Here is a 72089-nt window from a genome sequence, read left to right as displayed (position 1 = left end):
CCACCATCAATCGGCGGGGAGTGAATTGTGATACATTGGCATATAATTAAAAGGCCATCCTACCAGGCTCTTGGAACCCTGCCATATCGTCCATCCATGTCAGCGGGAAAGCACACCGTCGTGTCTCAAAACAGCACGCAGGTAACGTGCACTTGGCGGCCTTCACTTTGGGGGAACTAAGGTGGGTGAGGAGCAGCGTTCTCCACAAATCGTCCGCTGTTTACAGGCCTCAGGGGCACCGGGGTGGGTGGGGCAACTGATGCCTGGCCCCGGAGGCAACTGCTGAGGGAGTGGGGGGGTGTCAAGTGCTGCCCTGGCGCTACATCCCATGCACAGGCAATCGAGGAGGGGCAGGGTAAGTGAGGTAAGTGGCCATGCATTAGGAACACCTGTATAAACTGACCAGGCCTCTACAACTAAGACAGATCAGGCACAGCCACAGTGATATGATTGGGGTCAGGCTCCTAGCCTGCCCGTCCATGTAAGCAATGAGGAGGCACCAAAGGGCCACCAAGCGCTCCATACCTAACCCCTTCCCCCCGTGCTCCCCCTCCCGGCCCAGACTTTGAGTCCTCCACCACTTTATTGGACTGTGGAGCAGTTGGACTGCACACGTTGTACAATCTCCTCACCAACATTGGCCATGGAACAGTCACTGCTGGAGGTGCTTACAGCCCCTTGCAATCTCAGCATCCTGGTTTGGACCAGATCCCCCATGTCACAGGTTGACAGGGCAGCCATGCAGTGCACTCATCTCTGGCCATCCGAGGGGAACCAGCACTCTCCGGGAAGCATTAAGGGGCAGTCACACAGGGCCAGGAAAGGTGCTAAGTACAGCCATGATAACCATGTCTCTCTCTTTTTCATGCTGCAGGAGGACCATGTCAGGATCATGGATCTTGGTGACCTAGCTGTGTGCCTGATGGCCGACAGAGACTGTAGATGATGAAGGAGAGAGTGACTGAGGCTCCTGGCTGTGCAAAGACAGGAGCAGCAACTTCAGGAAGAAGGGGCAGCAGGGGCTCCCACACACACTGCCCAGGAGTGACAGTGAGCCGTGGCTGGTTGGTGCCTAGCGACACCCAGGGTCTATAGACGCCGCCTGCCATTACTGCAGATGACTGAGAACTAGTATCACCGACGATTGCACATGTCTAGGGACCTGGTGGCTCACATCTGCCACTTACTGCAGGACTTGGTGCCAAGGGGACATGGAGGGCATCCACTGCCAGTGGCTGTGAAAGTGACCATGGTCCTCAATTTCTATTCCAGTGGCTCCTTTCAGGGCTCCACAGGTGACCTCTGTGGGATTTCACAATCTGCCACCCACAAATGCATCCATGAGGTCACGGATGCCATCTTCTCCATGGCACACAACTTTGTGCATTTCGCCCGGGACTGGGACAGCCAGGATGCAAGGGCCATTGGATTCACCCAGATCTCGGGATTCCCACAGGTCAGGGTGTGATTGACTGCACTCACATGGTGCTCGGGTCTCCATTGCTACACTCAGTAGACCTCATCAACCACAAGGGCTTCCACTCACTGAATGTGCAGCTGGTGTGCGACCACCAGAAACTCATCCTGCAGGTCTGTGCACGGTTTCCATGGAGTGTGCACAACACCTACATCCTGAGTCACTCGCAGATCCCTGCAGTCTTCCAGGGTCCACAGAGGCTGCAGGGATGGCTCCTCAGGGCCAAGGACTACCCACAGAGGCCGTGGCTGATGACACCCATGTGGCGGCCTCAGACTGCAGCAGAGCGACGCTATAATGAGGCTCATGCAGCAGCTCACAACTTGGTGGAGCAAACCATCAGGATGCTGAAGATACGGTTCCAGTGCCTGGACCGGTCTGGTGGAGCCCTGCAATACAGTCCACAGAGGGTGTCACACATCATCATCGTCTGCTCTTTACAACCTGGCACTGCAATGGGGAGAGAAGCTGGCTGAGGGGGAGATGGAGGAGCTGGAGGTCTCCTCCGTTGAGGAGGATGCTGACAGAGATGAGGGTGAGGGGGTCCTCGGTGATGATGACGATGAGGATGAGGCTCTTGCACTGGCCAGACAAGGCAGGCATACTCAGGAGGCCCTCATAGCTGTTAGATTTGTGGAGGATGATGACAACATGCAGTGAGGTGTCCCCGTAGATCCTCACATTGCATCTGTGAACATTTGACTCCAGTCTGGCTTATCACAGCACCAATACTCTCTGTGAGAATGCTCCTGTCATGGAGATGCAGTGGAGATCTTAATAATCGCTTGATTCCAGGAGGATGATGATGATATGCAATGAGGACACTCCACAGATCTTCACACAGCTTCTGAGAATGTCTGATTCCTGTCTAGTCAAAGGTAGCTTGCTTGCGCTCCATGGTCAGGGCCAGCTCAGAGATGTAGACATGAAACTTTAGATGCATCTGATGCTGTGTCCGCCTTCAGCACCTCAGCCCTTCAGGAGCTGGTGCTCAGCATCACTGGTTACAGATGCTGGTGTGATGGGGGCCAGCCCCACATTAAAGCACACAGAGAGTATGAGAGAACTGCATAGTGCCTGCCCACTACATTCTGTCAGCAATGACCAGCACTGTCGAGGTGCAGACATCAGTAATGTTTCCAGTGAGTGTGAGGCTGGACCATCACTGTGGGCTGAAGGCTGCACAGAGCACAGGGAAGAGGCCCTGGACTGAGACACCTGCCTTTATCTTGTGCAGAAAGGTTTCACATCTGAGTGACAAGAACACTGCTCATCAGAACAAGGAGCCATAGGCAGGGAGACATTCTGAGGAGTTTATTGACAATAGTGAACATTATGTACAAGTGATTAACACCCGGGGCCAGGCTGTGCAACTACTTTTACCTAACTTTCTTAATCCTGCTGCTACGTCTTGGTGCTCCCTGGATATCCACAGCGGAGGTGGAGGCAGCCTGCTGACTGCTACGCTGAGCCTGTGGTGACTCTGGTGGGCTTATTCTGGAGGGCTGAGACCTGGAGGGCCCCGGCCTGCTTTCGGGGTCCTGCTGTGTGGCAGTGGCACCCTCCTCGGCCTGTGAAGCTGGATCTGCGCAGGTCACAGGAAGAGGGGATTCGGATGGGCCGGTCACTCCCAGAGTCACCTGGATAGATGGCCCTGGAGTGCGCACCTGCTGACCCTCCTCCCTATGGGGGCCCGAGGGCCCCTGGCTGACTCCGTGAGCGGAAGGAGTAGCTGGAGTGAGATAGAGCTGCCCAGCATCCCTCTCGGGTACACGCTGTTGGAGGCCAACTATAGCGTCAGTGATGGAGTTGAGCCCGCGCCGCAGTGCAGGAGCGACGTCCTGGACCAAGGTCTCCATGGTGGCCGCCATCCTGCCAGTGTTGACCTCGAGGCATTGGCATGCAGGCGCTATCACCTCAGCCTGAAGGCAGACGGGCTTCTCCATGTGCCTTGCAATCTGAGGAGTGCAGCGGACATCCCTTCCTGATGTTCCCGAGTTTGCCTTTGCAACTCCAGCAACTGTGACATGACCGAGTCCAGAGGCTCCTCATCCAACTCAAACTCAGCAACGTTCTGGCCTCCAGCAGCCCTCCGAGTGCCGGGGACCTGGGAGGTCCCTGCCTCCACCTGCTGTGGATCAGACAGTGCGATGTGCTCACCAGATTGTGATCCCGAGGCTGCTCTAAAGCTGGGTCCCACCGAGGTGTGTGTCTCTGTGCTGGTGGAGGGTGTGGGTGAGCGCTGTGATGGAACTTCAGGGAGGGTGCCTTCAGATTCCTCTTCAGAGGTTTCTTCAGGGTTTGACTGGAGGCCCTGGGTCATGGATTCTGTCGGCTGTTTGGCAGATGTGCCTGTGAAAGCAAGGAGAGATAATTAGTGCATGGCAGTGACCTGTGAAACAGGACACATCACTCACAGCATGGTTGTCTGATGGATGTTGCACTGCTGGATCCTTACTTGGTAGTGCAGCGCCGACCTCACCGTCAGCACAGGACCGATCCCGGTCATCGCAGCCCAGCTGGATGGCTCTGTTTTCGAATTCTGTATGAACTTTGACCTCCGGCATCCTTCCACCTGCCTGTGACCTTTCCCTCCTGTTGTGAGCCGGTTTGTCCTGCATGGATAGAGATGGGGAGAGTGTAGCAGGACACCTGTCAGGCCAGATGATAAGTATGCCTGGCCTGTGTGGGTGGTGAGTGGTCCCATGGGTAGGGTGAGGACAATGACGGTGAGTGTGAGAAAGTGAATGGTGATGTCCCTTGCATTGGCTGTGATTGTTTGTGAGTGAGTGTGTGAGTTGGGAGTGATGAAAAGAGTGACTTACCCTGGCAGAACGGAGGAGATTATTCATCCTTTTGCGGCACTGGGTGGCTGTCCTCCTCTGCAGGGCATTGGCGCTGACCACCGCTGCCACCGCCTCCCAAACCGGCTTGATGACACTGCTACCCATCCTGCGGTCAGAGCGTGGGGGGTAGAGCACATCCTGGCGCGACTCCACGGCATCCAGCAGTCGCTCGAGGGACCCGTCGTTGAAGTTGAGGGCTACAGTCTTTTTATCCTTTGCTGGCCATGTCTCCCGGACAGCGGCGGTGAGCTGGTGGCAATGAGTGCTTTGCTGGCAGCTCCCTTTTAACAATGGCGGCCAGCGTGATGCGTGTCGATAGCGAGCAGGCAAATGAGAGCCCGCCCGCCAAGGAAATGGCGTGTTCCCCGGGAATGCATAAATAATGAGGCTGGCTCAGGGAGATACGCCGTGAAAACCCGCCGATGTCTCCGTTTCACCTGCCCGCTATCGCAACTAGCGCAATTCTGGGAAAAGAGGGGGGTTCCACAGCCTGAGCTCACTACCCACACCCTCATCCCATGACCATAAAAATCCCACATGATGGGAATGGGGGTGCGAATACTGGAATCAGGCCCCATCTGATATTTTTAAGAACCCCACCTCCACCCCAACATGGGCAGAGGAATGAACGTCCAGACTTGTGTGTCTTTGGGAGTTGCCAATCCTGCTTTGTTTCAGAGTCAATTGGGCGCCTGAACTATATTACATGTTTAGCATTGGCGGAAAGTTGAAACTATCTTGCATGGACGCTAACTGAATTAACACACGATCAGTTCCATTATATTTTTAAGCTAGAAATGTTTTTTTTTTCCAATGTGAGCATTAAGAATGTGTAATGTATGTGTAAGAATTTGATTGCTTCTGAAGCTCAACAACCAATCAACATCCTTTTCTCCTGTCGTAGAAATTGCGATCCTTTGAAATTTGACATTCTTGCTTTTGTCCTGATGAGTGGAAGAAGAAAAGGTTTGGCAACGTGTCTCTCCTGTCAGCAATATTCAAGTTCTGTGCTACCAAGTGACCATTTGTAAGATATTGGTCCAGGTTGTCCATTCCCCGCAGGTACCCCGGAAGATGCACTTGGGGGTACCCTCCCTGCACTGGGGGTGAGCAGGGTAGGGAGTAATGCTGGTCAAGAAGCTATGGGATTGCATCCATGATTAATTTTCCATCCACGAATGACATGAAAACCAACCAAATGGATGAAAGGATACTATTCTTCTGGTTGACTATTTTACAGATCTGAATACTACCATTTTGAAATCTGGACAAACAAACAATACTCTTTCGATGCAAAGGGTATTTTCTGACAATGTTAGTGCACCTTGTGCTTGTGAATTCTCCAGCTTTGCTTCAAAAGTCTGTATGATCAACAGCATGAACTTGTATTTAGATCACGCCTCTCTTACATAATAAAACATCACAGGCAAATTATAAAACAAAATTTGACACCCAGCCACGTAAGGAGATACTAGGCCAGATGACCAAAAGCTTGGTCAAAGAGGTAAGTTAAGGAGATCATCTTAAAGGAGGAAAGCAAGATAGAGAGAGACAGAAAGGTTCAGGCAGCGAATTCCAGAGCTGAAGATACGGTCACCAATTGTGGAGCGATTAAAATAAGGAACGTTGAAAAGGACAGAACTTGATGAGCGCGGAGATCTTGGGGGCCTGTGAGGCCGGAAGAGATTATAGAGATAGGGAGGGCGAGGTCACGGAGGGGTTTAAAAATGAGAGTTTTAAAATTGAGGCATTGCATAACTGGGAGTCAGTGTGGGTCAGCGAGCACAGAGGTGATAGGTGATCGGGGTTCCATACAATTTAGGCTGAGGTCTGTAAATAGCCCAGTGTGACTTGACATTAAGGCACCTGGACAAACAAGGACCCAGTTTGGATCTCTCATTGCCCTGCAGCTTTCCAACATTAATCATTCATTAATGAACGTTTTTAAAGAATTCTAATTCCTTTTAAGACAAATAAGGGAATGCTTTGCTTCATAATTAAAAATTCACTAATGAAATTATGTTCTCTAAAATCACACCTTTCAAAGCTACATAATTCTACTGCTTTATATGTGATTGCATTACTAATTTGGAATCACGACAGATATAGCTACTTGAACCCAACTATATTCGCCTTTGTTATCTCATTGAATTAATATAATAGAATGTTTCAAAAACTCTGTAGAGTGTTTTTAGAATGATTTTCCCAGTGTATTTAGATATGCCACCAGGCAATTAGAAATTGATTGAAATTTTACACCTTATATCAGTTTTGATCAAATCCTAAGAATGGGAAAGGTAATTCCTGATGAAGGGAATCATGAGTCAATCTTACACACTTCAGGGAGAAACAAGTCCTACTTGTGCTCAGAAGCCAATAATTGTGGGGAGAATTTTCTCCCCATCGGGAGGGTTGGGCGGGAGCGGGCATGGGTGGGTGAGCAGCCAATCTGCCTCAGGGAGATCAGTTTGATTTTTAGAAATTTAAATAAAGGGGAAAAAAAAAAAATTAAGACACGTCCCCTCATGGGACAGTGTCACACGAGCTGGGACATGTCTATGAATTTTATTAAAAATTTTTATTAAAGTTTAAAAACCTTCAAGAAACCTCATCCCGCCTGTGGATGAGGCTTCATGATAAATGCAAAGGCCGCCTGGGCTCTTCGCCTGCCCCCCCGCCAACCTTAAGGCTAGCTGGGCAGCTCAGTTAATTATTTTAATTGGTATTTAAATGGCCTTAATAGGCCTTTAAAGGCCGACTCCGGTGCGCCCCCACCGAACTGAAGATCTAAATGACGCGCGGTGACGTCGGGACGCACACATGACATCACCGCGCGTCCTTTTACATGTCGGTGGGTGGGGCCCGACCCCTCTCGCCGATCTGAAGATTCTGGCCCGTGAATCCCATCGCACAGGATTCCATAGAACTTACAACATAGAAACACGTTCAGCCCAACTGATCCATGTCAACGTTTATGTTCCACACAATCCTCCTCCTACTTTACATCTAACCCTATCAGAAAAACCTTCGATTCCTTTCTCCCTCGTGTAGTTAGGAACTTCAAATGCATCCATTTTGTTTGCATCAACTACTCATATGGAAGCAAAGTTGAAATCCTCACCATTCTCTGGGTATGGAAGTTACTCCTGAATTGCTTATGGGATTTATTGGTGACTCTTTTATATTTACGGCCCCTATTTCGGTCTCACCCACATCTTCTCCACCTCTACTCTATCAAAGCCCTTCATCATTTAAAAAAAAAACCTCGATCAGGTCACCCCTTCAGCCATCCTTTTCATTTATTATCAGCCATTATTCTGACCTGAATTCTTTCTCTCACAAGAGAGTTATCTTGGCCAACTGTCCTCCCTGAAAGAAACACTCCTGAAAGAAATAAATTAGCCAATCATCCAAGCACTGTTTGCTGGATCTTGCTGTGTGTAAATTGGCTGTTGCATTTGCCTTTGTAATGACATTTTCTCCCCTTCAAATGTTTCTGGTTGTGATACTGGACTAGTTATGAGTCCAAGGTCTATCACAGGATATTGTGAAATTAAATTCACTATATATGATAACTCATGGTTATTTTCTCTGACAACAGTCCAATGTTGATGAAAACCTGTTGTTTCACTAATGCCTTCCAGAAATGTGATTACCCAATCTGACCTATACACATGGGCCACCCGAACACTCGGTCATTCAATAAGATCACAGCTAATATGTGACCTAATTTCATGATTCCAAGTCCAGAGTATGTAGCTCGCTGAAGCCTTCAGACGTAACCTATTAAATCATCCAGTTAAAAAAAAGTAATGTAATCTTTACGGGACCTTGCCAGCTTCATTTTCATTCCGAGAATTGCCGCTGCCGCTGCTTGTAGCTACTCCGACCAGGTGACCTGCAGTCATGGTATGTCACGCTCGTCTGCCTTGCACCATCCTCACACACCCACTGCAGCTCGTCTGCAACCTCTCTGTGACGTCTGTCATCCGTCTGCGCCTAGGTCAACCCCTCTTTCTGCTGCCCTCCACTTTGCCCTCTAGAAGAGGTCTCTGTAGTCTTTCAGCTCAAATCAAATGACTGAAATGCTGACATTTACTTTTCTGGATATAGCTTCTTACAGTTCTTTTTGTTCCAGTCCTAGGTACCTCCTCATTTGTCTTATGATCCATATATGGAATTTTTAGCTTACATCTTAGCACATTTCAAAGGCCTCTATTTTCATCCACAGATCTTTACTTTTTTAAAATTCATTTATGGGATGTGGACATCGCTGGCTAGGCCAGCATTTATTGCCCATCCCTAATTGCCCTTGAGAAGGTGGTGGTGAGCTGCCTTCTTAAACCGCTGCCGTCCATGTGGTGTAGGTACACCCACAGTGCTGTTAGGGAGGGTGTTCCAAGATTTTGATCCAGCGACAGTGAAGGAACGGTGATATATTTCCAAGTCAGGATGGTGAATGGCTTGGAGGGGAGCGTCCAGGTAGTGGAGTTCCCAGCTATCTGCTGCCCTTGTCTTTCTAAATGGTAGTGGTCTTGGGTTTGGAAGGTGCTGTCGAAGGAGCCTTGGTGTGTTTCTGCAGTGCATCTTGTAGATGGTACACGCTGCTGCCACTGTGGGTCGGTGGTGGAGGGAGTGCATGTTTGTGGATGAGGTGCCAATCAAGCGGGGCTGCTTTGTCCTGGATGGTGTCGAGCTTCTTGAGTGTTGTGGGAGCTGCACTCATTCAGGTAAGTGGGGAGTGTTCTGTCATACTCCTGACTTGTGCCTTGTAGATGGTGGACAGGCTTTGGGGAGTAAGGAGGTGAGTTAATCACCAAAAGATTCCTAGCCTCTGACCTGTTCTTGTAGCCATAGTATTTATGTGGCTAGCCCCGTTCAGTTTCTGCTCAATGGTAACCCCAGGATGTTGATAGTGGTGCATTCAGCGATGATAATGCCATTGAATGTCAAGGGGTGATGGTTAGATTCTCTCTTACTGAAGGTGGTCATTTCCTGGCATTTGTGTGGTGCAAATGTTGCCTGCCATTAGGAAGTCCAAGCCTAGATATTGTCCAGGTCTTGCTGCAGTTGGACATGAACTGCATCAGTATCTGAGGAGTCGCAAATGGTGCTGAATATTGTGCAATCATCAGCGAACATCCCCACTTCTGACCTTATGATGGAAGGAAGGTCATTGATGAAGCAGCTGAAGATGGTTGGGCCGAGGACACTACCCTGAGGAACTCCTGCAGTGATGTCCTGGAGCTGAGATGATTGACCTCGATTTTTTTGAGACATACAGAATGTAGCATCTTGTGAGTGATTTTCCTTGTTACAGAGTTGAGTTTTCCATGAACAAGTTTTTTAAAAAGTGTTTTGGAGCTAATATCCTTACCAACCTGCTGCAACTGTTTCATGTCTCATTTACTGGAATGATATGAGAACTAAGGGATTGTATTTATCAGGAAAGACTGATCAGGCTGGGACTCTTTCCTCTAGAAAAGAGGAGGCACAGGGGCGTCTTAAAGAGAGACCTTTAAGATTATGAAAGGGTCCAACAGGGTAAATGTAGAGAAGATGTTTCTACTTGTGAGGGAACTGAAAATTAGAGGCCATAAAACATAAGATAGTCGGAATTCAGGAGAAACATCTTTACCCAGATGTAAACGTAGAATGTGAAATTACAAGAAGTTGAGGTCAATAGCATTGATGCATTGAAGGGGAAGCTAGATGAGTACATGAGGGAGAAAGGAATAAAAAGGCTGAAATGAGTCTTGTGCTGATCAGTTGAGTTGAATGCCTTGTTCCTATGCTGTAAATTCTATGTAATGCATATATTTAAATGTAAGTTCCCACGTTCAAAAGCAAAAATCAATTTGTTACATCGTGCAGTACATTTAAATTGAAATCAAATGTGGAAATCTGTAGAAAGAGGCAAATTTACAGCCATTCTGTAAATAGACCTTCATCCTCCTATTATCCTATCAAAGAACGTTGCAGAGAAAAACTGTGAATTAATGTCTGCCGGCCGAAGCATGCATCTCTTTAATCATAGACGAGTGTTGTTATCTTTGAACCGCACATTGAGCATGTCCCCGGCTGTTAAGTCCAAATTTCTAGCTCCACAGTGTTCCCGAGTCCTGGTTTACGTCGTCTGCGGAGCATATTCTATTTACGGTTCCTAATCTCTTTGGGCTGTCACGGGCTATTGATTGCTGAGATGACAAAAGGAAGGGAACTACCGCGGCATGAAGCGATGAAAAGGGGAATGGAGAAGGCGATCGACCTGTCCGGAGGTCCCCGGGCCAATGGAGGAATATTCTGCATGGGTAGCTTTGGAATTCAAAGTTGCTGCGGGTCCGGTGCACTGTCCATTTCAGGGGAGGTCTCGAACATATCTCACCTCAGCGTTCACAATGACGCTGTAGGGGAGGGAGCCAGTGCAAGAAGGTGGGTTTCAGTTTGAATGCATCATTGATCTGCTGACGCCATAGACAAACCCCCTTCCAGTTTCAGTGCCCTCAAGTAGGGACTTTTATTATTTTTTTTTTGGCCATAAATGAGTAATTAAAAGCTGATTCGCTTTCTTTTTATCTCATCGTGCACCTTCAGTAAAACAAGTCCCATGGAAAGTTTCAGAGAGCAACCGTGCCTCAGGTTATTCTCCGTCAGCACTTGAGAGTTTTTTTTTCCCTCTAATAGAATCTGTGGGAAAAATGCAGGTTTTGATACACATGATAATTACGCCATCCAATTAACACAGGATAAATAAATAATGCTCCATTCTTTGATGCTGTATGTCCCACTTTGTGTGATGCCCGTTAGCAGTCGAATCCCTCACTGATGTTTTCCATCGCAGTGTTAATTCTCGCCAATGCCTTTTCAGGATTGGTTTGTGACATGCTTCCGATCGCACCCTCTTCAAAGCAAGATCGTCAAAAAGCAATCTTTAGCTAGAAATTTGCTGTGCCAAATGGTGATTGCACACCTTAAATTATTGAAAGGAAGCCCATATTTATGTAGGGTTGAGATAACATTTGCCTTGACGAATTCTCCTGTTGCTTTAACGATTAAACTGTTCAGCAAGTAAGGGTGGGGGGGAAAAAAATATCGGTTTAGGGTCTAGGTTGATGTCTGTGACGTTTGAACAAGCCTTGGTTTGCATAACCGGTTGCAAACACCACATATGAAGTGATATGATGCATATGATGGCTAGATGGCCATATAGCCGCATATGATGGCTAGATAGAGGCATTGGCCTTTTGCTGCACTCGCTTGTCCTGAAGGTTCCTGACTCTGTTCCCCTCACATGTCAATATTTACTGGATGACAGAGACTCCTCCATTTGCGTCTGTGAAAGGTTGTTTTTTTGTCCCCCCATGAATTAGGATCCAGTTTGCAAGTTCTGAGGTCGGCTTCTAGACCATCTCTATATCAAAGGCCTGAATTTTCTGCCCCCCCGTTGGCGTCTGGCGTCATGGTGACAATATGAGCTGACCATGTGGTGGGAAGGCCAAAGGTCGGTTTCATGACATGGTGAAGCCAGTTTGCAATCGTCCGCTCCACCTGTCAATGGCGGGCCATGTTTCCCAACGCCGGATGCCAGGAATGTCATTTTACTATATCTGCACATAAGCCCCACGTGCTGAAATCATCCCCCCCGCCCCCCACCCACGCTGGTTCATCCAGGCACCACACCGACGTGTTTCACAACAGCATTTAAAAGGCGTGCACCTGGCGAGCTGAATTTCAGCGGGCACTCGGAGGTGAGTGCAAGCGAACGTTGTGCAGCGCTCGTGAGGGTCGCCCATTGGACTTCAAGGCTGAGGCATTCAGGCGAGGGCACAGGCAAGTCACTTTTTCCAGACTGGCAGACAGTGCGGTGCCAAAGCAAGAGCTGCCCTGCGTTTGGGGTGAGCTGAGGGGGGTGCAAAGGCTGCGTTGTCTGAGGCGATGATGGTAATTCACCAGCACATGCACTTGTGGGGTGACATTGGGGGGAGGGGTGGGGGAGGAAGCGGCCACACACTAGGGAAACCTTGTATAAAGTGACCATTCCTCCGCAGCGGAGACAGTTCAGGCGCAGCCACATTGACATGCTCGGAGCCAGGCCTCTAGCTTATCTGCCCGCTCAAGCAATGCAGAGGCATGAAAGTGCCGCCCAATGCGCCAGCTCTATTCACCCCTCAAGCACAGACAGCAAACTAATAGGCGTTTTAGTGGACACTACGTGGACATAGAGGGCATCCACTGCCAGTGGCCATGAAAGTGATTGTGACGCTCAGTATTTACGCCAGTGGCTCCTTCCAGGGCTCCACAGGTGACCTCTATGGGATGTAACAAGCCTCCACCCACAACTGCATCCATAAGGTCACGGACACCATATTCACAAAGGCACAGAACTTTGTGCATTTTGCCCGGGAACAGGAAAGCCAGGATGCAAGAGCGATTGGGTTTGCCCAGATCTCAGGTTCCCCACAGGTGCAGGGTGCCATCGACAGCACTCAGATCTCCATGGCAATAGGCGGTCAGCTGGGTCAACCACAAGGGCTTCCACTCGCTGAATGTGCAGCTGGTGTGCGACCACCGCAAATGCATCCTGCAGCTCTGTGTACGGTTGCAGGCAGTGTCCACGACTCCTACATGCTGTGTAGGCCTCAGATCCCTGACGTCATTCAGGGCCCACAGAGGCTACAGGGTTGGCTCCTCTGGGACAAGGGCTACCCACAGAGGATGTGTTTGATGACACCCGTGTGGCGGCCTCAGACTGCAGCAGAGAGAAGGTACAATGAGGCTCTCATGCTGCAACTCGCACTTTGGCGGAGCAAACAAACAGAATGTTGAAACTGAGGTTCCGGTGCCTGGACAGGGTCTGGTGGAGCCCTGCAATACAGTCCACAGAGGGTGTCATGCATCATTGTCACCTGCTGCTGCGGGGAGAGGAGCTGGCTGAGGAGGATATGGAGGAGCTGCACATCTCCTCTGATGAGGGTGAGGAGCTCCTCAAAGGTGAGGATGATGGCGATGAGGCCATTGCATTGGCCATACAAGGAAGGTGCTCAGGAGGCCCTCATAGCTGCTAGATTAATGGAGGATGATGATGACATGCAGTGAGGAGACACCATAGATGCTCACGTTGCATCTGTGAATGTTTTCTACAAAAGGATGAGATATTGCAAGTGTATGAAGCTTGGATGATCTTTGGTAGGTTTAGGAAATCAGATGATCAGTCTATGGAAGAACACATCATGGATTTTGATAATTAGTACAGGAAACTACAGTGATTCGAACTTGAAATTCCAGAATTGGTATTAGCATTTAAATTACTGGACAGTGCTTGCATTTCCCATGTTGATAGCCTTTAGTACTAACAGGGGTTCAGTTCTTTGGGAAAGAATCTCTCCCAGATCAAATGGCTGCTGCCCTGAAAATATTTCTGGGGAAACAGTCATTCCCTGCCACCTTTTTTAGCAAATGCGAACAACTCTGGTGTAAAACAAAGGATAGAGGATTCAATCATGACCAAATTTTGTGGTTGACAAAATATTAGGTGAAGATTCCAATACAAAGATGGGGTTAATGACAAGAGGTCTGAAAATGGTCCTAACCCTCGCCAATACTCCTGCCTGGCTTATAGCAGCCCAAATACCCTCTGTGATAAGGCTCATGTCATGGAGACGCAGCGGATGCTCATGGTCCCTAAATTCCAGGAGGATGATGACAACACGGAATGAGGAGACACCATAGATCCTCACATGTGAATGTTTGACCCCTGTCTGGCTGTTGGCAGCTCACTTGCACTCTGTGAACAGGGTCATATCATAGAGATACAGTGGGATAACTTTAACTTCTCCTGATCCACACTGACCACACTGTCACCGGATACAGATGCTGATGAAATGGGGGGGGCAGCCCCACCTTAAACGTGCTGAGGGCACACAGAGAGAATGATGGAACTGTGTGATGCCTGCACACAACATTCTGGCAGCAACGATAAGCCCAATGAGGTGTAGGCATGAGTGATGTGTCCAGTGACAGTGAAGGCACAGCATCAGTGTGCTGGGAAGGCTAGACACTGCACAGGGAAGTGGCCCTGGACTGAGACACCTGCCTCTGTCTTGTGCAGGAACCAAGGTTTCACATCTGAATGACACGAACACTTCTTATCAGAGCAAGGAGCCATAGGCAAGGAGACACAGGTCCCACTGAGGCGTGTGTCTCCGAGCTGGTGGAGGGTGTGGGTGAGCGCTGTGACGGGTCTACAATGAGGCTCTCATCAGATTCTTCTCCTGAGGTTTCTTCAGTGTTTTATTCGAGGACCTAGGTCGTGGATGTGCCTGCGAAAGCGAGAGGTAGTTAGGGCGTGGCAGGGGACAGCAGAGCTGGGGAACTGACTCACAGCATGGTTATCTGATGGATGTTGCACTGCTGGATCCTCACTTGGCTGATCACCGCCGACCTCACCGTCAGCACAGGACCGGTCCAGATCCTCGCCGGCCAGCTGGACGGCTCTGTTTTCAAAGTCCGTGAGGACCTTGATTTCGGGCATTCCTCCACCAGTCTGCGACCTCTCCCTCTTGTTGTGTGCCAGCTTGTCCTGCATGAATAGAGATGGAGAGAGGGTAAGCAGGATGCCTGTCAGGACAGATGATGCCTGGCAGGTGTGGGTGGTGAGTGGTGCCATGGACAGGATGAGGACACGATCTTCAGGGTAGATGAAGGCGTGTGTGTGAGAGTGAATGGTGTCGCCCCTTGAACTGGCAGTGAGTGAGGGCCCTGTGGATGTGTGATGGGCTTGCGAGTGTGTGAATTAAAAGTGATGAGAAGAGTGACTTACCCTGGTGGAACAGAGGAGATCATTCATCCTCTTTTGGCACTGGGTGGCTGTCCTCTTTTGCAGGGTTTTGGTGCTGACCACTGCTGCCACTGCCTCCCATGCAGGATCGGTGACCTCACTGGCCTTGGCACCGAGCAGGGTAAAGGACATCACGGCGGGCTTTCACTGCATCCAGTAGATGCTCGAGGGAGGTGCCGCTAAATCTGGGGGTGCTAGTTTCCTCCCTTTGGCAGCCATCAGTTCCCAGCAGCTTCCTGTGCCTTGGAGAGTGCTCGCTCTGAGCAGGGGCGGCCTTTAAATATGGCGCCTGGGTTACTGAAGGCCTGAGGTCACGGCGGGGTGACTGAATCAGAGGCTCCCCGCCAGCGACCTGGCGTGTTTCCCGGGAATGCATAATTAATGAGGTAGGAATGGGACGATACAGCGCGAAAGCCCACCATTGCGGCCAGCAGGTTAAGACGTCCTTTCTCCTGCCCACTTCCTCACTTAGTGCAAATCTGGGATTCCCCCCTAAAAATCTGGAATTAAAAGCCTCATGGTGACCACCATCTGGTTCAATAATGCCCTTGAGGGTGCTGTCCCATTGGCAGCACAGACCCAGCAGCGCTGGCAGCGCAGTGGTAGTGGTGTACAGTCAGGATGGAGTTGCCCTGGGACCCCTCAACATCGACTCCAGACCCCATGAAGTCTCATGGCATCAGGTCAAACATGGGCAAGGATTAGGGTTTGAGGCAGTAAGTGACTACCCCACCCCAACCCCGCGCCTGCCCTCAGCTGATGAATCAGTGCTTCTCCATGTTGAACACCACTTGGTGGGAGCACTGAGGTTGGCAAGGGCACAGGATGTACTCTAGGTGGGTAACTTCAATGTCCATCACCAAAGAGTGGCTCGGTAGCACCACTACTGACCAAGCTGGCTGACTGCTAAAGGACATAGCTGCTAGACTGCAGTGCTCACTGTGGCAAGTAGCGAGGGAACCAACAAGAGGGAAAATCCTACTTGACCTCATCTTCACAAATCTAACAGATGAATTTTTCCATGACAGTATGGGTAGGAATGACCACCATACATCCTTTGTGGAGACAAGGTCCCAGCTTCACATTGAGGATACCCTCCACCGTGTTGTGTGGCACTACCACGGTGCTAAATGGGATGGAGTTCGAACAGATCTATCAACTCAAGATTGGGCATTCATGAAGCGCTGTGGGCCATTAGCAGCAGCAGAATTGCACTTGAACACAATCTGTAACCTCATCGTCCAGCATATCCCCCAATCTGCCACTACCACCAAGCTGGGGGATCAACCCTGCTTCAATGAAGAATGCAGGAGGGCATGCCAGGAGCAGCACCAGGCATACCGAAAAATGAGGTGTCAACCTGGTGAAACTATAACACAGGACTTCTTGTGTGCTAAACAGCATAAGCAGCAAGTGATAGGCAGAGCTAAGTGACCCCACAACCCATGGAGGAGATTTAAGCTCTGCAGTCCTGCCACATCCAGTCGTGAATGATGGTGGACAATTAAAAACTCAAGGAGGAGGAGGCTCCAAAATTCCCCCATCCTCAATGGTGGGGGAGTCCAGCACATCAATGCAAAAGATAAGACTGAAGCATTCACAACAATCCAAGAAATGGCTGAAGGCACTGGATGCTGCAAAGGCTATGGGCCCTGACAATATTCTGGCAATAGTACTGAAGACTTGTGCTCCAGGACTTCCCATGCCTCTAGCCAAGCTGTTCCTGTACAGCTACAACACTGGCATCTACTGGGCAATGTGGAAAGTTTCCCAGGTATGTCCTGTACACAAAAAGCTGGACAAATCCAACCCGGCCAACTACACTCGATCGTCAGTAAAATGATGGAAGGGGTCATCATCAGTGCTATTAAGCAGCACTTGCTTAGCAATAACCTGCTCACGAACACTCAGTTTGGGTTCCACCAGGGCTACTCAGCGCTGGTTCAAACATGGACAAGGGAGCTGAACTCCAGAGGTGAGGTGAGAATGACTGCCCTTGACTGCCCTTTGACCAAGTGTGGCATCAAGGAGCCCTAGCAAAACTGGAGTCAACGGGAATTAGGGGGAAAACTCTCCACTGGTTGGAGTCATACCTAGCACAAAGGAAGATGGCTGTAGTTGTTGGAGGTCAGTCATCTAAGTTCCAGGACATCACTGCAGGAGTTCCTCAGGGTAGTGTCCTCAGCCCAACCATCTTCAGCTGCTTCATCAATGACCTTCCTTCCATCATAAGGTCAGAAGTGGGGATGGTCACTGATGATTGCACAATGTTCAAGCTCATTCCCAACTCCTCAGATACTGAAGCAGTCCATGTTCAAATGCAGCAAGACCTGGACAATACCCAGGCTTGGACTGACAAGTGACAAATAACATTCACACCACATGAGTGCTAGAAAATGACCACTTTGAACAAGAGAGAGAGTCTAACCATCGCCTCTTGACATTCAATGGCATTACTGTTGCTGAACCTCCCACTGTCAACTTCCTAGGGGGTGGTTATCATTGACCAGGAACTGAAATGGGCTAGCCATATAAATACTGTGGCTATAAGAGCAGGTCAGAGGCTAAGAATCCTGTGGCGATTAGCTCACCTCCTGACTCCCCAAAGCCTGTCCACCATCTACAAGGCACAAGTCCGGAGTGTGATGGAATACTCTCCACTTGCCTGGATGAGTGCAGCTCCCACAATACTCAAGAATCTTGACACCATCCAGGACAAAGCAGCCCGCTTGGTTGGCACCCCAGCCACAAACATTCATTCCCTCCACCACCGACGCACTGTGGCAGCAGTGTGTACCATCTTCAAGATGCACTGCATGAACTTACCAAGCCTCCTAAGACAGCACCTTCCAAACCTATGACCACTGCCATCTAGAAGGACAAGGGCAGCAAGCACATGGGAACACCACCAGCTGGAAGTTCTCCTCCAAGCCACTCACCATCCTGACTTGGAAACATATCGCCGTTCCTTCACAGTCACTGGGTCAGAATCCTGGAACTCCCTCCTTAACAGCACTGCGGGTGTACCTACACCACATGGACTTCTTCTCAAAGGCAATTAGGGGTGGAGAATAAATGCTGGCCTAGCCAGCGATGCCCACATCCCATGAATGAATAAAAAAAACTGTTAAAAGCTCTAGGCCAGAAGTTCTGGTTTCAAGTCCCATGAAAGACTTGATGGCTGCGGAAGATGCATTCATAATGTAGCCAAACAGATTGATTATCAGGCTGCAAATCCTTCCAATATGCCTGATGGCAGGCGGTAAGAGCGGGAGAGTTTCCTGGTCAGCCATACTGCAGAAGGCAACGGCAAACCACTGCGGTACTTTGCCAAGCATAATCAATCATGGACCAATCCAATGTAAGTCCATGGTAGCCTATCTTAAGGTATGGAACCAGGAGGAGGAGTGTTATATTGTCCTCCTGTATCTCAGTCTTATGCTTTTTCTCATCTTCTACTGAAGGGGCTTTTTGAAAAAAAAAGGCCCCTTCCCCCAATAAATTTGCTTCAGCTGTTTCACCATTTCAGCAGAAGAACCAGAGAGGAGACATTTTATTATAATGTGAGTTGGTATGATCAGGGGTAAGAGATTCAACTTCAAAAAGGGAATTGAATAAAATATTTGGGGTGGAACATATAGAATTGTCTGCTGGCGATGACAGCACAAAAATGCTTAACGCATCCCAAGGGATTCCTCGGTCTGTTACTTTAACAAAGGCATTAATTTGTTTATTTAAAATGGGCTAACGCTAAAATGGTGGACAAGGAAGTGCCGTACTAATTCCTCAAGGGTTTTTCTTTGAAACATCGCCGAGGGACTCCTGGTCTCATATTCTGAGTGAATGGCTCCAGCTATTGCTATAGTTACCAAACGCGTTCTATAGTAGATAGCAGGGTCCCTAGTGGTTTGGGCTTGTGGGTGGGATGTACTGATTTATAATGAATTCTAACTGTGATTCTCGCTCATTGCCTTTTCATTAAATTCGTTGCAAGTTCTGAAAAAATTGAAATAACCGTTCCAAGTTTTATCATCCTTATGTGGAACAGCAATGACTCCTGTAGCTAGAGGCACAGTCTAGATTTAAATCGTCATAGGCTGTTTCATGAGACCACAATACAATGCTCTTATAAATATTGAATGAAGTAAAACAGTGGTCTAATAATCCCACGAGTCCACCCTACCAGTTGCTCGGAGGCGGATTAGCAATTGACCTTATTGGGTCTGGATTCAGTTTGTGTAACATTTTCAATATCTCCAGGAAAGTCATCCAGGCGCAGACTGCTAACGCAAAAAAAATACTAAATTTGATAGAAAACAGGAGCAATGCGAGATTAACCCGTGAACATTGCTTCCAATGCAGGAAACACACCAACTTCATGCTGTCACTATTAGTATGGCTGAAGCATTAAAACAGCGTCAACCATGTTGTTGAGTGGTGTACAGTGGATGGGGGGTTTGGAGGGGGTGGTGGGGTTGGGGGTTTGGGGGTTTGGCACAACTGTGGAAGGTGAGTACCAATTAAATCTTGGCCTGTGCTACTTAAAACCTCTTAAAGAGGTGGCGCATTGTGGCTGAAGCAGCTGTTGGAAGTTTTTGTGGAACTCATTCTGATATGGTAAAATGGCAATAATGGCACAACTTAGGAGAGCGTGGGCTCCAAGATTTTCCGACACTGCACTGGAGGCCTTCGTTGTGGAGAAGCGGAGGAGGAGAGATGAGCTCTTTCCACAGAGGGCCAGGTAGCCTTCCAGTCAAGTGCTCAGTAGGCGTGGGAGCAGATAACCGAGGTGGTCAATGCCACTAGTCAAGCCCAGAAGATATGGCTGCAGTGCCACCAAAAGTTCAATGATCTCACACGAGTGGTCAAGATCAGTGAATGCATTTTTCAATGCCATATCCCACCACTTGCACTGCTAATTTTAGTCACTGCTCAGATGCACCACACCCCCAACGCTCAGCTGTTAATTGTATATTAATGGTGTTTAATCATATGCAGGTGGCGGGCATTAACTTAGGTTGATTTGAGCCTCTATAAATAGATACACTCAGAAATTTTATTTTAGTTTGATTTAAGTTTCCTTTAAAGTTTGAGGTTTTTGTTAACACAGTATTTGTGGTGCCTCTTTCAGATGGGGCACTTAGATTTTAAAGGTTGCTTCAAAAGAGGTATAAGTAGACACAGACTAAAAACTGTGATTGTTGGGTTAGGAGGTATATGCTTGTAGTATGTAGCTCTGCAAATAAACATTAAAATGTGTAAAGATTGACTCTAGTTCTTTCCTTTATCAATTGACTTTCTGGGATAGAACATCAACAACCAATGACCTCTACCAAACGTGACTCATATCTAACATTCTCAGCCTCACCTCACCCTCACACACTTAAAGCTGCTCCAAGCCTCACAGGCACATCTCACAGCTTGTACACACACTGACAGATATTCAGCCAGATGGATTGCCGAGCACTCACTGACACACTTCCCTCTCTCTTGTGGGACATGGTGCCACACAACTGGATGCAGCAGGTGGGGACACGCCTGCCCTTACCCACATGGAGGAGACAGTGTTTGTCACTATTACATTACCCACTGGTGAGGCCGCGGAAGATGACAGCATCCTCAGAACTTAATCCTCTTTCTCACAGCCCACCTACCCTTCATCCCTCAATCTCTTCTGATTTATAAGCTGCAGATGGTAGAAACATGCATACATTACTTCCCCCCCCTCTCCTTGAACCACAACCTTATCCTTGTGCCTTTCCCCTTTCTCGCCCTGCATAACATACAACATTGATGGGGAGGAAAAGGCTTACTGGTCAATCAAGCCACAGTGGTTGGAGGATCATGACTAAGTATTTCTTCCCCTATCTCCACCCCCTCCCATTGCCGCTGCCATGTATTCTCCAGGGAAGGGGCAAAACAAAAGACCAAAAAAAATCAGTAAGTGGATAAAATGCCTTGGAAAGTTCCTCTGTGAGATGTTTCCTCTCACAGAAACACTGCAGTTGTAAATGCAAGTTGTTATTAATGATGCAGTAATCCATCATAAATAGTGTGGTGGCTGTGTAACAGTGCAGCATGATAAAGCAACTCGCCAAGCCTCCTTCAACAGCACCTTTCAAGCCCACGACCACTACCAACTAGAAGGACAAGGGCAGCAGACGCATGGCACTTGCTTAGCAATAACCTGCTCACTGATGCCCAGTTTGGGTTCTGTCAGGGCCACTCAGATCCTGACCTCACTACAGCCTTGTTTCAAACATAAACAAAAGAGCTGAACTCCTGAGGTGAGGTGAGAGTGACTGCCCTTCACATCAAGACTGCATTTGACAGAGTGTGGCATCAAGGAGCCCTAGTAAAACTGGAGTCAAAGAGAATCATGGGGAAAACTCTCCACTGGTTGGGATCGTACCTAGCACAAAGGAAGATGGTTGTGGTTGTTGGAGGTCAGTCATCTCAACTCCAGGACATCACTGCGGGAGTTCCTCAGGATAGTGTCCTAGGCCCAACCATCTTCAGCTGCTTCATCAATGGTCTTCCTTCCATCATAAGGTCAGAAGTGGGGATGTTCGCTGATGATTGCACAATGTTCAGCACTGTTCACAACTCCTTAGATACTGAAGCAGTCCATGTCCAAGTGCAGCAAGACATGAACAATATCCAGGCTTGGGCTGACAAGTTGAAAGCAACATACATGACACACAGGTGCCAGGTAATGACCATCTCCAACAAGAGAGAATCTAACCATTGCCCTTTGACGTTCAATGGCATTACCATCACTAGTTGAATCCCCTACTACCAACAGCCTGGGGGTTATCATTGACCAGAAAATTAACTGGGCAAGCCATATAAGTACTGTGGCTACAAGAGCAGGTCAGAGGCTAGGAATCCTCTGACGAGTAACACACCTCCTGACTCCCCAAAGCCTGTCCACCATCTACAAGGCACAAGTCAGGAGTGTGATGGAATACTCCCCACTTGCCTGGATGAGTGCAGCTCCAACAACACGAAAGAAGCTTGACACTGTCCAAGACAAAGCAGCCCGCTTGATTGGCATCACATCAACAAACATTCACTCCCTCCACCACCGACGCACAGTAGCAGTATCTACAAGATGCACTGCAGAAATTCACCAAAGCTCCTTAGGCAGCACCTTCCAAACCCACGACCACTACCATCTAGAAGGACAAGGGCAGCAGATACATGGGAACACCACCACCTGGAAGACCCCCTCCAAGTCATTCACCATCCTGGCTTGGAAATATATCGCCGTTCCTTCACTGTGGCTGGGTCAAAATCCTGGAACTCCCTTCCTAACAGCACTGTGGGTGTACCTACACCTCATGGACTGCAGCGGTTCAAGAAGGCAGCTCACCACCACCTTCTCAAGGGCAGCTAGGGATGGAAAATAAATGCTGGCCCGGCCAGCAAAGCCCACACTCCATGAATGAATAAACACAAAACATACCTTCGTGTTCCCCTCCAAGCGACATACCATCCTTACTTGGAAATATATTGCCCTTCTTTCACAGTCGTTGGGACAAAATTCTGCACCTCCCTCGCTACATTGTGGGTATACCTACACCACATGGCCTGAAGTGGTTCAAGAAGGCAGCTGAAGGGCAATTAGGGATGGGCTACAAAATGCAGCGACGATCACATCCCATGAAAGAATGGGATGCAGACTTACACCAGGGGCTCCTCAGTAATACGGCCATTTTTCAATCTCAAGCATTTCCTCTGGTGTGGTAAGGAAATGAAACTTTCCCCACAGGGGCAGAGAGAGAATCACAGGACAACGTTCCCTGGGATGGTTCATGAGCAACCAGTCAAAGACTACAAAAGAAGAATGTTAGGAACCTGAAATTGCCTTTTTGGGCAAGAAAAGAAGACAGGCTGATATGTTGAGGGGTGGGAGAGGAGGGGGAAATAGGGAGCCTAGAACTGTTTACAAGTGTTTACAATTAACCAACTTAGATAAAATGTCAAGAGCACTGAAATACCTTGGACTGATTTCTGAACCCACTATTATTAATCCAATTCTCTCACCAGGTTAAATTCCACGCTCCCAGCAGGAACTTACATACAAATGTCAGGAAGATATAATAATTCTCATAATGTTATTGGAATTTATTGTAAAGTAGTGGTGTCTGTGTCTATATGTGCCTGTGTGTGTGCATGTGAGACTTAATTGGATTAAAGACAGCTGGTGTGAAGGCTTTGATTTAAACATGGTAAACATGGGGGAATGTAAGGTGTAAAAGGACATTTGCATTTTTAAATAAACCAAATTAGATTGTTTTCAAAAGAGGGGTGAAACGTGTTACTTAGCTAAGTGAAGTTTAGAAACAGTGTGTTTATTTTTCCCAAGGATTACTGGTAAAATTTAGTGCTATGGGAGGCATAGGCCAGAATTTCACCTTCGATGTGCGGGTGCGTGCCTGACACGCCGGAACGTAATATGACGCGCGATGATGTCAGGCGTGCGTCCCAACGTCACCGCGCACTCGCGTGATATTTCACTTGGTGGGTGCACACCGGAGTTAGTTGCATGTCCGCTGATAATTGAAAGGCCTATTATGGCCATTAATGACCTAATTAACTTGAAATTTACTCTGTCCGCCTAACCTAATGGCTGGCGGGACAGGCGAAAAGGCCAAGCAGCCTTTACAGTTTTTCGGAAGTCTCATCCACAAGTGGGATGAGGTTTCCTAAAGCTAATACTAATTAAATAAAACCTTTATTTTGACATTAAAAACATATCCCATCTCATGTGACATAATCACATAAGGGGAATGTTTCATTCAATTTTTACTGTATTTATTAATTTTTTAAAAAACGTTTCAACCTCCCTGAGGCACGGATTGAAGTGCTCTTTCACGCGCATGCGCAAACTGCGCGCTAGACCCGACTCTTCCTCCTCCCCCCGCCCACATAGGTAGCGCTACCGCTCGTGTTCCACACAGGGCGGGCCTTAATTGGCTAGCCCATGTAAAATGGCGATGCGGAGCAGATTGCAGCTGGCATCAGCTTCCCGAACGCCCCCGCCAAGCCCGGCCGACGCGGGAAAAACTCAGGCCATAGTGAAACAATGGGAATTTGCATTCAAAGGGGAAAATATGCATTAAGTAGTGAAGGCTGTGTGTAAGGGTAGGCATTTTAAGATCTAACAAGTGTGAAAAGCCTTCAGCATTTATGCCTCAAGCTACTGTCTTCAAAATTAAGAAAACTCACTTTGAATTTGACTGGTTCAGGGTATCACCTTCCCTGGGACTTTTAAAATCTATGTGTCTTACTGTTGCCTTAATAAAAGTGTGACTGGGAGTCAGATTAAGTAGGGGATTTAGAAGTTATTATAATAGTAATTTGTAGACATATGTACGTGCTTTATCATTTTTCTTGCTAACAAATGCTTAACCTAGTTTTGTAAAATCCTATAAGACTTGGTGGTCTTATTACTACTGAATTCAGGGCACACATCTCGAAATTTATACAAATTGCAAAACAAGTTGTCGCAGTTGTTTCAAGTTTCCCTTTGGGGTTTGAAAAACTTGGCATTTACCATCTGCTGTGCCATAACACAAAATATAATAGCAAATCAATGCATGCTTTTATGTGACATCTTGAACTAATTAAAGGACAAAAGAAACCAAGGTTTTGTCCAGGGATTGAGAACGGTGTTTTGAACTTGCTTGCCAAGAATGGTGGATCTCACAATGAGCCATGGCCCCTGCTCTCCATTCAAAATGTGATTGGATGCTGCTTACCCCTAGTCATGATATGCCCACTGGAGCTGCTCGTCATTGGTCGGCGTTGCTTTCTTCTGCTGTCCTGAAACAGTAACTCCGATTGCTCGAGGTGAACTCCCCACAACCCTTTGCTAACTTGCACCACCGCAAATGCCATGGTCGAGAAGGACAAGAGCAGCATGGTCATGGGAACACCATCATTATTGTCCCTTCCCCATCACGCACCATCCTGACCTGGGAATATGCCAATTTCTTTTTGTCACTGGAGTTTCTTGCCAATCATGACTATGACAGCCGCCTATCTCGGGAGGTGACGGACGGCGACTGGGGGTGTATCGGGTTGAATATTGCCTATTGTGGCTGGAGAGGCTGACTCGTGAGTGGCAATCTCTTCTGCATTTGGCACAGATGAATAGCATGGGTCCGAATCTGATTGGTGTTTTTGTTTCCTTCCAGTGGGCTCTCTTTTCCACCATCTGGTTATTTCTTTTATCTTCTGCTTTTTTTCCATGCCCTCCCTGTCTGCTTGCCTCCAGGCAGTTCAGTCAGCAGGAAGAACCTCCCATGTGTCAACTCCAATCTGGGCAACTTGAGATCTCACCTGTGGAAATCTTTGTATCTCAAATGTGGGCGAACTACTGGTCTTGTGCCAATAGCAAGCTCACCTTAGAGCATGCCTTTATGGATGCAGCCATTATCCACCCTTACCTAACACCTCTTAACCCTCAGCAGAAGGACTGCAGTCACCCAAGAAGAATGCCAAATGCCAACTTCTCAGGACTTCAAGTGGACAATAAATGCAGCTTTGCTAACAGTGCATAGTATTCCAGAAACAAATTAAAAGGAGATGCCAGAGGGACTAATTCACTTCCCGGCATATTTTTAAAGATTTATAACTTACATCCCCATGGTTCACCTAATTGCCTGAACAATAGAGAAGCATTAAACAACTGAAGCCATTCACACGATTCCTTACTCTCTGGCTACATTTCCATGGCAACCAGACTCCTAGAACAAGGAGGGAGGAAGATTAATGACTTCCTGCAGCACTTCACCAATGGCTCACCACGTACTGGATCTCAGGTTGTCTCTTAATAGTTTCTTATTGCTGTGGATTTACAATTAAAAAGCCATTTCCAGGTCATTTTACATATTCGATATCTTAATGCAGCGAAGAAACTTAGCAATGAACCTCCCCAGAGATGCAACAGGAGAAAGTGAAAGTAGAATCACGACAGAATGCTGAAGGTTTCCAGACCATGAGATTGGCAATGGTTTGCCAAGGTTGTCGTGGTATTGTACCAGCAATTATAGAGTTCCTTAAATAAAAACAGAAAATGCTGGAAATGCCCAGCAGGTTAGGCAGCAACTGTGGAGAGAGAAACAGAGTTAACAAGCCGAGTTTTCCCCTCCCAATGCTAAGCAAACCCGTATCAGGGGGACCAAATGGGAGACGTGCAGGACTGCAGTTTCATACTTACCCTCAGATTCCCTGTGACTGGCATTTCCCCTGGGTTGGAAAGGGTGGCAGATGGCAACCCTACTTGTACTTAGAGTGACCTCAGGTTTGCTATTTAAATGTCTGCTTCAAATACAATTTGCCCTTTGGTTGCTATTTTCGCCAAGGCAGGTGGGTTCCGGAAGGCTGTGGGGACCACGCCAGGTAAGGGGGATGCCTGCTGTTAAAATAGGTAAGTTTAAAAACTCTTGCCAAATTCAACTGCCATAGCTAGGAGCCATTTGACAAGCTAAGTATGTTATTAATGCATAGTGTTACAATCCCCACAGAGACCAATAACTTCCAGAAAGAAATTTGAATTTTCAGTGAATAGCTAAAATGATGACATGACAAGATTTCACGTTTTGAGACTTTTACTATAACAAAACAAGCAAAAGCAACTCTGGCTAAGCATTTTTTTAGGCAACATATACTTTAAACTAGACAGAATTTTGTCTTTTTACATTTAACACTACCGAAAAGTATACATTGAATTCTCCTGGAATCATCCCAAATTGATTCTTAGCTCCTGCTGCTGTCCCTTTCCTTTTCCAGCCTGGTAACTTTTAACCCCAGAACTGTCGTTCATGGTGAGACCTTCCCCGGGGATTCTCTCCTTAATTCAAGCTAGGCGAATCTTCCAGCCTTGTTTCAAATCCTCACAAACTTGGCCTTTTCAACCCAAGCATGAGTTCTCACCCTACTTCCTTTTGGTGGACCATAGAAATTTGACCTCTCTATCTGCTTTCTCTCCCTCTCTCTCATGGATCCTAACAGACTTCCTTGTGTCTATGAGTTTCAGGGATATCTTAGAAATGCTTACCCTCTCAAAGCCCATCTCCATGGCAACATGAATCACATGGAATATTGTATCCAAGCAGAAATGCTGATCAGCTATCCTTTAGACCCCAACTCTATTCTATCTTGGAAGCAAGTAGCAAGTTTAAAGTATAATAATTCACAAATGACATTCTCAACACCTTCTAAGACTTAGAGACTAACAGTCTATCCACTGTCAGCACATTGTTCACAAGTGTGAAGAACTTGCACCTTCCATCCAGTTAAAAAAAAACCTGGGCCCTCTTTAATCTTTAACAATCTAACCACCCAGGTTTGCTGTCAGCAGAATTCAGAACAGGTCACATGACCCCCTTCACTCCTTGATTTTATCCTAAATTAAAACACAGTCCTAAAACATAACCATCTTATAAAACCTTTTATTGGAACACCACTCCCCAAAAGATGTGAAGTCATCATCGTAGGGACAAGTTTTCAAAAGCACAATCTAAAATATAACAACTTATACCATTCTACATATTTTAGCAACTAACTTACTGCATATAGTACTAGTAATATTCCCCCACCGCACTGCCCGACTCATGCTGTCACATTTTGCCATTAAACAAACCAGCATCACAAGGTTTAACCTGTATCAATCAAATACATGTAACAGTTAGGAGTTTATGTGAAAAATGTTCCCCTCGTCGGGGGAGCGGGAAGTGCTGGAGCAGGCGCGGGCGGGCGCTCCTCCAATCGGCGCCCCCGATCAGGGGCGCGCCACCATTTTACATGGGCGGGCCAATTGAGGCCCGCCCAGTGTGACATCCGCCAGGAAGCGCTGAGCGCTCTCTGTGTGGGCGGGGGTGGTTCCCTCAGCCGGGAGTGCGCTCTTTCGCGCAGGCATGTGAAAGAGCGCGCTGACCTCCCTGAGGCTAAGTGCTGCCCCAGGGAGATCAGCTTCGAGTTCAAATTTGCAATAAAAATGATAGAATAATTTCCTTGATATGTCCCCTCATGTGACATGTGTTGGGACATGTCCAGAACCTTTTATGAAACGTTTATTAAAAATTTAAATATCCTCATGAAAGCTCATCCCGCCTGTGGACGAGGTTTGATGCTTTTTCTGAAGCCCGCCAGGGCTCCCAGCCTGCCCGCCAACCTTAAGGTTGGATGGGCAGGTCCATTAATGATTTTAACTGGTTTCTCAATGGCCTCAATTGGCCGTTGACAGGTCGGCGGGCGCACAGCTGACTCGGCTGTGCCCCCACCGACCTGAAAATGGAAATGACGCCGGGTGACGTCAGGAGTTCCACCCGACGTCATCCTGCGTCATTTTACACGTTGGCGAGCAGGCCCCGCCCCCACTCGCTGATCGGAAGATCCTGCCCTACGTTTGCATTATGTAGAGTCTTTATGCTCTTCCTCTCATTTGATGAGTTTTTTTGTTGTTGCTGGTGGCTTCACCTTCATGCATGTGTCATTGTAAATCTCCTTTATCCAGTAAATATCACAGCGTCTCCATGACTTGGGTTAAACAATGGCGGAACTCATTCAGCCTGGGAAATTTTGTCAAGACTGTTACTTGCAGGTGATCCCTGTGACTTCTTAATTCCACTAGATCTAAGCTGTAAATCAAGATAGAATCCTTCTTTTCTTGCAGCTTCTGTATGGCCCTTTGTTTCCCTTTAGAATCAGTCTGTGAACCATTGGCCCAGTTTCTAATGCTTGATCTCCATTTCATTTCATGGCTGTAGTTGCTATATTGTCCCTGTTAGGGAATAAGACATTTCAGCTGAATAGCTGTATGATTTGCTTCCTGTTTAAATGCAGGATTACAGTTCTCCTTCGCTACTTTAAGCTCAGGATAATGACCAGCCAAAAAACCCTGGTACTCTTTTTTTTTAGCCAACTTGCAGATTGCTTTAAATTCTTTTCCCAATTAGCACAATTTTGCTGAATTCCTCCCTCACAAAAGCAACAGCTTTGCCCTTCTGAAGTTTTAGTTTGCACTCTAAAACTCAAATCCATCCTCATAGTTTCACAGTATCAGCATTAGTTACAACTAAGCACTGTCTGTCTTTAGTTCTCCATTAGCCTGGAGGGCAATTGGATTTTGTTTTGACAGCTTTCGCTTAAGGTCTGCAGGCAAGTTTGATTCAGACAGAGTCAATTTGTTTCCTGTTGCCTTTAACTCTTTGGACAACTCTCGAGCCATAAGACCATAAGACACAGGAGCAGAAATTAGGCCATTCGGCCCATTGAGTCTGCTCTGCCATTCAACCATGGCTGATAAGTTTCTCAACTCCATTCTCCCGCCTTCTCCCCGTTACCTTTGATCCCCTTACCAATCAAGAACCTATCTATCTCAGTCTTAAATACACTCAATGACCTGGCCTCCACAGCCTTCTGTGGCATGAATTCCATAGATTCACCACTCTCTGGCTAAAGAAGTTTCTCCTCATCTCTGTTCTAAAAGGTCTTCCCTTTACTCTGAGGCTGTGCCCTTGGGTCCTAGTCTCTCCTACTAATGGAAACATCTTCCCCACGTCCACTCTATCCAGGCCTTTCAGTATTCTGTAAGTTTCAATCAGATTCCCCCCTCATCCTTCTAAACTCCATCGAGTATAGACCCAGAGTCCTCAAATGTTCCTCATATGTTAAGCCTTTCATTCCTGGGATCATTCTCGTGAACCTCTTCTGGACCCTCTCCAGGGCCAGAACATCCTTCCTGAGATACGGGGCCCAAAGTTGCTCACAATATTCTAAATGTATCAATACAGTTTCATTTAGCAAAATTTCTGGTGAGAAATTCACATCTTTTGCTAACATCAAGATTTAAGCTGAAGCCATATCTCTAAGAATAATTATCTTTTTTGACCACTTTATCAGGCAAAAATTGAATTACCTCACCTTCAAATACAAAAATCCCATAACCCTTTATGTTCCGATCTACACCCATTGTAAATACATTAGATAGTGTTAGTTTGTCACAAGCTTCACTCACCAGTACAACATTTTCTGGAGAAACACTAGACACACACACAAAAACTATAGGCTTAGCTTTCAATTTCCAGCAATCTGCTTTCACATGGCCTCTCTTGTGGCAAAAGTAACACGCTGGCCCCCTCGAGTCTTCCACACTGTCTTTTTTTACTAGCCTGAGAAGCATCTGTCTTTTCAGCTCTTCCATCCACCTCATTGCAGTTAGTGCCCTGTTCACTATCACCTTTTTTTTAAATCTCTCCAGCTTCTCTGTGGGTTTGCAAACAAAAGTTTGCTGCCACCTATATGTTTATGGGATAGTTCATAACTAACAGCCATAACTGCCACCTCCCTTATTTCACAAACTTTACAGTCTTTGAGGTCTGACCTGATTCCTACAGGAATACTGTTTTCAAATTTGTCCATCATCAACAGCTCTCCAAGGTTTTCAAAATGTTGATCAAGCTTCATAGCCCCATACCAATGGTCAAACAACATTTTTCTTATAGCAACTTCCAAAAGATTCTGATTCCATCTCTTCCTCGGATTTCTAAACTTTTGCATTTAAGCTCCTGGGTCTAACTCTTAAGCATTAAGCATAGCAGCCTTAATGGTAATGTAACCTGCAGACTGTTCATCTTAAAGGGTCAAATAAACCTCCAATGCTTTGCCTACCAAAACGCTTTGTTATAGAATTGTCCAAATTTCTTTTGGCCATTCTGAATTCACAGCAATTTTCTCAAACAGGACAAAATATATTTCAACTCCTTCCTCACTAATTTAGGCACTCACCTCTGTTGAAGAAGGTCATAGCTTCAAGTCCTACTACAGAGACTTGAGCACAAAATCTAAACTGAGAGTGCTGCACTGTTGAAAGACTTCAGATAAGATGATAAACCAAGGCTTCATCCTCCCTCTCACGGTGTTATTTCAAAGAAAAGTAAGGGAGTTCTTCCTGGGGTATCCTGGTCAATATTTATTCCTCAGCCAACATTACCAAAGACAATTAGATCACGTTGTTGTGTGTGGGGGTTAATTGTGCTCAAATTGGCTGCCAAGTGTCATACGTTACCATAGTAACTACACTTCCAAAATACTACATTGACGATAAAGCATCTTGTGGTGTCCTGAAATTGTGAAAGGCGCTACGTCTACCTTTTATAACATTCACCCTTCTGACTCATTTCTTGGGAAATTCTCAGTTCACAAAAAAAGAGTTATGTGAAAGCGGTGACATGTTGTTTTAGGGATAACTATGGACTGAACGTCCAAGGCATGGAGGAAGAAATTCTGGCTGTAAAAGGAATGATCTATTGTGCCTTTCACACCCTCAGGAGATTCCAAAATACTTCACAATCAATTACTTTTGAAGTGTATTCAATTTGTTTTGTAGGCAAGTGTGGCAGCTAATTTGCACAAAGCATGATTTCTTGGCGCGATGAGATAAATGACCAATTAATCTCTTCTAGGTATTGATTGAGGGATCAATCTTGGCCAGAGCAGGGGGAAAACTCCCCGCTTGTCTTCAAAAAAAGTGCCATGGATTATTTTATATTAACCTCAACAGTTCCACTGTTCGATGTCTTGTTCGAAGGATGGCACCCCTGACAGGGCAGCACTCACTCACTTCTGCCCTGAAAGTCAGTGCTCAAGTTATGGATAGGGTGGGGTCAGATTTGAACGAATCATGTCCCCTACGCCAAGCCAAATTGGCACATTGTTGAAATTTGTATTGACATACAAGCCTGCAAAAGAACATTCTCTGTGGAATTTGAAATTCTGTGGTAGTTTACTTACTTCCCCACATGGTTTATATGAGCCTTCATAAAGATTAACTTAAATGCCATGCATTCGATTGGTAGTACAGAAATTGAGTATTGCTGAAAAAATGACATATCTAAGCACTCGTTAGGACACTCACAAGAATACCAAAAAATGGGAAAACAACAATTTATACTGCTTGTGAGTGCTGATTGGTTGGCAAGTAGCGTTGCTATGGAGAATGCACCACTGATGGTGACTGACAGTTAACTGCTAAGCATTGTTTGAAATTTAAACCAGGCAGCTTGACCCTGATTGCTCAAGGTATTGCCCTGAGGAATGAGTCAGCGAATGGCTGTCACTTATTTTGTTCAGCTGAAACAGGCGCAATGTGTGTACATGTTCTTTCTGTCTGCAAAGAACAGGGTCCTGTGTATTAATATATGGAGCTTCCCCAACATGTAAATGTGTCACATTGCAAGCCTGACTGATAATCTTACATGGGTCGTCAGTATAGTTCTTAGTTCATTGAGGAATAATCCTCAAGCTTAATCCTTAAAATTGTTAGGTTTAAATTTCAAACAATGCTTGGCAATTAACTGTCAGTCACCATCACTGGTGCATTCTCCATGGCAATGCCATTTGCCAACCAATCAGTACTCTCTTCACATACCATGTAAATTGTTGTTTTCCCCGTTATATTAGAATTCTTGCAAGTGTCCTGATGAGTGCAAGACAAAAAGGTTAGACATGTCTCTTTTTACAGCAATGTTTCAATGTCATAATACACTTTTGCTTTTAGTTGTCCTTTGGTTCCTCTTTTGTATCCTTTCATGGGATGTGGGCATTGCTGGTGAGACCAGCGTTTGCCCTTGAACTGAGTGGGCTATTAAGAGTCAACCACATTGGTATGGACCTGGAGTCACATGTAGGCCAGACCAGGTGAGGATGGCAGATTTCCTTCCCTAAAGGACAATGATGAACACAGGTGGGTTTGCACAACAATCGATCGATGGTCACCATTACCAGTATTCAAACCCACATTTGATGAATTGAATTTATGAAATTCCACCATTTGCCAAAAATATTGGCCTAGCATGTAGATTACTAGCTCAGTGATAGTACCACTAGACCACTGACACCCTTAACCAAAGTAATGCTATAGTAAAATCACGCCAGTGAATTACATATGTTTTTCTCTAAGATAACCTGGGTAATTTGATGTAGATGGGCAGATATTTGCAACGTTTTGGGCAGAATTTTGCCCTTGTCGGGTGGGCTCGGCGGGGGTGGGCGGGGGTCAGTTGGGAAGCCGACTGCCGCCTGTGTTCAGAGCCATGCCGTGATTTCATGCTGGGCGGGCCAATTAAAGCCCACCCAGTGTGAGGCCCGAGCAGCAGTGCTCAACGTTGACTGTACGGGCACTCAGCTGCCTCAGGGAGATGAACAGTTTTCAAACAAAAAAATAAAGATTTTAAAATGTTATAAAACATGTACCCACTCATGTGACTCTGCCACATGAGCAGGGACATGTTTTAAATAAAATTTTTTAAATGTTATTTTATTGTTATTTGATATTGGAAAGCTCATCCCTTTCATGGATGAGGTTTCCAAAAAAAATGCATTAAGGTCGCTTGGCCCTTTTGCCTGCCCGCCAACCGTAAGGGCAGCGAAAAATATAAGTTAATTAATACTTTAATGGCCTTAATAGGCCTTCTAATTGTCGGCGGGCATGCTGCCGATTCCCATACGCGCCCGCTGACCAAACTATCGCGTGACTGTGCGTTGACGTCGGGACGCTCACCTAACATCGTCGCGCTTCATTTCACACTTGAGCGGGTCAGGCGCGTGCCCAACTGCCAAGCTGAAAATTCTGCCCCTTTTTGTGCGAGGTATGCTTTTTCTAATATATATACATTCATGGGATGTGGGCATCGCTGGGCTAGGCCAATGCTTAATGCCCATCCCTAATTGCCCTTGAGACGGTCGTAGTGAGCTGCCTTCTTGAACCGCTGCAGTCCATGTAGGTAAAAACTACATAACAGTCACTGCCTTCGGGTAATTCATTGTATATAAAGTGTTTTGAGGTGTTTCTGAGGGATGTGATAAGGTGTCAAATCAATGCCAGTCTTTTTTTATCCACGTCTCTCAACCTTATTTATCACAATTTGGACCAGTTCAGATTCAGAACTAATTTCCATTAGCCTTAACATAAACCCATTCATGGCACTATATATCAAACATCTTGTATTGACAATTACATTAGCATCAGGTTAGAGGAGAGTTTCAGATAAAATGGCTCACCAATTCATCCGATTCCATTCTTCCAAAATACGGTTTCTTCACAAGTTGTCGGCATTATCTCCACGGCCGGCATTTACTGCCCAGCTCCAATTGCCCTCGAGGAGGCCTGCTTCCTTAAGCTTTGCATTGTAGCCGTGCTAGACCAGTTCACTATTAGTATTGCTATTGTCTGTTTAATCAATCTGAAGCCTGAAAATAGAAACCTAAATTTGCCCTGTTTTACAAAACAAAAGGGGGGGAGATAACCATACCGATGGTCATTTATATCGGATCTGTAATGTCAAAAAAAATGTCCTAAGGCACTTCAGAAAAAAAGCATAATGGGAAAAAAATAAGATGCCATAAGCCAAGCCAAAGAAGGAGGTTGGTAGGAGAAAAAAAAAAAGGCTTTTTAAGGTGGTAGAGCCGTTTGGAGAGGAGATGGCATCACAAGCAGCCTTCACGTCCAAAGTTACGATCGGGGTACGAGGCAGAAATTGTGGCCAGATTTTCCGGCCCTGCCATTGGGGGACTGGCCGCGGGGGATGCAGTGGGCTGGCCGGAAGCCCATTGACTCTCGGCAGGACCAGACGACGGACAAGGCCGGAAAATCCCGGCCCGTATTTAAATTCACAGGCTCTCCTTTGGACAGAGGAGATTCGGAGGAGATTTGACAGAGGAAGTAAGTAAATGAAGAGAAACGGCTTCCGGTAGCGGAAGGGTCTGCAAAACCAGATGGAAAAAGACCGGCAAAAAGAACCAAAGGAAACCTAAGGGAACATTCTCTTAGGCAGTGAGCTGTTGTGATTCGGAAGGCGCTGCCTGAAACAATGCGAGAAGCAGGTTCAAGAGTAACTTTCGAAAGTGAACTGGATAACTAGTTGGGGCAGAATTTTGCCCTCGTCGGGCAGGTCCGGTGGGTCGAGCGGGAGCGGTCAGGAAGCCGACTATTGCTCGCAATTGGGGCGATTTCATGCTGGCGGGCCAATTAAGGGCCGCCCAGTGCGAAATGCGCGCCGCAGCACTCAGCGCTGCCTGTGTGTGTGTGTGGGGGGTGTGGGGGGTGCAGGAGGGCGAGCATGCAAGTTTGCGCATGCGCGCGGGTGCACGCGGGAAAAGCTGCCTGAGGCACAGAGCTGCCTCAGGGAGATGAAGATTTTGAACAATGAGAAAGAAAGGTTTCAAAAACATTAACAACGTGTCCCCTCCTGTGACTCTGTCAAACGAGCAGGGACACGTGGGAAATGAGTTTGAAAAATTTCTTTTAGTGACGGGTCGAAACCTCATCCCGTCTGTGGACGAGGTTTCGCAAAAAATCCAAAGGTCCCTTGGCCTTTTCACCTGCCCGCCAACCGTAAGGTCGGACACAATGACCTCGGGTGAGCGTCCCGACGCTATCGCACACTTGTGCAATATTTCAGTCGGTGGGCGCGTGTGGGAGTTGGCAGCCCGCCCGCCGACAATCAACAGGCCTATTAAGGCCATTAAAGATCGAATCGGATTAAATTTTTCGCTGCCCGACCAGCCTTACTCCCGCGTGTGCCTGCCGACCGAAATATCGCGCGAGTGCACGATGGCGCCGGGACGCTCACCCGACCTCATCGCGCGCTGATTTACGCTCGTTCAGGTTGAGCGCGTGCACACCCAACGAATGTAATATTCTGGCCTTGGAAAAGAATTGTAGGGCTAGGGGGAAAGATTAGGGGAGTGGGATTAATCGGATAGCCGTACCCATGAGCCAGCATCGGCACAATGGGCCAAAGGGCCTCCATCTCTGCTGTACCATTTTATGATTCCAAGATATTCAACAAGCAGTTTTTTTTTTTCTCATCCTGGGAGATCAAGGTTTTATGGTTTAATTAGATACGATTTCATTGAGGTAAGACGGAGCAAAATAGGAACCTGGAAACATTTAAAGAAAATCTAAAAGGAATTTCTGGGAAACCCTCAGGATGTTCTGAAGTAATTTCTCTTTTAAAAAATCAATAATCACTCCATGGACGTGCATTTCAGAAAATTCAATCATTGAAATCTTTTTTATTAAGCGATAATTGATTTAGTTGATAGTATTCACACCTCTAAGTCAGAACTGTGCATCCTAGATCCATTTTGGTACCATCTTCCATTCTCATACAGGATGCAGAGACTGCTACGATGTCAACATGCCAGGAGTTAAGAACTATTTTCAATCCTTCCAACTATTCCCGGGTAACTATTCTGGTAAGTGAGTTGGGCCCATCGGAAGTCTCCGACTTTAACCCACAGTTTCGGAGGTTTCCAAACCTAGGGTTATTTTTTAGATGAAATGTTAAACTGAAGACCTGCGTGCTGTTTATCTCAGGTGGATATAAAAGATCTCATTGCGCAATTTAAGGAAGAGCAGGGGACTTTCTTCCCACTGTCCTGGCCAACATTCTACCACTCAACCAAAATTATCAAACCAAACTAACTGGTCACTCATCTCACTTGTGATTTGTGGAAACCTTCTATGCACAACCTGACTGCCCAGTTTACCGCCAACAATTCACTGAATGCAAAGGACGTTGGGGTTTCCCAGTGGATGTGACGAGGTGCTATATAAATACAAGTTCTTTACTCGTAATGAGCACAAATACTACAAAACGATTTGCTTTCTTCTGTCTCGTGGACCGTGAACTTCTGATCTCCGGATCGCGGTGCCACAGAGATACCCCAGAGGATTCACTGCGGGACCCCTCAGAGGTCCTGAGGCACTGACTATGTGGGAATTGCCCGGGAAGTTTGGACTTCCAATGGAGAATCCCCCCTGGGTGTGGAACCCTCAGAAACTCTGTGTTAAAGTCAGAGGCTTTGGATGGTTCCAACTCACTTACCAGAATAGTTACCCAGGAAAAGTTGGAAGAATCAAAAATACTACTGAGCTCCGCCCCCACCCCCCACTCCCCAGTACCCCTCAACTACCCCCTCCCAACCAGCTGACTACCCCCTCGACCCAACTGCCCCCTCCCGAACCCTCGACTACCTTCCCACCCTGCCCCCCCGCCCTACCCCACTACACCCCCTGACCCCCCTACCCCAACTACCCTCTCCAATCTCAATATGCCTGACTCTCCACTGGAACCCCCCCCCCGCCCACAAGCACCCAGCGCCCACCCCTCCCACCCACCCCCCCAACACCGCTGGACTACCCGCCGGCTTCCTGACTACCCCTTGACATGACTACCCTTACCTGACCACACAACTACCCTCCTGACCCGCAACTAACCCCACACCCAACCCAACTCCCCCCACCAACCTCCCAACTGTTCCCCCAACCTGACTCGCCCCCAATCACCTGACTCCCCCCAACCCTCTCAGGAGCTTACCTGCCACCCTAACCCCTTACCCATCTACTTGTCATCTTACCCCCAACTCAACCACTGGCCACCCTACCCACTCACCCACATACCTATCACCCTACCCCCTCACCCACATACCTATCACCCTACCCCCTCACCCACATACCTATCACCCTACCCCCTCAATCACCCACATACCTATCACCCTACCCCCTCAATCACCCACTTTCCACCCTACCCCCCCACCCACCCATTTTCCACCCTAACCCCCTCACCTACCCACTTTCCACCCTATCCCCCTCACCCACTTCTGCCACCCTACCCCCTCACCCACCCATTTTCCACCCTAACCCCCTCACCCACCCACTTTCCACCCTACCCCCCTCACCCACCCATTTTCCACCCTACCCCCCTCACCCACCCACTTTCCACCCGTCCTCCTCACCCACCCATTTTCCACTCTACCCCTCACCCACTTCCCTTACACATTTACCTTCTCTCCATAGCTTCTCAAAATGCCTTTGGGATCTTTAAACTCTCTACTCACTGGAATATGGCACCTCATGCTGTGAAAAGGGGTGTGGTTTGTCTTCCCACCCCCCCCCCTCCGTCCCCCGATGACCCTGCACCACGCAGAAGGGCTCCCGGAATAGGTGTGCTTCACACTTTAACTAAAGAGGCCCGATCCAGAAGCCCAGTCCAGAAATGCGGAGCTCAATCATAGAGTTAAAAAAGAGTAGAGTAGCACCCTGACAGTAATTAACACTCCTCAGAAGATTCACTGTAGGCCGGGCTCCTCCAAGCTGTCATTATACCAGGAAAATGTGCATTGCAATGCACAAAACGGTAACTCCAAACTCAAAAGGGTTTTCTTTTCTTGGCTTTTTGTATGGGTTTAAGGGTTCCCTTTGTCAACTATTTAAAGGAAAAAGCAGCCAACTTTGACCTATTCAGTTTCCACTTTCACTGCAAATCAGATTGTAGTATATTCAGATATTCATGTTAAACCTACACTCCAGTTGATTCTTCTTTTCCAGGTGCCATGTTTTACAACCTCAGTGACCACGGCTCACCAACTTTCACGGACATCAATAATGGCCAACATCTTGGTGTTGTCATCAAACCTTATACCTGTTTTGCATCTTAAGCTGTTGATGCATTTCCTTCCTTGTCTCCCTCTTGTTTTTAATTCATTCATGGGATGTGGGCTTCGTTGGCTGGGCCAGCATTTATTGTCCTTCCCTGGCTGCCCTTGAGAAAGTGGTGGTGAGGTGAGCAGATGTTGATGTAACTGCTGATGTAACTAAGATGTAATGTCACACGTTTAAGTAATCATGACCTGGAGGGAAGCAGAAGCACAACCGTGTGTAGAGAACTGAGGTGCATATCAATCTGTAAATAAACAGGAATGGTTTTTATGAATAACAGACTATGGTAATATTCTTAGGTAATAGCAAAATTCTAAAGAAACCCCATCTAGACCCTGAACTCAAGACGAAACAGCACCCACCCAATGGCCTGAATCTTCTGGTAGGCTAGCGGGGGTGGGGCCCGCTTGCCGAGGCGTGAAATAACGCGCGGTGATGTCATGCGCGCGTCACCGCACGTCATTCCGATCTTGAGTTCGGCGGGCACGCACCAGAGTTGGCTGCACACCCGCCAAACTGTCAAAGGCCTATTAAGGCCATTTAAATACCAATTAAAACAATTAACAGGGCCGCCCCGTCCAACTTTAAGGTTGGCGTGGGGGTGGGGGTGGCAGGCGAAGAGCCCAGGTGGCCTTCACATTTTTCATGGAACCTCATCCACGGGCGGGATTGGGTTTCAAGAAGGTTTTTAAACTTTAATAAAAGTTTTTTCGTAAAATTCATAGACATGTCTCGGCTCGTGTGACACTGCCACACGAGGGCACACGTCCGAATAATTTTTTAAAAGTCTTTTATTCACTTTTTGATAATGAAATTAAACTCCCTGAGGTAGCTCATGCCGGGCGGGCCTTAATTGTTCAGCCTATGTAAAATGGCGGCGAGCAGCCAATCGTGGGCGGCAATCAGCTGCGTGCCCCGCTCACGCCCGCTCCCGCTTAGCCCCCCAGACAGGGAGAAAATTCTCCCCAATAACTCACTGGAGTATCAGCAGCCTATGTGCTCAAGTTCTGGAATGGAGCTTAGGCCCATGCTCGCCTGCTGAAAGTGTTACTAACTAAGCCACGCTGACACAGTAAATGGAATATAACTAAGGGTAAAGGTTAACTTTGGACTAGCCAAATGAGTTTAACTAGGTTTGAAAATTATGCTTATTTCAATTATTAGCATTGGGATATGATAACTAAATCGAAAGCTATCACATTCTAATATGGGGATTGATTTTTCAGTGAAGAACCATTGTGTCACATGCATTTGCCAAATCAATATTAAAGAGGGGAAGTCAGATATAATAATGGTTATCGTACTGCACCATTGCACAGGTTCATTTTGGACTAGGACTAAACTGAAGCAGAGGAGCTACTTTACAGGAAGCCCCAAGAGCCCTGGGCCTGTAGAAATTGAAGGGAGGATTGCTTTGTGTGGAAAACACACGTCAGTTGAAGCATGAAAAATATCCTTCGGGATCAATTCCTTCCCACATCTCTACCTGCTATAGGAACATGCTCAGGTCAGCAAAAATATGGACGGTAGCAACTCCCCAAGGCTCCTTCGACAGCACCTTCCAAACCCGCAACCTCTACCCATAGAAGGACAAGGGAAGCAGACACATGGGAACACCACCACCTGGAAGTTCCCCTCCAAGCCACTCACCATCCTGACTTGGAAATATATCGCCGTTCCTTCACTGTCGCCGGGTCAAAATCCTGGAACTCCCTCCCTAACAGCACTGTGGGTGTCCCTACACTGCATATAGTTCAACAAGGCAGCTCATCACCACCTTCTCGAGGGCAATTTGGAATAGGCCACAAACGCTGGCCTTGCTAGTCATGCTCAATTCCTGTGAAAATCCATGAAAGAACAAAGTTAAGAGGCAGAAAGTTCCTTAGGGGCAGATCTTCACCAGGAGGAGGGAGAGGGGGTATTGTTCACAAACTGACCGACTTTAAGAAAAGGCTGTCAGGCAGCGATAAGACACTGTCATGAGCTGCCGCCCAATCTAATTGGTCAGCAGCTCGTAGGGTCCCAGCAACGCCGGAACTCTGTAGTGGGGGCTGCTGGGAGTGCGAGCGGCCCCACGGAGAAGGGCAGCATGGGTCCCGGAGACAGTTGAGCCGGGCCTTTCTGGGCGGAGAGGGGTCCGGCACCCCTGGGAGCGGGCGAGAGGGGTGAGGCAGCAGCTTTTGGAGGCCAGGTGGGAAGGCACAAAGCCGGGGTGGAGCGGGGGGTGGCGGGGGGTATGATCTTGGGGATTGAGTGCCCCCGATGCACACGGGACGTCACCAGGATGTACTTCCCTCCCTTCCGGCCTTTTCACCAACTTTAGTGAAAAAATGCCTTTCCACTGCCCAGTGTATAATGGCAGCGGAGGCAGATTGAGGTTCTTAAATGACTATTAATTGGCCACTTAAAGGTCTCAATAGGCCTAAGGGTGGGAGGGCTAGTGGGCGCCTTCACCACTAACCATATTATGGGGACTGGGTTGGGGGTGGGCAGGAAGTTGGTGGGCTAGCCGCCCATCATGTTTTACTTGTCTCTCCCTCCAACCCCCGCCTTGCCCAAAACCACACCCAGCGAGGGGTGGTGGGTGGGGGAGCAAAAAATCAACCCCTTAACCACGAGCATTGGGGAGAATTTTCCCCATGTTGGGGGGGTCGGTTGGGAGCGGGTGAGGGTGGGCGGAGAGCCAATTGCCGCCTGTGATCAGGTCCGCGCCACCATTTTACGCGGGCGGGCCAATTAAGGCCAACCCAGCGTAATGCCTGACTCCCGAGGATAGCGGGAGCGGGCGGGCGGTGGCGGAAGTGCATTGACCGCCTGGTCCAATGGCGGCCCGGCCCCCTGTTTAAATGAAGCGCCGGCAGCGTGGGAGAGGCTGATCACAATGGCCTGGAGATAGGCTCACCAGATCGCTGCTGGAGAGCAGGCCAGGCCGGAGGGTAGGCCAGTGGGACAGGCCAGGCCGGAGGGTAGGGTAGTGGGTCAGGCCAGGCCGGAGGGTAGGCCAGTGGGGCAGGCTAGGCCGGAGGGCAGGCTTGCGGGGCAGGCTAGGCCGGGGGGGGGGGTGGGTAGGGCAAGTGGGCAGTGTGCCCCTCGGTTCTCAGATGAGTGCCTAGCTGCCCTCCTGGAGGAGGTTGCAGCATGGCGTGAGGTCCTGCTTCCCAGGGATGGGAGGCGCAGGCCTCCCTACCTGACCAAACGTGCATGGGAGGAGGTGGCGGAGAGTGTGAGTTCCCGTGACGTGGCGCGACACACGTGGGTCCAGTGCCGCAAGCGATTCAACGACCTCCTGCACTCAGGAAGGGTGAGGACCATGTTGGCTGAGGTCGCTTAAAGCAACTGTTACTCTTTCCCCCCAAACCCCCCTCCCCCCAGCAACTCTGAGTACAGTTACAGCATTGAATCCTTCACGTATCCATCACTGGGTGGGCCAGGAGATATTGCCCACGCCTAGTTCACCCTAACAGGGTTAAGCTAAAATGGGTTCTGCACCTGCAGCATGTATGACACTGACATCCAAAGTATAGAATGGGGGTGAAATTCAAGGATCTGCACCTAGGCATTGTGCTGGAACTGGGAAGCATGTCAAAGTCAGGGTGCTAACATGCTGGGAGGGGAGCTCCCAGGTGACGGGGCACCAATCCATCTGTGGGTCTTTGTGTTCCATGTGCTTGTGCCTCCTTGCTTAGCAAGGTTACACCTTGTGGTGCCACATGTGATGGAGCCAGAACTTGGGCAAGGTGGGGAGTCAGCCCTGGCTTGTTTGGGTGAGTGTGCGGCAGCTGCAGGGTGAGGAAGAACTGGAGCCCTGCAATGTCCCACTCTGGCTGGGTTGGCAGGGATGCGATGGGAATCCAGGTACAGGCTGGGCTAATCAATGCTCTTCTCCCCTTTTCAGGAGAAGACTGCACACAATTCCACAGAGCGGATGCGGACTGGCGGAGGCCAGGCCCAGCGACTGGATACGAGCAGGAGGCAATGGATCTGGAGAGGCTCCATGCGCCCTAGTCCACCGGTGTCGGTGAGGCTGGGGTTCCATGGAGAGGTATGTTTGCCGAGCACTCAGGTCACCATGTGCGTCCCAGCAGCCATCGCACTGCTGAATGCTCAGTGATTGAAGTTTGCAACATGGGTTGACCATTGATTATGGGAGGATGAGCGCAGAATGATCTGGGGGATGGCTTGCAAATTGACATTGTCTCCACTGTAACTAATCAAATGTCCTTGTTCTTCCTTTCAGCATTACTGCAGCAGGGCCAGGAGGAGGAGGCAGAGGGGTCACCTATCACACCTGAGGGCCCTGAGCACCAGCGTCACACCATCTCTGCCAGGCAGGCGCCAGTGCAGATACTAGCACCTCGGTGGGAATTAGATCTTTGGCTAGTGTCCTGGGGCACGGCGGCGAGGGCACTTCACACTTGCTTGAGGTGCGGACAGAGACAGGGTGTGCCCAGGGCGCTGGCAGTCGGAGGACAGCTGGGGACCAGGCACATGTTTGGTCAGTGGCTGATGATGTGCCTCTGGAGTCGTCCGTGAGGCAGCAAATGCTGGAAGTGAGCCAGGGTATGCGGAGGATCTGGCGGAGATACATGAGGCAATGCGTGCTGCAGGAGTCTACGTGGAGCATCACCAATGCAATGAGCCGCATGGCCAAGTGTCATGCTTCCTCCATGGAGAGAGTGCCGACTCTTGTGGGGAGGCTCCTCCAGGAGAACAATCAGGGCCTCCTGGGATGGCGCTCGGACCTGCAAGCCCTCACAGCAGCAATGACTTCAGCTGGTCAGTGCCAGTGTGGGAGATGGTTTGGGCACCAAGTATCCCAGCTCGGTGCCCATCCATCTACGGTGAGTAGGGAGGTCCGAAGCGACCTCATGTCGGCGCAGCAGCTGCCTGTCATCTCTGTGGGTTCCTCTCAGGGTGCTCTGGATGAGGGCAGCAGCTCCTCCACCCCTCTGTCAGTGACCGTGGCATTCGATGAGGTTGCGGTGACTGAGGAGATGCCGGCTGTGGAACTGGCCACTCCCTCCTAGACGGGGCCAACAAAGGCTCCACGGGCCAGAGGATGACCACCAAGGTCATCGAGACCAACAGGACAGCACAGTGAGCAGGCTGTCTCAGATGCCAGTGTCAGCGAGGTGACAGCACCTAAACGTAGCACCTGTAAGTGTAAATTTAAGGCACATTAAGCACACCATGGATTTCTCACTGGTGCTTTTATGTTGCCCCATATTAGTTTATTGAAGACTTTCTCTGATGTGCAACACCTTTGTAATTATTTTTTTCTGAATTTCGTTTTGTAATCTCATTAAACTTTGATATATAACCATGCCTCAGCGTGATTCCTTACTTCTGCAGGTGGACGGGAACCCATGATGTTACGAGTGAGTTATTTGACATTGAGCTTTATTGACAAGGGCCTTAGTTAATGTTACTATCCAGGCAGGTTTAGCACTCAGGTATTGAGTATGGAGCCTGCAGCTCTGGCGTGTGTTGAAGGTCCATCTGTGGTGTGCTAGCTGAAGGTTCTTTGGATTAAAGCCTCCTAGGTGTCCCTGCCTCCCTGAAGTATGCCAGGGTCAGCGTCTACCCCCTCAGTGTTCTCCTGTGCGTGCTCATCCTCAGGCTCACTGCTGGACTCATCGTGTGCATCCGGAACAACTGCATCTACCTCTCCTTTGTCCACTGCATCGCCCCTTTCCAGCGCCAGATTGTGGAGAGCGCAGCATGTAACCTCTATCAGTGACACATAATCTGAGGGGTACTGGAATGTGCCCTCTGAATGGTCCAGGCATCGGAAGCACATCTTGAGAAGACCGATGGTTCTCTCTACCACAGCCCTTGTGGTGCCGTGGCTCCTATTGTACCGCTGCTCAGCTTCTGTTCTTGGATGGCGGAGAGGCGTCATGAGCTACCTTCTGAGGGGATAGCCCTTGTCACCCAGCAGCCATCCATCCAGCCGGGCTGGAGCACTGAAGAGCCCCGGCACCTGGGAGTGTCTGAGGATGTAGGCGTCATGGGAGCTGCCTGGGTACCTTGCACAGACTTGTAGAATCAGCGTCCTGTGATCACACACTATCTGCACGTTCATGGAGTGGAAGCCCTTCCTGTTGACAAAGGCACCGGGCTCACCTGCTGGCGCCTTGATGGCCACATGTGTACACTCTATAGCACCCTGGACACGGGGGAAGCCAGCAATGGCCGCAAAGCCTCTGGCTCACTGTGTCTGGCTGGGCCTCGTCCCAACGATAGTGGATGAAAGTCAATGCACGTCTGAGTGGAGCATCTGCCACCTGCTTGAAGCTGTTTGGGAGACTCCACAAAGATCACCCACTGACCCATGTAAGGAGCCGGAGGCATAGAAGTTGAGGGCAGCCGTGACCTTCAGAGCCACTGGCATGGGATGCCCACCCACACAGCTGGCGCAGATCTCAGGGCCTATCATCTGACAGATGGAGGTGACTGTCTCCCTTGAGAGATGGAGCCTCCTTCGGCACTGCACCTCACACATATTGAGGTAGCTGCTTCGCCGCCTGTAAACCCTGGCAGCAGGATAGTGGTGGCCTCTTCTGCTTTGGCCTTCCTGTTGGCCCTGTGCCCCTTGTGCCCGCGCCTCGCCTCCCAAAGGTGGCTTCCCTGGAGGCTGAATGTGGACTCCTGGCCTCCTCCCCCTTCTGGCCCTCCCTTCCTCCTCAGCGGAGGTGCCTCCAGTGGAGAGCACAACTCCCAGTCCCAGGCTAAGGGAAGGCTTCCTGAAACTAGCAAGGCCCAGGAAACGAGGTTTACTCCGGAGTCCTGACCTGAAGCCTGTTACTCCTGTCCAAGCAGCTGTGAAGAGGTTTGAAGTATTCCTGCTCACACAGGCAAGTCTGACAAGTAACACCCGTGACCTCACTCACCCCTCTTATCCCGCCCGTGGATGAGGTTTATACAAATGCCTCCTACCCGCCTGCCCGCTGCGCCCGTGCGACATCCTGAAGATCGCACGGGCCGCGAAAAATACCCAACAATTGCGGCCTCAAGGGCCTTAAGTGGATCATTAATTAATGGTGGGCGCGCATCGGAGGACACCGCGCGCCCACCCAGCGAAATATCGCGATGGCGCCCGGTGACTTGGGCACCATCGCATCATTTTAAGCGGGGCCCCGCCCCCTGGCACTCCGACGAGAAAATTCTGGCCGTTGGGTTGCGCGATTAAACCTAAACAGTCATGCTTGGCGTACGTTGTGGGGATGGTTCTGCGTGGTTAGCCTTTGAACATTTTGCCAATTGGAATAGACGCCCGGGAATCGGAATCCTCCTGCCCCCTGAGTTTTCACACCGACAAAATGGCGGCACTCGGCCGCGGACGTGGCTACGGTTACAAATAGTCATCAGTCGCCTTGAGTCTTTCCGCCATTGGAAATGTACCGTTGTCGAGGCTGTCTGAATGGCTATGTGCAAGGGATCTGTGAGCATAATGGAAAGGCTCATTTCTGGCAGAGAGATTAAAAAAAAAACAGGGATCAACGTTCTGCAATTCCACATGATCGACCTAATGTGCTGCCTCTTGTGAAAGCGCCTCCTCGTTCCATATTTGAAAAAGGGCTTGAATGGTCCCCATTGAGAACCAGCGGCTAGACATAATTACCGACGAGCTTTCACAAAATAGATCACACCAGATCGATCCACTCATAGTTCACGTGGAAATGAATCCCGGAAGATTAAAATAAGAGCGACATGAAAGCGAAAGGAGCCAGAATTTTAAACCAACGCCCACAGGCGCCAGCTGTGGGCTATTGCTTGAGATTAATCTAACCGATTTACTCGGACATGTTAAGACAAGCTTGGGTTTTTTTCCCCATTTCGTCTTCCAAGCTATGGAACCGGCCCCAGGCGATGCCTAACAGGATGAGGGGCAGAATTCCACGTCCCGTGGGTGGGCGCGCTCGGGCGTAAAATTGCGCGCGGTGGCGTCGGGCGAGCGTCCCAACGTCATCGCGGACTCGCGCGATATTTTGATCAGCGAGCGCGCGGTGAGTGCCGGAGCCGCGCCCGCCATTAATGAACAGGCCACTTAAGGCCCTTAACCGTCCAATGGACGCCCGATGTTTCCTTGCCCGTTGCGATTTCGCGCTCGTCGTCCTGGGCAGGCGAGCAGCCGACATTTTCAAAAGTTTCATCCAAGGGGCGGGATAGAAAGGGTCAGCAGCATTGCCAGTGTGATGAGTGAGGAGTTTTGGAGATAGTTTGCTGCTGGTTGCTTATTGGTACTTGGCAGCTTCATCTCTGTTCGGGGCTTCATTCTTAGCATTTCCAGGCTTCATTTCAGGACTCATTGATATCTACAAGACCCCCGGAGGATTCAGACTGTGTGGACCCTTCCAGGTATCAGACAGCCTTCCCTTACCCTGGTAATGGGGATTGTGGTCGCTGCTGAAGGCACTTCCCCCTCTGAGGAAGGGAGGGGTACAAAGGGGAGGAGGCCAGGTGCCCCTATGCAACTTACAGGGGAGCGGCCTGTGGGAAGAGAGGGTACAGGCATAAAGGTCACAGGGCCAGCAGGAAGTCCAAAGTGGAAGGGGCCACAGAGGACGCCACTACCCTGCTGCCAGGGTTTACAGGCGGCAATGCGGCTACCTCAATATGTCTGAGGTGCAATGCCAAAGGAGGCTCCGCCTCTCAAGGGAGACCATCACCTCCATTTGCCAGATGATTGGGCCGGAGGTCAGCTCCAACTGTGTGGGTGGACACCCCATGTTAGTGGCTCTGAAGGTCACAGCTCCCCTCAACTTCTATGCCCCCTGCTCTTTCCAGGGGTCAGTGGGGTATCTGTGTGGAGTCTCCCAATCAGCTGTCCACAGTTGTGTCAAGCTGGTGACAGAAGCTCTGGTCAGGCAGGTACTGACCTTTATTCTTTACCATACGGATGTGGCCAGCCAGACACAGCGAGCCAGAGGCTTCGTGGCCATTGCTGGCTTCCCCCGTGTCCAGGGTGCTATAGACTGTACACATGTGGCCATCAAGGCGCCAGCAGGTGAGGCCGGTGCCTTCGTCAACAGGAAGGGCTTCCACTCCATGAACGTGCAGATAGTGTGTGATCACAGGATGCTGATTCTACAAGTCTGTGCAAGGTACCCAGGCAGCTCCCACGACGCCTACATCCTCAGACACTCCCAGGTGCCGGGGCTCTTCAGTGCTCCAGCCCGGCTGGATGGATGGCTGCTGGCAAACCAAATAGAGAGAAGAAGGACATGTCATTATTTAAAGCCATTACACTGTCACTGTACAGGCCCGGCACCCTGGTGAGACCATGGAGATCTGCATCTTGGTGCCCTCGTCTTCCAGTGATCAATGGGGGCTCCAGGTTCGAGGTTCACATCAATGAAGAGGCTGCACTAGAATGGTTGCACAAGCCAAAAGTCTCACCTCAGTGCACTGTGCTCTTACCTTCGTCTGGCACCCCTGCTTCTACATGCCTGGCTGCAAGGGGCGCCTGCCAGCTCTCGAGCGACGGCGAGACACTCATCAGAAAAGGTGTCCAAATGCACTCGAGTCCACAGCGAAAGTGCAGGAGACGTCCGTCTGTGGCAGCCTTCCGGAAGCTGCCGGGCTGCCATTGGACCCAACGGCCCAACAGGGCCCCCCACACCCCCAGCTCAGCCCCTCCCAGTCAGGAGGGAGCCACGTTTCACGCTGGGCGGGCCTTAATTGGCGTGCCAGCATGAAACTGCGATCGGGCAGCAGGCCGTTTCCAGGCCGCTCCTGGGCCTACCCACCCGATGGCCTCAAAACTTTGGCCTCAGAGTCTGAAAGGCAGCCTCTTCCAATTGCCAAATTCTTAACCAGAACACGTTTGGGTTCAGAGGCAATAGTTAGTGCCTTGAATTGTGTAAGAAGATCTCTCATGTGAGATACGGCGACCCTGCCTCTGCTTGTTGGCATGTTGAAGAAGAATATTTTTATGAATAGCTGTGGCTTTAAGAGACTTCAGTCTCTCAGTTTTTTGTGAACTGTGGACATGGTTATGAAAACAGTTAAAAAACACTTAACAGAAATTGTGTCCTAGAAAACGAGAGGCTACCCTGCCTCCACCCTGACATACCCCATGTCCCCAAAGCAGAAACACAGAAGCTGATTGTTGTTCAGAGAAGGGGAACAAGCCCACCTCAGCTTGTGGCGAAGGTCCCTCAGCTACCTCTGGTTGGACGTTCCACTTGTAAGGGTGAACTGTGAGATGAATGTGGGAACCTTTCGCTACAATGTCTGCCCTGAACAAACGCTGAACCAAGGGAGTAACCTTACATGCACCGCTGTAGCAGTAAGATCACATTGTGACAGAAGGGGAGAAAATTAACAGACTGGCGCTGTGTTACCTGACCACACATCTGTCTGTTTGCTCCTTGCGGTCACTTGGAAGTCATCCGGAGTTAACTTCATTGACCTTCAATCCAATCAAGTGATATGTCAAGCTCTATTACCCACCTGGTTTAAAGAGAGTTCCCTTGTGAATGTGCTTCCCGCTCTATCAGTGATATGGTACTGCTGTAAGCTGTGAGGAAGACTGTTGCTTCTTTAGGCAGCGTCCTCCTGTGACTAAGAAACAAGATCAGGTTGATCTTAAACAAAAACAAAAACAAAAATACCTGGAAAAACTCAGCTGGTCTGGCAGCATCGGTGGAGAGGAGCATAGTTGACGTTTCGAGTCCGCATGACTCTTCAACAGAACTAATTAAAAATAGAGATGGGGTGAAATATAAGCTAGTTTAAGGGGGGGTTGGGGGTTGGGACAAGAAGAGCTAGGTAGAGGGCCAGTGATAGGTGGAGATAACCAAAAGATGTAGACGGAGACAGTCACTGAGAAAGGAAATATGGCTGTGAAAGTGGATTTTAGTAAACACCTTGTCAAACACCAGGAGAGAAATGGAAAGCAATGAAGGTGAACAAGGCAAAAGAGAGGTACGAAAATCCTGTCGGAGAGAAGAGCAAAACTTCTTCAAGGTAGGCATTCCTTGAAGAGAAGTGGCAGTCAATTAAACACAGAGATAAAAGCAAAGATGAGTACAGATGAATCTTACGCTGTATTGTCTAAAATAATACCACTAGGAATGTTGTCCCCAGTTTGAGTTGCAGCTTATCCTAAATGACTGTAGAACCCATCTTTTAGACTGCAGGGCAGGCTTTGAGGAGTTAGGAAGAGAGTATTTACCACAGAATTCCCAGTCTCTTACCTATTCGTGTAGCCACAGTATTTATGTGGATTTTCCAATTAGGTTTTTAGTCAATGGTAACCTTGAGGATGTTGATTTTGGGAATTCAGCAATGATAATGTTGTTGAATGTCAAAGGCTGGTAGTTAGTTTCTCTCTTGTTGGAGGTGGTCATTGGTGCTGCACAAGTGCCAGGCAATGTTACTTATGATCTCAAGCCTGAATGTTGTCCAGATCTTACTACATGTGGGCAGGGACTGTTTGTGTCTGAGGAGTTGTGAATGTTACTGAACACTGTGCAACTATCAGTGAACGTCCCCACTTCTGACCTTATGTTGGAGAGCAATTCATCGATGAAGTAGGGGAAGATGGTTCAGTCTGGGACACCACCCTGAGGAATTCCTGCAGTGATATCCTGAGGTTGAGATGATCGACCTCCAACAGCCACACCCATCCTTTTTTGCTTGGTATGACTCCAACCAGTAGAGTGTTTTCCCTCTGATCCCCACTGACTTCAATTTTGCCAAGACTTCTTGATGCCACACTCAGTCAGATGCTGCCTTGATGTCAAGGTCATTTCCTCTCACCTCACCTCTGGAATTCAGCTCTTTTGTCCATGTTTGTACCAAGGCTAATGAGGTCTGGTGTCGTGTGGCCCTAGCTGAACCCAAGCTCTGCACTGGTGAGCAGATTGTTGCTGAGTAGGTTGATAGTGCGGTAATTAACTGGATTGGATTTGCCCTGCCTTTCATGAACAGGATATACCTTGGCAATTTTCCACATTGCCAGGTAGACGCCAGTGTTTTCAACAATTTCAGCAATTAATTGCGTCTGTACTATTCACCTCAACTACTTCAACATGAACTGGATAACTTACAATGGACTGTTAAATGGACAATTGAGTGTATGGTTGAGTTGGACGGTTGCATGGATGGTTGAGATTATGTTTGGATTTTTGCAGTTATGGTTGAGTAAATGGTTAAGTCGATGGAGTGTAACCCCCGCTATCATCATTTTAGTTTGAGGGTCATTTAAACCTCGGACATGCCCTGGGCATTTTTCTATCAGCTTTCGTTTAACTGATGGCTTACATAAGGTTGCTGCATATATGATGGGTATCCAACACTATTACTAAATGTTGTTGTCTAGATTTAGCTGTAATACAAGGTAATACCTTCAGTAAATTGATTCTGACAGCTTTTGCTATGGCTGCTTCATGCTAAATTTGTCCTACCTTGGTACACTTCTGGAGGAATATGAAACGAAGAAGGAAGACTTACCTGGAAGGATCTTGTTCATTCTTTGGAGGTGCATCCTTCATACTCAGCAATTCAATCCTTCCATCTCTACACTCTTTACAGATGTGTCGTTCTTTTTTCTGGAAGAGGAGGAGGTGGCGTTAATGCTAAATGGTAAGTTAGTTCCATCTTTGTTTAAAATCAAAACAAATTGGCGCAGTGGTACAGGACTAGGGCAGTTGTTAAAACGATGCAACAGCAGGGAACAACACGTGCAACCATCTATTGGTTACATAATCTCCAGATTGTCGTGTGCCTGCTCAGCATACAGTGTTCCAAGAATTTATCAATAGGATTGGGCACTGACCATGTCTGGAGGGTGCGTGAGACAGACACATTCATTTTCCACAGCCCTCATTCTTCCCCACCAGATTGTGCAAAGCACTAACGATATCTATTAGAACATGCTGACCATAAACTACAGCAGTAGTTATGGAGCTGAGAGCCTTTAGTGGGGAGGGAGGGGGGGAAAAAAAACACAAGGTGGCAAACAGAAGATTGTTTTATTTTTAATTAACAGCGAGAAGGGTTCACTCATGTCGGGCCAAAAGACTGAATAATTGTCAGGTCGAGCTTCTGCATTTGATAACATGCTGAAGCATCTAAGGCCTTTGCGAACAATAATTAGAATATTTAGGTCAATTAACATCCACACTTCACCCACGATGAATGATAATAACTAGCTAATATTAAAGAAAAAAAAAATCAAAAGACAAGACATTTATCAGATGGCTGAATATCATTAAGGCTGTATAGTCATGGGCCCATATAAGCTCCATTATCTAAAATAGAATCTCCCAGCCTCCCATCTTAAGTTATTTCATTTTCCTCACATCCCTTAATTTAATTTATTTTCAAAGTAATTCCTCTGGCTGCAGGGAGAAATGTCAATGGCAAACATTGCAGTATCTCTATGCTCTAATGTCACCTTCACCAGTCAGAAGACAGGCGCACAGAAGCGTATGAGAAGAATAAGGAGAAATTGTGGAATGGTGCACAAAGCAAATATCTTCTGTCAAGCTTTAAAATGAGAAAATCAAGTATATATTAAAAAAACGCCATATTTAAACAATGCCGAGTCTTAATAATTCAGGTGCAACAGCTTCAGTGTAGCACAGTAGGAATCAAAAGAGGCTATTTATTCTTTGGTTTATGGAGTTTGAGCTCCATAAGAAAGACGAATTTTTGACTTGATGCCACTCTAGAATTCTATAATAAATGGAGCATTCTTGGAAATAAAAACAATAACTCTACTTCATGTACTGCATTCAAATTATCTCTCTTTCCTTACCATTCAAGCAAGTGGGATTTGAGTGGTGATTGAATGCATAGCTTATGTCAGCACATATGAAATGTCTGTGGTTGTGCTTTGCAACAGTGGCGTGTACAGGACTGGCAATGGCCATTAAGTCCTTCTGGTCGGCCTCAAACTTAAGTAGGCTCTTAGAGGGATAGAATTCACAAGAGAAGGCCATCCAGCCCACTGTGAACCATTCAGTCTTTGTCCTCTGCCCTCTTAAAAAGGAGTCACACAGACACCTGAGGGCTTCAACACTTCTCACTGACGGTGAAGATCTATGTTGTTCAATCATTCCACTTTGTTGCTCAGGAACCATTTGATTTGTCTACCCTGTGAGATTACCGATAAAATAGGATCCAATTACACCCCTTGTGTGAAAAATATTACATTGAATAATATTATGTGCCTGGACAGAAGAGTCATCTTTTACTTCTACAGCATGGAAGAGATCTTCTGCAGTTTACCTGGGTTGCAGGTATTGCAACTTTCCCCCAAGTATGAATTTACTGTCATTGTGTCCACATTATGCAATGTGCAGAACATGTTAATGAGGGGCTGAGGCAATCACCAACATCAGTTATTATTTGCACAGTATTATAAATAACTAATGGGATATTTTCCTGTCAAATTAACAATATTGCAAAATGCTGTTAAAGTCAAATTTGTACTCCCTGATTTGTCTGATAGTCACGGCGGGATCACCTACCGGGCACACACAAAGTAACGCTGTATTATATCGTTCCTGCTTTGAACATTAATGACCCATGCTATAAATATTTTGGATAATATCGGAAACCAGGTGCCAACAATGTGCTGTTATAATTTTACTAGGAGTTTTCTGATAAATCTTGAAAGTGGAAAGAAATATCATGCATGATTAAGGGGGAAGGTTAAAGTGGTTGGGGTAGGGTGGTAATAAGGGGAAGCGCCGAGATCCATGATTTCTCTCCCCGGCTTTGATCCCAGGAACCAATCTAGTGAAGCATCGCTGTACCTCAAATACAAATATATCATTCTTTAAATATATCATTCTTTAATTATATCGTTCTTTAAAAACTGCACACAGGTGTGGCCTCATCAAAGCCCTATACAATTGTAGCAAGACTTCCATATTATATATTATATTTATACATTTTCTAAGGTTTTTTTCAAATATCAATATTTGAAATGTTTAAGTTCTGAGTCAGGGTTGTTTTTTAATTCATTTTCGTGATGTGGGTGTCTATCGCAATTTATTGCCTGTCCCTAGTTGCCTTTAGGAAGAGAGTAAGCTACCTTCTTGAACCACTACAGCCTGTGGTGAAAGCACTCCCACATAGCTGTTAGGAAGGGAGTCCCAGGGTAATGATCCAGTTACAATGAAGGAACTGCACACGTCAGATGTGGCAGATAGTGAAACAACTCTTGCAATGTTCAATGTCAATATAGTACTGTTTGACGTGAGTAAAAGACTTTAAATCACAGTTGAGTATGTGTGAAGTGTTCAGAGATTCACAACCTTCTGAATTAATGATGCATGTCTATCAAAATATTTAAACTAGATTCGCTCTTGAGTTATCCTGATGGAGGATTAGAATAGTGAGTGAATGAACCCCAGGGCTAATTCTGTGATGGAAGCCTTCAGTTGGGAGCTGTGCTCAGAGGCATCAGTTCAGAGAATCACACTTTGCAGCCCTAACTGTAACCCAAGCTGCCTCCCTCACTAAGAGTAAAGGATTGGCCCGTTAACCCCCGAATATCCAAATTACAAGGCACAGGCCCCGAAACGATCTTGTGCAATGATTAGTTCTAAAATGCCTAATACATCTCTGTCCAATTCCTTCATCTGAAACCTCTAATGCATTAATGCTCTAAAGCTTTTGTTAATGTTTCAAAGGGTTTGCCCGGAGATGTGTTCAGCCCTTGTGTGCTAATCATCACCCGGCTTACTTTTAAAGTTACGTGCATTATCCAAAACCCATAAAAGAGAAATCTGGCTTTGTCCAATGTTCAGAGCCAGTTCGAATCATCTTTTTATCTGACTTCACAATAAAAGAAAAAAGCAGTCAAACCAATACTAGCTTTGACCATGTTGAACATTGACAAAAACAAGTTCTGATATTCAAAGGAAGATTTTTGTTTCATGTTTATTCATGTCGTTCATTTTACCAGTGTCCTGTGTATAGTGTTAGAAAGAACACTGCTGAAGGGAAAGACTGGTTACCTGCAGTTTTGCTCTTCACAAGGTTTTACAAATGGCAAAAAATGGAAAACTGGATCAATGGGATGCTGTCTCATCATGACTCATGCCTAATTATTCTCTCTCTAGTGCATATCCATCACACTCCAGCCCCTGCTCTGAGCTACAAAGGTAAAACCGTCTTAGAAAATAAGTCGCTTCATGGGAACAGGGGTAGGCCGCTTGGCCTCTCGGCTCTGTATGGGTATCCAGTTAGATCATGGCTGATCTGTGTTGTAATATGCCTTTAAGGGATGGCAGCATGCCGTCGCTAAGGGAAGTGAGTCATGCGATCCGGCCTCAGTTTCACTTCGGCCTGGAGCAGAACACAGCACGCACAGCTCTGCTGTTTTGAAGCTTTCCGTGCAGTCACCACGCTGTGATTTCAACACTCTCCAACACTGCGACTCTGTTAACAGTCTGACCAAAATGTCGAAGGTCATCTCATGCCATGTAGCATGATCTAAAACTGTTCACCATGTCATGTGTGGTATAACAATATAAAAGGTACCAATCGCTCATAAGGAAAGTGTCATGATGCTATCCCTTAAAGGGATATTTAACAATCTGTGCCTCGAATCCATCTATTTGTCTCTGTTCCATTTGCTTTGACACCCTTACTGTAGTAATTATGGTTTTATTTAATGTGTAATGTACCTTTAAGAGTAATATTTGTTAAGGAAGATCACATGATCTGTAGCAACCAATAGGATAATAGCGTGGGCTACCTCACCAGTCAGTGTAGAGATAGAGTTGGAGTTGAAAGCACACGTGTAGTTGCTGCTGAGTATATTGTAAATAAACTTAATGTTTCTACCCAAGAGGTATCTGGTTTGTTTGAAAGTCCTCCTATTGAATCTGGATGATGTGGCAGAGGTATTGCTGATGGAATTTCTCTAGAGCTCTGAGATACACATTAAGCTGTGCTCAATAGAGCAGAGGCAGATTTGACTGCAGCAGTGAAACATGCAGATGAAGAGGCATCAGGACCAATTCCTCATTGACCAAGCTTTACCTCTTACCCAGATACAAGTCTGAGTTCCTACAATCAAACTCAGGAGAGCTCCCCTTCCTGATCGCTAGCTAGTGACCTCTGCCCTAAACTGCATGCGCGTCCATGTTGTGCAATAGGTTTGGGCTCAGCAAGACACAGCAACGTCAAAAGGCTGGGGTACAATCAATGCCTACAATAGCAACTTGCATTTTATATCCAGCACACTCAACATAGAACACACAAGGAAGAGAAATTTGAGTTATTTTATTTGTTCATGGGATGTGGGCGTCGCTGGCTGGGCCAGCATTTATTGCCCATCCCTAATTGCCCATGAGAAGGTGGTGGTGAGCTGCCTTCTTAAACCGCTGCAGTCCACATGGTGTAGGTACATCCACAGTGCTGCTAGGGAAGGAGTTCCAGGATTTTGACCCAGTGACAGTGAAGGAACGGTGTTATATTTCCAAGTCAGGATGGTGAGTGAGGGGAACTTCCAGGTGGTGGTGTTCCCATGTGTCTGCTGCCCTTGTTGTCCTAGGTGGTAGAGATTGCAAATTTGTTGATGGAGCCTTGGTCAGTGCATCTTGTAGTACACACAAGATGGTGGTGGACAGAGTGAATGCTGAAGTTGGTGGATGGGGTGCCAATCAGGCGGGGCTGCTTTGTCCTGGATGGTGTCGAGCTGCTTGTGTGTTGTTGGAGCTGCACTCATCCAGGCAAGTGGAGAGTATTCCATCACACTCCTGACTTGTGCCTTAGGGAGATTGGGGCTGGAGGAGGGGGGTGAGGAGTTGGGGGGAGGGAGTGGTGACGGTGACCACAAGCTTATTCAATTAAAGTGAGTTTCAAGGATGGTCTTGAATGAGGACAAGGAGATGGAGAAATTAAGTGTGGGATTTTCCTGGTGCTGGGGAGGTGGGAGTGCTGGGAAAATAGCAAAGAGCTCCCTGACACATCCCTGCCACTGGGAAGGTTCACTGGCAGCGGGATGAGATGTGGGTTGGCTGGGCACTGAACAGAGGAGGCAGGCAATTTAAATAAAGGCCCTATTTAGGGCAATCGTCCTGAGCCACTGGAATTTTCCCTATGGCAAAGGGCACCCCCTCCACGTGGGGAGACTACCAGCTTCATGGAGGTGGCCTCCCACTAGGCCATTAGGCCTGGAGGTTCCAAGGCCCTGAGAGTATGCCATGAGCAGGTAAATCTACTCCTGTGGCTGCAATAGGTCAACAGGAGGGGCCTACCTAACCAGCTTGCCTGGTTTTTAGTTTTTCCACTGACCTGCCTAGGTGCCTCAAAATGACCTACCTCGCCTCTCTCGCTTAGGTTGCCGGGGCTTCAGAGTTGGCAGCCTTCCCATCGGGGTAGCATCTCCTGCATCGTACCCGCCTTTTCTTAAATGGATGGTGAGCCGGTCGGTCGCCTCTAGGAAGATTGTTGAGCTGGTCCCACTGCCGTCAAACTGAGGACACACCATTTAGCCCTGACAGGGTTGGGGCGTGGGGGTTCCTGAAGCCAGTGGGGGGAAATCCTGCTCAAAGGGAGGGATTTCCAGTCCTGGTCCACATATAAAGAATAGCCATTGAGTCAGGATGTTGGAGAGCTGCCAGTGCCTAAGGAGCATTGTCCAGGCAGGGCCATTGCGTTGGAGGGAAATGTAAGGAAGGAGAGAATGGTGAAGGGAGAAAATGGCTCTACCACCAAATCACCTTCGTTTTTAACTCCACATGTCTACCAACCAACATTTAGGCTGCTTTGTACATTCATCTGTTCAAACTTTGGATGAAATATAATATTGTAACACATTAAAATCAATAGGCCTGGTTCCTCATGGTTAAAATGGTTGGTTGTAGCATTTTGGGTTTATATGCTAATTGGGAACGAGATGGATTCATTGCTTGCAACAGCAGTTTTTGTCTAGATAACACCAAAAAAATTATACACTTAATTAAGCATAAAAAGTCTCAAACCGTGCCTGTACATTCAGAATACTAAATACTGCATTACACAAAGCAACTACCCGAAATGCCCTTGAAACAATCCCTCGTGCCGCCTTCTCCATAATTAACTTCTGTTTTACCCTCTGCCCTTATTATCCAAAGACACAGCTGGATTAGGTCTCAGTGTGTGTTGGAGGAAATTTCACCTGCGCCTATCTCCCAGGCAGCGACTTCTCTCTAAATGCTGCCTTGTCCCTTTCCCTCTGTCTCAGGCAATGCAGGCTGCTGAAAATCAGAGCTTTATCCAGGGATGAATCTTTGTGCAATTTATCCCCTACTGTGCATCCACAGATCCTTTGGCTTTACCCAGAAAGTATAATGGCCGTATTAAAACATACTTCCCTGGATGAGATTATATCACCTTGATAAGGATATACTTTTTTTAAAATCTGGGTTTAATTCTCTGAGGGAATACAAGAGCGGTTTCAAGTAAATGGTTTTCCTCTTGAAGATGAAGTTTCCCCCATAGAGATCAGGGCTTCATTCAAGCACATAAGTGGAGATGGGATCTTTTGGACTTGTATTGTGTACTTTTAAACCATTTGACTGAATAGCAGCATGCACTGTATCAGTCTGTAATAAGAATGAGTTGAGAGGAGTTCTTGAGAGGAAGAAAATGGCTGGAGTTACAGATTTGGAATGACATTTGTTCTGTTCAATGGTTTAATTTATCTGTGTTTGATTAGGTTAATCTGTTGACTGATCTATGTTCACTATGCTTGATTGATTAAGTCTGGATGTTGCCTTTGCGAGCAAAAGTAAACAGAGCCTTTCAGAGAAAGATCTGAGAAGCTACATCCGTGGACAAGTGTGGAGACATCTTGTAATTGAAATGTTTTAAAGCACCATAAATAAACCTGTTGTAAGCTTAGAGCTAGTGTCATCTCTGCATAGCTCTTGAGTTAAATCAGATATATAAAATATACAACAAACCGGCAAATACACATTAATATTCATCAAGAACAGATCTGTGGATGAAAGAAGAGAATTTTCAAGCACGATTACTGTTGTAATGTAGGAAATCTGGCATCCAGTTTATACATAGCAAGCTTCCCGCAAACAGCAATATAATGATTGCTGAAACGGATTTTCCAATGTTGCTTGAGAACTAAATATTGGCCAGGACACTGGAGGAGTTCCTTTTCTCTCCTTTGAAATAGCGCCACAGGAGTTTTTGCTTCCAACTGAAAGGGAAGACGAGGCCTTGAGTTAATGCTGCCTCTGACAGTGCAGCACTCCTTCAGGACTTCACTGCGAGTGTCAGCCTAGATTGTCCACTCAAAAGTCCTGGAAGTGGAAATTGAACACCTGACCTCCTGACTCAGATGCAAGAGGGCGCTGCCCGCTAAGTCCCACCCGTCAGCCTCAAGCCATTTCACTGTGTCAGCCGGACAGATACACAGGGCAACGATTTCTTTTTTTTAATACAGGGCAAGCCTAGTCACTGCGCTATCAGACGGGGTCAGCAGTTAAAACTGCAAGGCCTGAGAGACTGGTTGAGCTTCTGCAGGTTACGAGGCAGCGATCCAACTGGAGGGGTCAGATGGCATTGGGAACCCTCAAAGCCAAACTTGACCAGCCTGCTTACCAGCTGAATTCTAAGACTGGACCATGGTCTCGTACTTCACCAGCAGCTTCTGTTTGACAGGGCCATTTGTTTTTTTAGTTCTTTTTGAGCAAACACAGCTTTGACGTTAGCCAACTCATTGCGCGTGGTTCCCCTGATGCACAATGTCACAGGATAATGGGTTCTTTCTAAGGACAAATTAGACTAAACCTTGCTCAACTCTTTTGAATATAAACACAGCGTTTCTGTCTCAGAAAAGGGGTGTGGGGCGGAGGGGGGAAGTGCACCCTCCCTGCAAGAATCTGAGAAACAATTCATATTTAACACAGTAAAATGCCCCAACGCATTTGACAGGAGCGTCAGATAGAAAAAGCCCATAAAGATATTTGGACAAGTGATCAAAAGCTTGGACAAAGAGGTCCTCCTTTTAAGGGCTGTCTTAGAGGAGAGAGATGGAGATTGTTTAGGGAGGGAGTTTCAGAGGTTAGGGTCTAGACAGCTGAAGGAACAGCCACCAGTAGTGGAGTGAGGGATACATAGAGGGCTAGAGCTGGAGGAACTTAATGTTTTTAGGGAGGTAGGGCTGGAGGCTGCTCAATGCCTGGTACAAATAGGTGTGTACAGCACAGGCTTCATTCATTTATAGCTAAACATTGCAACAGGCATATAAAAATATAATTAGCGTGTGTAAAATTGGCTGCTTACCCACTGACAAACCTGCCTGAGAAACCACATGAGGCAGGTCGTTGGTACCAATGGTGTGGCCAGGACATCCTTCAAATTTCAATTGCACACCACCCATTTTTCAGGAGATGAATGGGGGCAGCTGTCAGCTACAAATCCACACCCCCCAAACAACGCTGCTCCCTCCCTGTCTCTTGCCAAGCCTCATCTAGTGTCTGGGTTGCTTTCCACTGGTTTCCCCGGGCAATTTAGAAGCCAATTAGCTTGGCTTGCCTGAAAGACCTTGATACCTTCCATCATTTCTGCCATCTCTTTAATTTCACGGCCTGCAAAATAGTTGGCAAAAGAACAAATAAGGTAAAGCTCTTTGTGCACCATCTGCTCACGGTCTGGAATGGACTGCCTGAATGGGCAGTGGATGCAGATTCAACAATATGTTTCAAAGGAGAATTGAATAAGTACCTGAGAGGAGAAACAATGTGCAGGGCTATTGGAAATGGGCAGGGAAGTGGAACAAGCCAAATTGCTCTTGCAGAGACCTAGCACAGTCTTGACAGGCTGAATGGCCTCTATCCAAGCAATAATCATTATTTGATTTGCCTTCCCTTAGTCCCTCGGGATCGAGGATGACTTGCTTCCGCTCTTGTTCAATGGGTTCTGAGATAGCTGATGAGTCCAATGCAGCAACTTTTTTTATTCATTCATAGAATGTGGGCATCACTGGCTAGGCAAGCATTTAGTGTGCCCACCCCTAACTGCCCTTGTTCAAAGGGCAGTTAAGAGTCAACCACATTGCTGTGGGTCTGAAATCACATGTAGGCCTGGCCAGCTAATTTCCTTCCCCAAAGGGGATTAGTGAACTAGGTGGGTTTTTATAACAATCAGCAATGGTCTCATTGGTTACCAGACCCTTAATGAATTCAAATTTCATGAGATGTGGGGTGGGGTTTGAACCCAGGTCCCCAAAATATTGCCCGGGGTCTCTGGAATACTAGCCCAGTGACAACACTACTGTGCCACTGCCTCCTCATGCAAGACAGGTGGTGCTTGAAGGGTAGGGTTGGTGAGTTGTTGGTTTGTATGCACACTCCAATGCCTCCTGATGTGTGTTTCCAACAACGTTTTATTTATTTTGAGATATGGGCATCACTGGCAAAGCCAACATTAGTTTCCCATCCCTAATTTTGCCAGGCCATTTCAGAAGGCAGTTAAGACTCAACCACATTGTGTGGTCTGGAGTCACATGTAGCCAGATTTCCTTCCCTAAAGGGCATTAGTGAACCAGATAGGTTTTTATGACAATTGATAGTTTTATTATTGACATTACTGAGATTTTAATTTGACCAGCTGCTATGGCAGGATTTGAACCCACATACCCAGACTATTAGCCTGACCATCCATTTTTCAGGGGATAAATGGGCCTCTTGATTACTAGTCCAGTGACATCACTGCTACACCTCTATCCACCCCTGTTTCTCAATGTGTTCAGTGTCTTCCTGAATGAACCTTCTCCATTTTGGTTAGTCAAAGACCTGGGAGTCCCACGGGATGTTTAATCTCTCTGGGTTATTGATAATTCTGATTCTCCCCACTCCCGAGCTTCACACAATGAAGGAGAAATACTGGATGATATTTAAAGTCTAGTAGCAGAACATTTTTGATTTCTCAGGTCATATTCAACCCATGATTTTTAAGAGACTTTGCATAGTGTATTAACTTGTATCATTGTCTATACATCTCCTGCCATTATAGGGCAAGTAATTTATTTCAATAGGTGCAACAGTGTTATAATGAAGGACTATACACCTGAAATCTTGCCATAACCTGTCTTTTACTCTTCACAAACTCACCCTGCACAATTTGTTTTAATAATAGATTGGGCTAAGTTTCTCTGATTCTATTTTTCATTGGTTTAGTTTTTATAGGAAACCTCGCCATTGACAGCAGTACTGTAAGGGTGCACACCCAAAGCCTCAACAAACTGTCTTTTTTCTTTATACACTCTGACTGAGCTCTTTGTGTGTTTCCAGCATTTACCAATTTTCCACCAAACCAGGCAGTGAATTCCAAACGCCCACCACCCCCTGGGGGGAAGATGTATTTCCTCATGTCTCCCCTAATCCTTCTACCAATCACCTTAAATCTGTGCCCCCCCTGGTAGCTGACCTCTCTGCTAGAGGAAACAGGGCTTCCCTGTCTACTCTGTCTAGGTATCGATCTACACATAGCTACAGAGATTGCCATAGTCTCAACATGTCGGCGCTCAGTAGGAACGTGTGAAGAAGAGGATCATTGTTCTGATTTTACACTGCCATAGAAAGAAATAAAATTATAAAAAAGGAAGTTAAGAAAGGAGGGAGGGAGAGGAGAGAGGAAAAGAAGGATGAACTTGCAATTATATAGTACCTTACATGACCACAGGCTGTCCTAAAGTGCTTTACAGCCAATGAAATATTTTCACCAGTGCGCCACCTGCAATGCTATGGTACACAACAATTATTTGCTGGGTATCAGTACCTGCAAGTCATGGGAACTTAGAAAATCTACCCCTATAAGATGAAAGTGACTGCCTGATTGCTCAATGCATCATTAACACTATTTTAATGGGAGTTTTGTTTTAAATGGATTTGTGTGTCAAACAGCAGATAAGAGAAACCTGAGATGAGCAAATTGTCTTATTTAATAATACCACGCCAATAACCTTTACCTCAAAATTAGGGCTGAGAATAAGATCCCTGGAGCAGTGGTTGCAGGATCACTGTTCTCTAGGAACTAACTGTGCCTGAGATGATATTGCTTAACCCTACCTGTAATGTGCTGCATATTTTATATCTTGGAGCTATGCAGGGATGACACTAGTTTCCGTGTGCAAGAGGTGTTATTCACAGTGCTTTCAAATGTCTGCTCCATGCTTCAGCTCTACCTTCCAGCTTGCTCTACAGTTTATTTACTTTTCTGAGTCCACACCCAGGCTTAAACAATCAAGCACAGGCTCACATAATCCAACACAGAACAATTGAACACTACATACTGCAAGGCCAGCTCATTTACATATCACAGCATACCAGGGTTAACGGGTAAGTGAGGAAATCCTAAAGGGCTGCTGCTCATCCTCAAAGCTGTCCAATCATTAAAGGTAAGAAATGGGTGGAATTTCGTTCAGGATGCAGAAGAGCTGCATTTGAGGGTGCATTGTTTCGAGGTCCTGCAATGGGCCTATAAGGAGCTGGAGGGACAGCATAACAGTGAAGAGCCGAACCAGAATGGCCCAGAGGGAGGTACCTGATTGAGGGGCTTAAATGCAATGTTCCTTCAAAGTCTGATTCACCGAGTAAAAGTGTCACACTCTGCTGATCCTTTCTCATGAAGATAAAACATCATGGGGTTGTCACTCTAACACTCGGTGCTTTAGTTGATCATTTATGTTGAACACAGGTGGGAGAATTATTCGAAGCTTCTGGCAATAAGTGAAAAAAAAAATTCATGGCTTCTAAACGATTATCAAGGTTAATGTGTTTACTTTGCTTAATTCTACAAACTCGCCTTACAGTGCGTTATTTTCTAAAAATCATTCTTGGGATGTGGGCATCGTTGGCTAGGCCAGCATTTATTGCCCGTCCCTAATTGCCCTTGAAGATGGTGATGAGCTGCCTTCCTGACCTGCTGCCGCCCATGTGCTGAAAGTACTGCTGCTAGGGAGCCACTTCCAGGATTTTCACCCAGCAAATGAACAGTGCTTTATTTCAGCATGAGGGGAGGTGGTGTCATAGTGGTATTGTCACTGGACTAGTATTGCAGAGACCCAGGGTAATGCTCTGGGGACCCAGGTTCACATCCTGCCACAGCTGAAATTTGTCAATAAAAATTTGGAATTAAGAGCCTGATGAGCACAAAACCATTGCTGATTCTTGTAAAAAATCCACCTGGTTCACTCATGTTCTTTAAGGAAGGAAATCTGCTGTCCGTACCTGGTCAACCTACACATGAATCCAGACCCAAAGCAATGTGGTTGCCTCTTTAATGCCCTCTGAACAAGGGCAATTAGAGATGGGCAATAAATGCTGGCCTAGCCAGCGATGCCCACATCTCATGGATGAATTTTTGAAAACAAATGATGTGTGACTTTCAGTGGAACTGAGGGTGATGGTGATCCCGTGCACTGTCTCCTTGACTTCAGCCTGAGCTTGGGGTAATGAGCTACAGAGGGAAAAGCATACAACACCCTGGCTACAGGCCAGCTGCTTTCCCAAGTGCCTGTGTTTTATCTGACCATTCCATATTGTTGCTGCGGTAATCTGAGGTGTAATACACCTTTAAGACACTGTGAGCAGATTGATCACGTGACTGTAAGACCCAATAGCTGTGTAGCGCGGGCTACCAGGTTAATGTTAGCCTATAGAGTAGGGTCTGGTTGGAGAAACACACAACATGTTAATGCTCTGGTGTTTGTGTAAATAAAATAGCATGTGCTTCATTTTGTATTAGTCCCTGCGTCTGTAGTAAATTGTAATCGACTGGCCTGCTGACAGATAAACGTGCAACCAGTTCGCAAGCAAAGCGCCCCCATCGCCAAAACATAACAACTGGTGACGAGGCAAAATACGACCAGTCGGCGACACCAGGGAAAGCCGCAAAAACTCAACAGTACTGAAGTAGCCGTGCCTGCAGGCCGATTGTAAGCACATTTCAATTGTAAACCCCCACTGTAGTCGCTGAAGCCATCACCCTCCTATATGCCACAATTTGGCCGCATTGAACTGTTTGAGCAGACTATCGATGACTGGTCACATTATATTGAATGCCTCAGCGGAGGAGATCCTCTTGTTGACATGTGGCAGTAAAACATACGGCCTAATCCGTAGTCTATCGGCATCAAGTGCCCCAGATTCCAAGAGCTTTGATGAGTTGGTGAATCTTGTGAAAGGCCATTTCCACCCCTCGGTAACAATGCAGCGTTTTAAATTCAATTTGAGGTGTCGCACCGCCTGGAGAGACAGTCGCTTGCTATGTAGCAGCCTTAAAACAACTGACAGAGTACTGAGAGTACGGGACACCGATTAATGGCATGTTAAGAGAGCGATTGGTATGTGGGATTAACGAAGACGCCATTCAAAAAAGGTTGTTGACAGAAACGAATTTAGACTTCAGCAAGGCGCTGGAGCTGGCGCTCACAATGGAGACGCAATCAGGGACTTGGAAGAAATCAAGGGAGCACAAAATGGCGCCGTTCTTCACGTCGGGCGGGGGGCACCAGCTAGAAATGGCGCAGGGCTCCATGGAAAGGCAGGAAACAGCCGCCATTAACAGACTAGCAAAAAGCAATGGCTTAACGGATAAAAACCACATTAATAATAGCAGAATTGGAACCAGGCAGCCTACAAACGAACAACAATTTAAGCGAACCGAGTGCTTCTACTGCCACCACAATGGGCACATTATGTGATATTGTAAAGAAAGGTTGAGGCCAAAGTTCAAACAAAAAGGCAGAAGTCGTGAAGTTTATATAATGGAGGAGCTGGAAGAATAGAGTCAGATATTTACCCCTTACACAATTTAAAAATGGGTAAGACAGAACCAATTTAGTGACTGTAGAAGTCAACAGAAAACCCCTTCGAATGGAGGTGGATACAGGCACATCCATGACTGTTATAGGGGGACACACGTTTAAATATCTGAATGGAAGAGGCCATTCACTAAAGCTGGAAAACTCAGATGTCAGACTAAAGACATATACTGGTGAAAACATACCAGTAAAAGGTATAATCAAGGTTCCAGTGCAATATTGAAGCCAGTCTGCTAATCTTCCTCTAATGGCGCTAGAAGGCAGAGGACCGAGTCTCCTCGGAAGAATCTGGTTAAGGGAGATCAATCTTGAGAAATTACTGAGATCTCAATCAGAAGCAGGAAATGTTGCTGTTTGGAAAAAGGAGCATGTAAAGACTCAACAAAAGGAACTCGTGGAACTGATGCTTCTGGGCAGAGCTCGAGTTGAAGTCAGTAACCTCCAAAAAGAAAAAGAAAACCTGCTGAAAGACTTTTGCATATTACAAGATTCCCTCAGATCCCAATTTGTACCACTGAAAAGGTATGAGGAAGGACAGAAAGAATTCCACATATCTCTGGCCAAGATGAAGAATCAATTAGCCAAGAAAGCACAACAATAATTAATTCTCCAGGAAGCAACTAACAAATACAAAAAGAACTGGAAGAGGTGAAGAATCAGCTACGTGGAAGCCAAGAAGCCTTAAAAATAGAGACCCCTGAGTTTTCAAAAGAGCTGACAGTTGAGGAAATGCTGGAAGACTCAACCACCGAGTTCACTCAAGTTGAGCTCATACCTGAACCTAGTCTGGTTAATAGGGAAGTTGAAGAGGAAGACAAGATTAAAGTCAGCACTGCCAAGAAGAAAACCCATCAAAAGAAGCCACATATCAAAATATCCCGGGGGCAGGATGGTGCCTGCAAACTGACACCATCCAGCGGCACGAAAATAGAACGGAAAAGAGAGCGGAATTACTAACAAGGCCCCGAATTTTTTTTTACACAGTAGGAAGCAGATCATGTCATGTTGCATTTAGCCTTGCCCAACACCCTAACCCTCAGAACCTGACTGACAGTTGCCCTTCATATTGTTGAACTAGGAGGGGAGGGGCAGCAGGAGTGCATGAAATGGGGCCCAAAAAAAGGGTGAAAACATTCCTCTTGCTTTGGAAGTATCTGTAGGATCTGTTGAGCCTGAAGAGACTAACTTACAGGTTCCTACTGGGGAGCCTAGTGGACAGATAACTCCTGAGAGGGAGGCCTCAGATAAACCATCCTAAGCCGTAGAACTACGACAGTCGACACATTTGAAGAAGCCTCCTGAGAGACTAAATTTGTAAATAGCTCATTTTTTGTAAATAGTTAATATATTGTAAAATGCACTTTCAAGTAAAGGGGGAGGGATGTGGTAACCTGACGTGTAATATGCCTTTAAGAGACCATGAGCAGATTGACAACGTGACTGTAAGACCCAATAGCTGTGTAGCGCGGGCTATCATGTTAATGTTAGTCTAGAGTAGGGTCTGGCTGGAGAAGCAGGCATTATGTTAATGCTCTGGTGTTTGTATAAATAAAATAGTATGTGCTTCATTTCATATGGGTCTCTGCGTCTGCAGCATATTACAATCGACTCACCCACTGACAGATAAGCGTGCAACCAGTTCGCAAGCAAAGCAACCCATAGCCAAAATATAACAGTTGCCATGACCATACATCTGACCTTTGATCTATTAAATGTGGCAAACAGCAGACGCCAAGGGCAGGAATTTCATGGGCCTACAGGCTTGGGAACGGAGGTGGGCAGGTGTCTATTTTCGTGCCGCTGGATGGTGTCAGTTTGCAGGCACCATCCTGCCCCCGCGATATTTTGGGGAAGACCCGGTTGGGATGGAAGCACTATCCACCCACGGACAGCAGGTGGCCAGTTAAGCTCACTAACAGGCTGTGGATCGAAGGTCAACTGGAATTTTCCAGTTAGCCTGCAGGCCCCACATGGCGTTGGTGGAATGGCATCCGTCTGGAGGTGACCTCTAGTGGCAGACCGTGGGGTCAGCTCTCCAGGTAGACTCCGAAGAGCCCCCCCGACCACCAGCAAAAATGTTTCCCCTCTATCATAGTGGCCTGACAGTTGTGGTCATATTTTTTTTTGGTTTGTTTAAAAGGTACTGTAAGGCACCTCTAGATGGTGAAGCCCTCACTCTCTCTCTGACCTGCAAAGTCAGGCTGCAGTTCCTTCCAATGTTGGATTGGCCCTCCAGCTTCAGAAGCCTGTCTGCCATCCTTAATTGGATGGCGAGTGCAGCCTCTGGCCGCTGAGATTGGCCAATCCAAGGCAAAATTGAGATTGTTCCTGACTCAGTGCAGAGTCAGGATCTGCATTCAACACCAGGGTCAAGGTCCCGACCTGAAACCCAAAATCCTGCCCCGAGCATCTGGCACCACAAACAATCATTTCCATGTTGAAATACTGTCAGGTCAGGATATTATTTCTTGGGGTGTTTAGCGTGTACCCGATCCACAGTCCCCCAGTGATTCGGAGTGCGGTTCACTCTACACAAGAGGTGCACAGCAGGCCTCAGGACTCGGCTAATACAGTCACTCACATTCAGCGTATCGTCTACATAAGCCGGAAGCATTACTGTCCTGGCTCCACCATGATGCTTAACCCTTCATAGCATCTTCACTTTCCAGATCCTGATGAAGCGAAATGCTGAAGGAACAGCCCGTTCAAGTTACCAAGCGTCTGCCTCACGAGTGACAATCAGATTGATAACACAGCTCGTCCACTGCCCTTTAAATGCTGCTCAATTCAATATGTTAGGTGTATTTGAAAACATCTCCTAAACCCTTTGCGTGGTCTGTCATTTTGAGCGAGGTAGTTGGAGAGGAGAGGGCATCAAAACATTTGCCACCCTCACCACCATCATTTTATAATTACAGGCATCGTCGATCTCTCTGCTGCTGCTTGTAGCTACTCCTACATGGTGATCTGCGGTCGTGCTCATCCGTCTTGCGCCATCCTCACACACCCACTGTAGCTCATCGGCAAACACTCTGTGACGCCTGCCATCCAACTACGCTGAAGTCAAGCCCTCTTTCTGCCCCCCTCCACTTCGCCCTCTAACAGAGGTGTCTAACGGATCAGACTCTGGGTGTGAAACAGCCGAATATAAGATGACTGAGATAAAGGAGAAAGTTGGTCAGAAAGCAAGAACTGATTGTTGCTGGGACATTATAAGCAAGGGCACCGGCTTTCCTGGAGGGACAGAAATAGAGAGACGGGATAAACAGCGGCAAATACTTCGAGTGATTCTCAAGGGTTGAAGGCTAATGGACTGTTTAACATTGATAGCATTTAATGAACAAATTGAACAAAGTGAGCATGAAATGAAATGAAGCTTAATGCAACAACAGTACAGAGAGCTGCTCTCCATAATTCAATGTTTTCAGCTTGCTAACGATCAGAGAAACATGCTGCACAGGAGGAGGCCAATTGGCCCATACATGCCTGTGCCAGCTCTTGTAAAGGGCTATCCAATTAGCCCCACTCCCCTGCTCTTTCTCTATAGCCCTGCAAAGGTTTCCCCTTCAAGTATTTATTCAATTGCCTTCTGAAAGTTATTATCGAACCCGTGTCCATCACCCCTTTCACAGCAGTGCATTCCAGATTACTGCAGGAAGATTCTTTTCCATTTGTGTGGAGGTTGTTCATGTTTATATTGCATCTGGTTTTGGTAACGGGGTGAGTCAAGTGTCAGGAGGGGAACATTTGGGGAATAGTGATCATAGTATAATGTTTGGGTTAGCTATGAAAAGCAACAATCTAAAGTAAAAATACTTAATTTGAGGAGGCCCAATTTCCGTGGGGTGAAAGCAGATTTGACCAAGGTAAATTAAAATCGAGGATTAGCAGGCAAAACTGAATCGGAACAATGGCTGCCTTTGGAGAGGAGGCCAGTGATTCGGGTACAGTTGAAATACATTTCCATGAGAAGGAAAGATAGGACAATCAAAACAGGAGCTCTCCGGATGTTGAAAGAAATAGAGAGCAAGATGAAACAGAAACATTTGTGTATGACGGGTAATGCGTGAGAACCAGGCTGAATGTAATAAGTTCAGATCGGAAGTGAAATAGGAAATGAGAGAGGCAAAAAGGAGACTTTGAGTAGAGGCTGGCAGCTAACATAAAATGAAATTGAAAAGTTTTCCAGAGACATATAAATAGAAAAAGGGTAGAGGAGGAATGGAGCTGATTAGAGGCCAAAATGAAAGGCAGAGGACATGGCTGAGGTACTAAATGAACGCTTTGCATCTGTCTCTACCAAGGAAGAAGATGCTGCCAAAGTTGTAATAAAAGAGGAGGCAGTTGAAACCCTGGATCAGCTAAAATTGATAAAGAGGAGGTATGAGAAAAATCCTGTGCGCTTATAGTTGATAATGCAGCAGGATGGGAGAAGAATACTGAGAAGTATAGGAGGAAATTGCCATAACCTTCTAATCTCCCTTAGATACAAGGGTGCTGCCAGAGGACTGATGAATTGCAAATGATGCACCCTTATTCAAAAGAAGAGTGTAAGGATAAACCTAGTAACTACAGGCCAGTCAGTTTAACCTCAGAGGTGGGAAAGCTTCTAGAGATGACAATCCAGATTAAAAATAACAGTCCCTTGGACAAGTTTGAACTATTTAAGGAAATCCAGCGCAGATTTGTTAATGGCAAATCGTGTTTAAAAACTTGATTGAGTTTTTTGATGGGGAAACAGAGAGGGTTGATGAGGGTAATGTGCTCGATGTGGTGTACCTGGACTTTCAAAAGGCATCAAGTGTTTTGAGGTATTACCATCTAAGTTGAAGTTCATGGAATAAGAATAAAAATGGCAGCATGGATATGAAGTTTGCTGAGTGATGGGAAGGAGAGGGTAGTGGACTGGAGGATGGCATACAGTGGTGTTCCCCACCAGCCTGTGCTGGGGCCATTGCTGATAGATACTTAGACAGGCTAAGGGAATAGGTAGACATGTGGCAGATGAAATTTAGTGGAGAATATTGGGAAGTGATGCATTTTGATTGTAAGATATAAAATAAAGAATGCAATTCTAAAGGGGATGCGTATGCACATACACAAATTGTTGAATGTGGCAGGGCAGATTCAGAAAGTAGTGAGAAAGGCATGCAGGCCTTATAACTTGAAGCATAGAGTACAAATGCAAAGAAGTTATGAAAAATCTTTATAAAACATTGATTCAGCCTCAACAACCGTATTGTGTCCAACACTGGGCGCCACAGGCTGGAGAGGGTACAGAAAGATTTCATGAGAATGGTTATAGGGATGAGAAACTTTAGTTACATGGAGATAGTGAGAAGCTGGGACTGTTCTCCTTGAAGAAGAGAAGATTGTGAGGAGATTTGATAGACATTTGAAATTGGGCAGAACAGATGGAGGAACTGTTCCATTAGCAGAAGAGAGGCCTCCTTCTGTGCTGTAACTTTTCTAGGGTTCTATGGTTCTAAGAAACAGAGGACACTGATGTAAGGTGAATGACAAAAGATTTGATGACAACATGAGGAGAAGCCTTCTTACAGAGCGAGTGGTTAAGACCTGGAATGCACTGCCCGAGAATGTGCTGGAGGCAATTTCAGCCGGGGATTTCAAAAGGGAAATAGGCATGAACTGAAAGAGAAAAAAGTTGCGGGGTTACCGGAGAAAGGCAAGTCAGTGGGACTAGCAGAGTTGCTCCGGCAGAGAGACAGCACAAACATGAGGGCTGAAAGGCCTCCTGTGTTGTAACCATTTCTACAGTTGTATGATTTCTCACGTCCGTGAACATCGTCTTGGCCAAAGGAGAATTTTGCTCAATTGGAGCCTGTCTTGAAATGCTTTCCTGATACTGGGCAAAGAGCGCACCCAATGTAGAAGCAGCAAACATCCCATTGGAGATGTGCATTTAAAACGCTGAGAGGAGTGGATAACGTAGGCTGGATCTGTAAGTGCAGAATTGTAGGATGTGAGCATAGAATTAATAAGCCTGAGGCAGAGAGGGGAATTGTTTTGTTTAATAGACTCCCAGATAATACAGTTTATACTGTGTTAATTAGCACATTTCTTTAAATAAAAAATGGTTGGATGACTATTTCATTAAGAACTGGGTTGAGTTAATATTATTTCTAGTACCTTCTGGTTCACTGGCCTGAAACATGAGCTCTGTTTCTCGTTGATGCTGCCTGACCTGCTGACTATTTCCAGGATTTTCTGTTCTTTTCTTTCAGATTCCCGGCATCCACAGTATTTGGCTTATGCTCTCATGTGAATAGAGCACGGACAATGAGCAATATCACGCCTGGCCTGTTGGGACCATGGAAAAATCATTCCACATGCGACAGAGGGGAGGCAGTGGTGTAGAGGTAATGTGATTGTAAACTAGTAAACTAGTGTTCTGGGTGCACAGGTTCAAGCCCCCACTGTGGTAGCTGGTGGCTTTAATGTTCAATTCTTCAAATGTGGATTTATAATCTGCAAATTGTCACCATGAAGCTATAATGTTTTGTCATTAAAAAAGCCCCATCTGGTTCACTAATGTCCTTCAGAGAAGGAAATCTACCACCCTTACCTGGTCTGGCCTATGTGGCTCC

Source organism: Cetorhinus maximus, chromosome 30 (assembly GCF_964194155.1).
Source record: "Cetorhinus maximus chromosome 30, sCetMax3.hap1.1, whole genome shotgun sequence".
Taxonomy (NCBI): domain Eukaryota; kingdom Metazoa; phylum Chordata; class Chondrichthyes; order Lamniformes; family Cetorhinidae; genus Cetorhinus; species Cetorhinus maximus.
This window is presented reverse-complemented; position numbering follows the sequence as displayed.